At 34.1% G+C, this 56,057-nt stretch overlaps 5 protein-coding genes across 5 annotated transcripts; 2 read left to right on the plus strand and 3 right to left on the minus strand.

Annotated features, from left to right (window-relative positions):
• Nucleotides 1–1,859: 1,859 nt before the first annotated feature.
• On the minus strand, nucleotides 1,860–2,741 carry LOC131844795 (phosphatidylinositol-glycan biosynthesis class F protein). Its single transcript, XM_059193759.1, has one exon. The coding sequence runs from the start codon at nucleotides 2,600–2,602 to the stop codon at nucleotides 1,889–1,891; it is 714 nt and encodes a 237-aa protein (XP_059049742.1). The 5' UTR covers nucleotides 2,603–2,741; the 3' UTR covers nucleotides 1,860–1,888.
• An 801-nt stretch (nucleotides 2,742–3,542) lies between these two features.
• On the plus strand, nucleotides 3,543–5,354 carry LOC131844735 (5-aminolevulinate synthase, non-specific, mitochondrial). The gene has a single exon (XM_059193688.1). It carries the CDS (start codon nucleotides 3,782–3,784, stop codon nucleotides 5,303–5,305), a length of 1,524 nt encoding a protein of 507 aa, XP_059049671.1. The 5' UTR covers nucleotides 3,543–3,781; the 3' UTR covers nucleotides 5,306–5,354.
• Nucleotides 5,355–5,496: 142 nt separating this feature from the next.
• LOC131844784 (pre-mRNA-processing factor 17) lies at nucleotides 5,497–38,107 on the minus strand. Its single transcript, XM_059193746.1, has 11 exons — nucleotides 37,807–38,107; nucleotides 37,084–37,354; nucleotides 36,326–36,485; nucleotides 35,851–35,966; nucleotides 35,093–35,196; nucleotides 31,595–31,702; nucleotides 30,065–30,173; nucleotides 29,294–29,448; nucleotides 28,673–28,806; nucleotides 27,952–28,173; nucleotides 5,497–5,674 (listed from the first exon to the last, which is right to left on the minus strand). The coding sequence occupies exons 1-11, from the start codon at nucleotides 37,978–37,980 to the stop codon at nucleotides 5,497–5,499; spliced, it is 1,731 nt and encodes a 576-aa protein (XP_059049729.1). The 5' UTR covers nucleotides 37,981–38,107.
• A 273-nt stretch (nucleotides 38,108–38,380) lies between these two features.
• Nucleotides 38,381–43,048, plus strand: LOC131844748 (V-type proton ATPase subunit F). Its single transcript, XM_059193709.1, has 5 exons — nucleotides 38,381–38,526; nucleotides 38,816–38,897; nucleotides 39,469–39,674; nucleotides 41,159–41,182; nucleotides 42,946–43,048. The coding sequence occupies exons 1-5, from the start codon at nucleotides 38,473–38,475 to the stop codon at nucleotides 42,976–42,978; spliced, it is 399 nt and encodes a 132-aa protein (XP_059049692.1). The 5' UTR covers nucleotides 38,381–38,472; the 3' UTR covers nucleotides 42,979–43,048.
• An 84-nt stretch (nucleotides 43,049–43,132) lies between these two features.
• On the minus strand, nucleotides 43,133–53,143 carry LOC131844755 (carbonic anhydrase 7). Its single transcript, XM_059193716.1, has 5 exons — nucleotides 53,134–53,143; nucleotides 45,542–45,745; nucleotides 44,575–44,846; nucleotides 43,922–44,152; nucleotides 43,133–43,494 (listed from the first exon to the last, which is right to left on the minus strand). The coding sequence occupies exons 1-5, from the start codon at nucleotides 53,141–53,143 to the stop codon at nucleotides 43,288–43,290; spliced, it is 924 nt and encodes a 307-aa protein (XP_059049699.1). The 3' UTR covers nucleotides 43,133–43,287.
• Between the last annotated feature and the right edge of the window lie 2,914 nt (nucleotides 53,144–56,057).

Raw genomic sequence — 56,057 nt, forward strand, 5'->3', positions numbered from 1 at the left:
ATTGAAATTGAGAAATTAAATTGAAGGGCAAACTTTTTTCTTACTTATTATAGAATGATTTACTAGCCTACTCCAATATAGACACTCGTGTCCAGAAGATTGTGGAATGAGTAGGTATATAGTTAAATCAGTAATGTAATGATAAATTCACTACAATGGTATTCTATTGGGGTACCCATGTGGAGCAGCACGAGTAGTATCCACCTATGGGGCAACTAGTCCCAAGTACACACAAACCACTCAACTGAATTTCTAAAACTACAATAGAAGAAACTGGTTAGAAATCTCCATATTTTTAATTTATATATTGATATTTTCCGTATCTTGATTATGCAATGTCTGTTATTGGTGAATAAAGAATTTATCTAACAAAATGAACGAATCGCAACGCAACAGACGAATTAATCGCCCAATTTCAACATCTAAGGTGCGGACAGTCTCGGACCGCAACTAGGGGAGGGGGGGACAATGCAAGGGGGCTCATGCCCCGGGCGGCACGTTCGAGGGCGGCATTTTTCAGTTTTTGCCCTGCCTCAAGAAATGAGGATTAGGAGCTGGCTATGGATATAATAATATCAGTATGAAGTCCCCCTTTGTGGATGATGTAAACACTCAGGGGTTATTTGTTATGAATAATATTGATATGCTGCATCGCACCTGCTATAATGGTAAACAATGGTGGAACATCAGTATATTATGAAGTTAGTGGGGTTTCACCAGGAGTTAACCCCAATGGTTGGGGGGAAGGGGATTTACCATGCCAGGTTGACCTCCACGCAGTTTCCCCTGGAAACCATCATGATAAATTCTTGGTGAATTTGTCATGATGGGCTAAATGACCTGACCTCATACTCATCCTATCATCCTCCACTGGTGCCCCGTCAGCGTAAACCGTTAGCGCAGGCGGGTGTACCATATCATTATCATCCACAAAAAAAAACCCCAATGGTTTCCATAGACAACTATGTAGAGGTCAATCTAATGTTGTACATTATTAGAAATGGCCTGTTACTAATAATCGCTTACCCTCTCACATAAGGGCTTTAATATTAAATATTGAAAGGTAATTATTTGGGAGAGTGAAGATCAACAGAAATAAATAATGCTAAAACTCGGTGGTGTTTGGACCATACTTCTAATTCTAGCATGCTACATTATTTTGTTATAATCATTAATATATTCTTTATTGCTCTTATAGATACTAATTATAGATATTGTGATCCTTATAAAACAAAGAGAGGATTTACTGCTATTTAGTTTTCAATGCTAATTCCTTATTGGACAATTTCAAAACTTTAGATTGTTAATATCTCATGATAAACTATTCTAGCCATCATTCTAAAGTAATGACAGGATGATGTGTGCCTGTAATATGCTTTTGTCTATTTGACAAGCAGGGCAGTGTCCACTCCCAATAAATATATATTAAAAAAAGTAATTTCTTTGCTTCAACCATCAAAATCATGAGAAAAGAAGTGAAAAACTGAAGTGGAAGTCTGTCTATGTATAACCACAGATAATATAAGTATAACTATAAAATAGATTTTTTTTTCTTTTCTATCTGCAATCAGCCGTTCCGGCTATAATTAGATTGTGTGGTGTTATGGGCATTTGGAGATAAGGCACATCAAGTGAGGTGCCATCTCATTTAGTTTCTTTAGATGTTGGCAAGGCGAGTACTTTTTAGTCTAGATGGACAGTTATTTATATCCAGTAGTTTTAAAGCTAGCTGGTTCTTATGGCTGGCTAATCTGTCTTTATATCTTCCACAGGCTTTCTGTTTCTCTTCTCTTAAAGTTGCCATTAATATCTATTTTAATATTATTAATAATTTTATATAAAATAAGACTACTAGTTACTTTCTAAAATAAATACTTTATTATAATAATTACTTAACATGGTGACGAGTATTTAAAAAATTTACTATAAAATTGATTACTGGATATTTCTGTGCTGCAGACATTAGTATTACTTTAAACACTGTAAGTACATTTGAGAGTAAATATCCACTGATGGCGCCCAGGTAACATGGAATGGGCCACTGTTGCCATGGTGTGTTCCAGTCCAGAGGTATCACCACCGCGCCTATCCACGCCCCGCACACCGTCATAATGGAATTATTGACTAGCATCTCTGTAATACTGTCTCTTCCGTAATTCTTCATCCCGAAAAGCTGTTGCATTGACGCTTCCACGCCGGAGTGAGCTATCAGCGGGAATACTGTCAGCAACGTCATTAAACTCGATAACATTAACGTCTCTTCATGACAATCGAGTATTGGCGCTCCGAAGAGCATTATACCAATAAAGAAACTGAATAAAGTCACTAGCAAGAATATAAACGATCTCAAAATGTCACTAACTTTAATCCTGTTTCCTTTGCTTCGTTTTGCTTGTATATCGTTTGAAGCGTTTAAATAAAATGACTTCAACAATTCGGCCAGGAATATTAGCACTAAAATATAGAAAGATGAGCCGTTTCCAACTGAATATAGTAATCCCTTAAATGATACAACGGTGACTATACTTGGTAAGTAAATGCATGTCAATAAACTGGATATTGTTACTTTTCTCAATTCTAACTGATTTTTTAAGGAAAACATTTTAGATATCACTTAAAGTTAGCATTACAATTTAAGAATTTAAGGTTTTGTCTTTAAACCAATGCGATTTTAGAATCAATAGTAAATAAAAAATACAAATTACAATGAAATGGTATGATTTAAATCCAATAAATTGTCAAACGTCAAGCTGACAAGTGACATAAAAAGAGACTTAACAGTGACTTCTTCAAAATCATATGCTATCTGTCAATTAGTCAGTGTGACAGTATCAGTTGACAGCTGTAATTTTATTTAGTAATTACTTCGGTTTCTTCATCCTATTTTAGTAGTTTTTAGATTGTTTTGTTAACATTGTCCCGTTACGCCCCAAATTCTAATTATCTCAATAATGCAACTACTTATACATATTTATAAAAGAGAAACTTCTATATAAATGGAGTGTATTAGAATTTTTTTAAGACCACGTTTTAAGAGAAACTGTTCCTACGTCTACTTTATTTTAATTATAACACATATTACATACTTAACGCTGTTTAGCACGAAGTATGGAATAAGACACGAGTCTTACACCAGTAAAGATCGATAAAATAGATAAACAATGCCAGTTGGATCTTGTTAATTAAAATTTTCAACTCCTTTACTTTATTTTATTTCAAAGAGTAAAATTTTTTTAAATACAATTTAGTCATTGCGGAAAAAACATAAAAATCGCAAGCAATATAGTTATTCATACCTATTGATACTTACAATAGCATGACGTTTGACTGAAATATCTGTATGCATATAGTCGGGTTTTATGTATGGAAATAGACGTTTGTTGCCATAAATTACGTCTTTAAGGAAAACAAATAAAAAACCGGTTCAATACAGTACATGGACTATGTGCGATATAACTCCATGTAAAAGTTTCTTAATTAGTTTTTTTTTTCACATTTGGTAATTAAGTAAATGTATATATGGCAACACAGTTTGAATTTGGGCAACCCTGAATCATGTTGCGAAATCTTAATAAATTCTGTGTGAAGTATATTCAAACGTAATCGATATGACGACACAAACTTTATAAATGAAAGGTGCAGTTGCTTACCTCGCCAGTTGAACCTCACATCTGTTAAACGTTCGGCTACAGTGAGAGCCAACGTTATATAAAAACATCGAAAACAAGTTACTGGATCTTGTGTCAAGTGTTTTACTAGTGTTGTCAAAGATTACATAAAAATGCCTTGTCCATTTTTGGGATCGCTGAATCAAGCCTTTACAAGGAATTACGGAGCTGCTCTACTGAAACAGTACGGTAGTTACTGCCCTGTCATCTCTCGAGGCTTCCGCTCATTGGGTAATGACGAAACCAAGTGTCCTTTCATTCAGGAAAATGCCATAATATCGGAAGCGCCCAAGGAGATGTCCGAGGACATCGTGGAAACCATCCCCCCGTACAAGTACGAGAAATTCTTCAATGAACAAATTAGCGCCAAGAAGAAGGATTATTCGTATCGTGTATTCAGGAAGGTGTCTCGATTGGCGGCTGATGGAATGTATCCTCAAGCACTGGAAGGTCCCGAGAACCGTCGCGTGACCGTGTGGTGTGCCAATGACTATTTGGGAGCCTCCCGCCACCCGGCTGTTCAAGATGCTGCTGTCAATGCGATTAAATCGTATGGGACAGGCGCGGGCGGCACACGCAACATCGCTGGTAACTCCCAGATGACTGAAAAACTTGAAACTGAAATTGCACAACTTCATAAAAAGCCTGCAGCGTTAATTTTCAGTTCATGCTTCGTTGCAAATGATGCAACTTTATCAACATTGGCAAAAATCCTTCCAGGCTGCATCATTTATTCCGATGCAGGCAATCATGCCTCAATGATACAAGGGATCCGTAATAGCAGAGCACCTAAACATATATTTAGGCATAATGACCCCAATAATCTTAGACAATTACTGGCTGAATCTCCTGCTGGAGTTCCGAAACTAGTCGTATTTGAGACTGTCCACTCCATGAGTGGAGCCATTTGTCCGTTAGAAGAAATGTGTAATATTGCACATGAGTATGGAGCTTTAACATTTGTTGATGAGGTTCATGCTGTTGGTTTATATGGAAAACATGGTGCTGGTATTGCTGAAGAAAGAGGAATACAAGATAAGATTGATATAATATCGGGTACGTTGGGCAAGGCCTATGGTAATGTGGGGGGTTACATCGCTGGATCTTCACTTTTGGTGGATACTATAAGATCCTATGCACCTGGTTTTATTTTTACTACTGCATTGCCACCTCCTGTTCTAGCAGGTTCTTTAGCAGCCATTAGACTCCTTGCAAGCGAAGAAGGAAGAAGCCTGAGAGCAAAACATCAAGCGAATGTCAGATATTTGAAACTTTCATTACTGGTAGCAGGGTTGCCTCAGTTACCATCTGTCAGCCATATTGTACCTGTTCCTATAGTGGGTGCTGACAAGGTGGCTCTTGTTGCAGAATCTCTTATGAAGAGAGGGCACTATGTGCAAGCTATAAACTACCCGACCGTTGCACGTGGCGAGGAGCGGCTGAGGTTCGCCCCAGGCCCATACCATACTCCAGAAATGATCGACAGTCTTATCACTGCCTTAATAGAAGCATTCCATGAAAACAATATAGTTTTCAACGAGTTCATGAAAAACGGGACCTGTCGAGAGTGCAGCATGGAGTACAAGGTCGAAATCGGCCAAGACGAGCTGTACAAGTTCCCCATGCAAGTTGCGTAAGCGCACAAAATCCTAACCGACGGCCATGACAATTATTATATAAGTAAAATACCTATATTGGGCGCAACATGAAATGAAAAAGTAAAAAATATGGTTAATCGATGTTATATAGTTTATTTGAGTTTTATTTATGGTTCGTGGTTGATGTTTAGGAGAAATTAAAGCTGTGGCAATTTATTCAATTCTTTTATTTAGTCCCAGTACTTGATGACACCGTCCCAGCTCGCTGTCAGCAGTTTGCTGGGTTCGTGCGGGTGCCACAGCGCTGATATGCATACTCCATCGTGGGCTTTCCATTTTTTGTACAGTTTCGTCGTTTTCCAATCCCATATATAGCATTTTCCGTCTGCATCCCCGGATACTAGATAACTGTAACAATATTAACACAGATTTAGATAAAGCGAGCAGATAAATGTGAAGATAAATTGATTGAACGTGAGATAACAGAAATAGTTGTTACTTGGGAGTGAAAACCCAAATCAGACGAAACTGTTTTGATCGTTAATAAACCTTAGCTACTTACTGTGCCATCTATGACACGCTAGTTTATTCTATAGCTAAACAACTAATACATATATACTATTATACTATACTAATTTTTATAGAAAATATATTTAAATTAAGGTCTTGGTGGTGTAGCGGTTTAGCACACCACCTTATGTAGGTGGCGGGTTCAATTCCTCGCACAAAGCAAATATTTGCATTCATGTTATCATGTTTTATATTGGTCTGGGTACTCTGGGTATTTTGTATAATGTCTCTTATTATATATGTATTAACAAAAAGTATTTAAATATGTATTATATTGTGTTATGGGTACTAGATAACTGATATCTAGTACCCATAACATAAGCCCGGCTAGTAATAGATGGCGCTGTCTAGATTTTTTTTTTTGTGGATGATAATGGTATGGGGGTATACCAGTGGAGGATGATAAGATGAACGTGAAGTCAGATCAGTTAGCCCAACGTGACACACCACACAAAACACCGAGAATTTATAACGATGGTTTCCAGGGGGAACCGCGTGGTGGTGAATCTGACATGGTACATTGCTAGCAATAAGATCAACAGTCCATATATTACTAACAATGTCCTTTCCCCCCGCTGTGTAGATTGTCCAAGATTATTATTATTAAAAGTTAGTATTATACGGGCATCAAAAACTAAACCATTAAAAGGTGAAGCAGTGGGCTAAACCACTAGGACACCGTGGTATAAACCGACGAGGTACAATAACAATAATAATAATGGGACCTATGATCTCGATTATTATTATTATACTAGCTGCTGCCCGCGGTTTCACTCACATGATATTGGCAGCCTATGTGTTATTCTGATGCATATATATATTACTATAAATATTTCATCAAAATCCGTTCAGTATTTTCTGCGTGAAAGAGTAATAAACATTCATCCATACTCATAAACTTTCGCGTTTATAATATTAGTAAGAATTATGATTTCTTATCCACTATTTCTAGTTCCGGATTATTACAAATATCCAGTTACAACACGCCAAATAAAAAAAGCACCAGTTCAACAAAACAACTTAAAAAACGATTTTTTTGTTGCAATACATATTCTAAGAAAAATAGTTGGGTATTTTGCAAACGTGTCAATAGACCCGAGCGGCCAAATGTACGTGATAAATACAGCTATGTACCTTCACCAACCAATCGGCCAGTCATTGTGCTCATATTCGGACCAACATTAGCTTTGCCATAACTGATCACAATAGCACATTTTAATTTAGTTTTGGACGGTAATTGATGTAGAAAAAACTGTTTTAATTGTTAGAGAATTCGAATAGATTTTTTGTAGCTGACCGTTTGCATTTTGGTATTTTTTATGGATATCATCCAGCAATAAAACTTCCAAATCGTACCTACATCTGTCTGCGCTAACGGTATACGGCTCATCTAATGGTAAATGGTTCCAGATATGCTAGCCCATCTTGGCGTATTTATCAGGAATTAACCTGTGCTGCAAGAAATCCCTCTTTTAAGGTAAATACGCCCAACTAACTATTTTTATATACATTTGTGCATATTTGCTTTTAATATATATAATATAATATCCCCAGACAATTCACACAACGCTATCTAGTCCTAGATTCGCAGAGCTTGTGTTATGGGTATTACACAACTGATTCGATTGACGATTGACGTCGATGGACGATTTAAATATATAGATATATTTTTTTAATTTCATATATTAAAGAAAACACCCGTACCGGTACAAACAAATACACTCATGAATATAAACGGTTTTACCATGCGAGGAATCGAACGCGACCATCTGACTAAAGCGATGTGCCTAACCAGAACTCGAAAAATCACAGAGTATATATATATTGAGAGTATATAGTCAGGTCAAAGATTAAATGGATATAAATTGATTTTATATATATAAACTTTATTACAGGCATAAATATGTGAGATTAAAAGAGACCTTTGCAACAATAAGCTCATTAACAGACTCCTTTTAAATAATATGAACACGTATATACACTTAACAAAACAATATGTCCGTCCATCACTAGACAACTATAATAATCAGTAAGTTATTGCCGATTGCATCCTGTACTTTGAAGGTCTGCGTACGTAACGTCTCTCGTCGTGATTTAAATAAATAGCATGATCAATTGACGAGATCCGGCTTCGAATTGAGGGTACGTATACCATACACCTGCGTAAATAACTACATATTTATATTTACAGATTAAAAATACCGCAGTATTCTGATTTATGGCTACGTGTTATCCGCGACTTCGTCGGCGTGGCATTATTGACTATCATTGAATCCAAAATTTGATAATTTGAATGAATGAAAACTAAGGGAGTTTTCACTTTCAAGACTAGTTCAAAAATTTTTGTTTAGCTAAGACGGTATTGAATTGACCGTCCGCATTTAACTAAGCAGCACAAACAGAAGAAAGTACATAGTTGTAGATAGTTACAAAAAAAAAGGAAAACTAGACCAAAGACATTTCTTTCAATTCAATGGCAACTAAAGGTTTAGCCTAGAAAGTTGCAAGAATTTTAGCGCATTTGGTCACATTTTTTAAGTCTTTAGTGCAAGGTGATGGCTCCGCAGGCGCAAGCTTCCCTTGGCCAAAGACAATGTATCCAATCCAATTGACATTATCCTCTTATGATGGGAGACACATTTCTACGTGCATATTTGTATTAAAAGGTTGTTATAATATTGCGAACACTGAATATTGCAAGAATATGGTTTCTTATTTGTTTTTTCAACGCAACTTCAAAGTTCAGTAATAAAGTTAACATCATCTGCTTATTCCTTATCGCATTTATTTGGGGTCGGCGTAATATGTTTTTCTCTTCATTCATCCCAGTTCGCCGTGTTCTCGTTATTTATTCCCTTTCTTACCATATCACCTTTCACACAGTCCAACCATCTCTTTTTCGGTCTTCCTCTGCCCTTATAATCATCCACATTCATATGTAACGCCTTCCTTAAGATATCATATTCTTTCCTAGTAATAAATTTAACAAACTTTGAAATTTTAATAATAATATTATGTATGCATTTGAAGTGGATATAGTATATCAAGCAAAGGACTTCTGCTATAAAAGAATAATAATTTAATTGTTTTTTAATTGAGACCGCAATACAGTTTTTCCGATAATATGAGTGACCTACAATTAAAAGGCCTTCTGTGGTTTATTAGTATTCATTTAATAATAACAATCCCAGAAAAATACTGAATTTCTGACATTTTCTTCTATTTCGTTTATGCATTGTCAGTGGCCGTACTTTGCCTGGGCTATTACTATTAGACTGCATTTGCGCATTATTATTTTATTTATACCCTTTATTGCACCAGATACAGAAAATAATTACAATAATAAATATACATGAACTAATAGAAAAGGCGATCTTAACGCTGAACTAAATAAACAAGCTCTTTCTTATTTCAACCTTTGTGTAGAAAAAGTAAAGATTGGTAAAGTTGAAACTTACTTTGTAAATTATGTACCTTGTGATACACTTCTAATGTAATAAAGAGTAAATAAATAAATAATACTGGGAAATAAATAAATAGAGAAACAATTGACAGAATCACTCGGAGACAGAACGGAATGAAAAAGATTAAAGGAAGCTTGGAAGCAGATGATCAAGACAATATAAACATAGTTTAAACAATACTACTAAACAACAAAGTAACGTCTGAATAAAAGGCTATAATAAAATAAAAGTAAATAAAAAAGACAATAATAAAACCATTCATCATGCTACAATTTATGGAGCTGACCCTACTAATTATAGCAAAACTAGTTTATACTCGCCACTTCGTCCAAGGTATTATGATTGACAGGGATTGACAGGCATGTACTCCATTCCAAATGCAACGAGCTATGCCATGCAGCATTACCAGATTCTTTATTAGGCAAAACGAGACTTAGCAACCACTTCAGTAGTAAAAACTGTTATCTATTGTTAAAAATATACGACCAAAGAACTCATCATATTTACAAATATGCAATAAAATATAAGAACTTTTGTAGAACACGCGACCTACTGTAATATACTATAACTTTATAAGTAACCAACTTATTACTGTAAATAAAAACGGACAACAGGATCGTGAACATGTCGAAAAACGGACAAACATTCCCGGGCGGATCAATTTGTTTTACCCTAAAAATCATGATTTGTAAGCCCGTTACAAACATACTTTCGCATTTATATTATTAACTAGCTGTGTCCGCGACTTCATCCGCGTGTTATTGGGACCTTGACCAAATATAGAAAAAATATTTAATAATCTAATCCAAAAAAGGCAAAGAAAAAAGATTCCTCGTTATAGTTTCAAAAATGATGGTTTTCTATACAAACCTTTATCCCTATTTTTTACTCCTTTAAGGGTTTCTTATTCATATTTATTTATATTTAATGAACAGCCTAAGAAATAAGTTTCAAGATTCTAGTTTTAAAAATGACGATACTTCCATTGAACCCTTCATCTCCCCTTTCAACCCCTTACAACCCTTTATTCGCATAAAAAAGTAGTCTATGTCCTTTCTCAGGGTCTAGTCTAGACTATCTGTGTATAAAATTTCATTCAAATCGGTTCAGTAGTTTTGTCGTGAAAGCGAGACAGACAGAGTTACTTTCGCATTTATATTGTTAGTATTGAAATTACCGTCCCTATTAAAGTGACGGATTGTTTACAAAATGTTATAGAGTACCTGTAGAGGTGTTTTTCCACATCGAAAAATGAACTAAATGACGGTCTCCGTTAGTAGTAACCTTTGCTCACGTAACGCAGTTATTTATATAACATGCGAGGTCGGGGAATAATTGTAAACACTTATTATTAGTATATGCCCTTTACTACAAACGATTAAGAGTTCAAAATCATAATTACAATTCTAACTAAATACAAGTGGATTTAATTTATTATCAAAAGAGCAACAGGCAAATTTCTTGCTTGTTCTTCATATGCTGCAACATTACTCTGTATAAGTGATAGATTACAAATGCGTACTATTCTAAAGTATTAAAATTTAAGTTAATTGGAATCAATATTAAGACAGAATTGGAATCGTGTCATATCAAGGTTTAAAGAGTACGATGGAAGATCGTAGAAAGTGGCAAGAGCTCCACCGACAAGAGCGTTGCTCTTAAATTTAAACTCTTAAATAAAACTTTTTTAATTCTGTGACAACAATATTAGTGGTTATTATTTTCTATACAAATTTCTATATTCCTACCTTAAGGAATAATTATACATACTCTCCGCATAACCGCAAGCAGGCTCTCTATTTAATTGTTACAATAATAATCCACAAATAAAATAAGATATGTTAACTTTTAAATAAAAATAACATGAACATGAATGAATGGAAAGAGAGAAGACGACTCAGATAAAAAGGATTGATTGTGTGAAATATGACATGTATAAAAGCTTAAATATGACGGTCGATACGAATCAGTGGAAGATGAAGACATCTCCGCCGACCCCAAATAATGCAATAAAGGCAAAACTTTTGAATTGTTTGTCGTTACTGATTAATACACCGTAAAACAAACTGAAAAAAAGTAGTTATTATTATTTTAGTTATTTGTGAAACATCAGTTAAGGAAAAAATTCTATATGAAACGTTATATACAATTATTTTTTTCTGCATTACATAATGATAAGTATGACAATAACATACGGTAAGAACTCAGGCACGCAATAATTAGGTAACCAAACGTAATTCATCCTAATCTACTAATAAATATATCTAATCATAATTATTAAAAGTAATTAGCTCACATAAGCATTGGTGAGTGTAATTTGAATAACGTTGAGAAATGTAAAACTACTGTAGAACGCAGCCACTTTAAAAGGTAAATAATAAAATTGACTGTTTGGATTTAAAGATATGTATAATATTCTATCAATGATTTATACATATAATTAATGTAGTAACTAAACATGAGCATCACATCACGACGACAACCGACGACGACATCAATGGTTCAGACAAGCTAACTCTTCGTCTTGCAGCTTTACACATTTCACTGACGCCTCCCATAACCTTCTAATAGTTTCTTCGTCATAACCGGCTTTCGTGTCTTTTGATACTACTTTAACATTTCGGAAATAATGACCATTAATACTTCCAGCGCGAGTACTGATAGCGGCATGGATGGCAGTCTGCGCGCCTTCCCAAGAATTCTTGAATACACATAAAGATATTAAACTTAATAGAGGTCCAACGACCCAGCCCACGCTGTGATATATCCCAGTCCCCACAATACCAGGATCCACAGAATTTGCAACAACATTGAATCCTTTTAATCGCATAGCTAATTCGTGGGTAAACAACATAATACATAGTTTACTATTTGAATAGATCATGAAGCAGAACAAGTAACCAGTCTTGTTCAAACCTTTCAAATCTAATCTTCCTAAATTATGCATTATGGATGCCGTGTTTATTATTCTACTTGGTTCAGCTGCCGTTCCTGTTCTTTTCAAAAGAGGTAGGAGCAGTATAGTGACGAGAAATATTCCGAAATAGTTCACTTGCATTATGAAGTTCATACCATCTTTACTCAAGAAATCTCCAGGAACCCCGACTCCAGCATTGTTAATTAACAAGTCCAATCGACTTTCCGTTTCCAGGATATCTTTTGAAAACTTCCGTATTGATTCCAGCGACGCTAAATCTATAAGTTTGAAGATGATATTCGCATTTCTTGAACTCTTTATTATCAAATCTCTGGCATGTTCACCTTCGGACTCATACGGACAAGCTATTATAACTTTGGCCCCTCTGTGGGCGAAGTCCATTGCAATTTCTAGTCCCATACCTTTTGTTCCACCAATCACCACTGCAGTTTTACCTTCTAATCTTCTTTTAGACTTGCATACTGCATTTGTGTTCTTATGATAAAGGGTTAGGGACAACACTGCTATTATAATTAGTTCTAGAAATTGAAACAACCAAGTATGTGCCACAAATATATTATAAAACATTTTGCTTCTGTACTGTAATTATAAGTTTCCGTATAAAACTGTCTGTCGTGTATTTGACACAATGAACAATGTGCTAATGATTAACTTTAGGCACAATATGATAGATAAACAAAAAAATTGGACAAGCGCGAATAAGAATAGCACACACCGTTCGAAACAAATAATTTATGTAGTTATATAAGACTAGCTGTAGTTATGCCTAATATTGTTGTTTCTGATTTGTATGTTTGATAGAGACATTGACAATACATTAATCGTCAAACTATGTAGGTATATTGAGATTTCGTTTTTTTTTTTCCAATTAATACATTAAGATAACAATAACAGAATAGGATTTAGATAAAAATAACATACCCTATCTGATACACAATTTAGGCACAGTCAAATAATGTTTATGTAGCACTTTATCATGCAAAATACCATTATCCCATACATGGATGATAATAATGCAAAGGATAACACAGTAATATAAAATATTCTCTATGGCTATTTTCATTTAAAAACCATTCTAAACTTTCTAACCGATTTAAAAAAGATGTTCCTCAACAATCGATTGTTTCTTGATGTAACTAACATTAACCTCAGAAATTCATGACTTATATTAAATGAGATTCAGATTAGTCCCACATTTTCAACAATATTGTAACGGTTTCTAAATATAAACATCTAAAAAATATATGTATAATTAATAAAATTAATTTATAATTAAAAATATATATATATAATCATTCGATGATGATAAAGGTTTAACATCCGATGATGTTGAAACCGGAGGATTAATCGAATGTCTCAATAAGCCGAGTTCGAAACCTTGAGAAAGGTAAGGAAGGGATTCTTAGTGATGGCGACGACTACAGAACGATCATCTTGTGGACCCTCCTAGAAACCATCGTAATTGAACATGAACCGGTAAATTTGCCACGATGGGTTAACTGATCTGACGTCATGCTCATCTTATTATCCTCTACTAGTGCCTTGATAGCGTATACTGTTAGCATTAAAAAATCCCTTAGACTAAAAGTGTATTCATCTGGTAGAAGTTGACCTTCAGCCTCGGGGGGAAGGGGATTGTTAGCAAAATTGGGGACTCTTGACCCCATTGCTATCATTACATCCACGCGGTACCCCCTGGATACCATCATGATAAATTCACCTAAAATTTATCAAGAGATCAGGTCAGTAGCCCATACTGACCTGATCTCATGCTCATTTCATCGTCCACTGCCCCGCCAGCGTAAACCAAAAGCGAAGGCGGGTGCACAATTTCGTTATCATATACAAAAGACCTTCAGCCTCTTTATAAGTCGTTCCGCTGATTAGGATAGTTTAGGAGTGCCCTCTACACTAGGCCGTCCTTTTCCGGCGAAGTTGTAAAGGCCAGCTGCGCCATTAGAGTCCAAAATAATATAATCATGATCATGTAGACAAAGTTGCAGGCAAGAGCCATGAATTATAGTTTATTAATAATCAATAGCAATATAATGACGACCTCGGTGGTCTAGTGGTTTAGCAAGCCGCATTACTTCCGATGATCGCGGGTTCGATACCTCGGAAGAAATATTTGTATTCATGTCTATGACTGCTAGTCCAACACAAGCTGTCATACTCATGAATAAACATATTTGTGGGTGTTTTCTACATATGTATAATATATAAGTACATTTAAATACAATCAGTCATGATCATTACAGTTTTTGGGTGTTTTCTATGTACATTCTGTATGTATTTACAAAACAAATGTATATAAGTATTCTATTAATAGAAATAGGAAAAGAAATAATCTTTATTCAAATAAACTTGTTACAAGCACTTTTGAATAGTCATATTTTGATTCTACCACTCATTCGGAATGCAGATTCATCACAAGAAGAATGAGCAAGAAACTTGTGTGTTACTCTTTTGAATAGATGTTTTTTTATATAATAATTATAGTATAACAAGTAAGAGGCATGCGATATTCAACGTAGAAATCGCTACGCACTCATTAATAGTGTAATTAGATAATATTGTTTTTAAGTTTTTTCTATAAAAACATTATTATCGTTAACAAATTATTTCTCTATATATAACACAAGATCTGCTTAGCTCGGAACTAGATGGCGTTGTGTGTATTGTCCACGGATATTATTATATTATATACATTCTTATAGCCGACTAAAACTATACGTTCAGTTCTACAAATATCTGGACAAAAGTCAATAATATAGATAACAATGAATGGAATTGATTTCGCTTGATAAAGCCCGAATAAACACTTGGTAACGAGTTGTTTATAATATACGCCGTCAAAGGTGACAATTTTTTTTATTAAAATGACAAAAAATAATAATAATAATTACTCTTTAATGCACACAGATAACGAATACTAAAATAGTATATTAAAAAGGCGAAATTATCGCTATAAGCAATCTCTTAAAAAGAAGACATTTCTTCAGAGATCTGGATTCAAAAGGAGGAAGATTTTGACCGTTTGTTCGTTTATCACAACGATATTTTTCAGAGACTAATATTATAGATTTTTAATTTGCAAAGGTTTTGGATGTCCAACCTTAATGGGGACTAGTTGTACCCGCGACTTCGTTCGTGTGGAATTTTATTTTATTTTTATATAATAAAAGTAGCCTAAGTTACTCCTTATTACATCAGTTACCTGCCATTAAAAGTCCCGTCAAAATCGATCCAGCCATTTTAGAGATTAGCCGGAACAAACAGACAGACAGACAGATAGACAAAAATTTAAAAAAATGTTATTTTGGTGTATGTACCGTATTTACATTCATATTAGTAAAAACAGTTATTTCAATATTACAAACAGACACTCCAATCTTATTTATATGTATAGATGTATAGATTTAAATTCCAATCTGTTCCGATGCTCCGAAATTCAAGGCATTAGATCAGACGGATACCTGCACAAACAGTATCCTTAAGTCCATATACATATCCTCTACTTTCATCATCATCATCATCGCAGCCCGGAAGACGTCCACTGCTGGACATAGGCCTCCCCCAAAGATCTCCACGACGACCGGTCCTGCGCTGCTCGCATCCAGTGCCTTCCAGCGATCTTGACCAGATCGTCGGTCCACCTTGCTGGAGGATCCTCTACTTTATTAGATACAAATACGTTTATATAGAACTTAGAAAAAAAAACTACAAAATAAACAATCGGATAAAATTATCTAATGCCAATTAAATTAAAAACATAATCATTTGAAACACAAAACCTCGCTAAATGGCCAACATTACAATTGTTTCGGTATTGTAAGGCAATTGGTTATTTACAACGTTTTTAATCAGCATTGAATTACAAATTATTTATTCTCTACTATATTCAATAACTAGCTAAGCGCCCCGGCTTCGCACGGGTGTACATCATATATCTATATTAATCTATACATATAAATAAAATTGGAGTGTCTGTTTGTAATGTTGAAATCACCGTTCTTTACTACATGCATATGAATATAACTACAGTACATAAACCAAAATAACAATTTTCATTCCCTGCCCACTCGGGCTGAGTGTAAATTAGGCATTAGAATCCCACGTGGCAGTGGACAAAGTACGACTGTCGTCTCTCAGAGTTAATCATATTCACGGCCCCGGTGGTCTAGCGGTTTAGCACATCGCCTTACTTCCAAGGGTTCTAATTCGATTACTAATTAATAATTGTGAGTTTTCTATGCATATTATGAAATGAAGTGGTATTTTTTCGGTAGATGCTTATTCTTTTGTAAACATATATTTATATTGCTACTAGCTTTTGCCCGCGGCTTCGCTCGCGTTAAGAAGTATTATTGTTAGGTATAGTTTTTGCGACTTTACACTACTTTCATACAAACTTTCATCACTTATTTTATTCCCCTAGGGGTGGAATTTATCAAAATCCTTTCTTAGGGTATGCTTACGTCATAGTAGCTTTATGTATGCAAAGTCTCAGCCCGATCGGTTTAATATTGACAAAGTTTCATATAAACTTTCATCCTCTATTTTATCACCTTGGGGTTAGAATCAATCGAAATCCTTTTTTAGCGGATGCCTACGTCATAACATCTACCTGCATGCCAAATTTCAGCCCGATCTGTCCAGTGGTTTGGGCTGTGCGTTGATAGATCACTATGTCAGTCACCTTTGAGTTATATATACTTAGATATGAGTGTGTTTAAAAAAAAATATGTAGTTAACTTATCTATCAGTTGTCTAGTACGCATAACACAAGGTATGCTTAGATTGAGTCTGATTTATGGCTTGTTGAAATATAAAGACTCATTAACTGAGATCGTCTCAAAGGTCATGACTTCGAATCCGGTAGTAAACTATTAGTACACGAATACTCTAAACTCTAAACAACGTCAAACTATGCCATCAACCGCACCATATTGCAGTGAGTATAGTTGTAGAGACACTCATACGTACATAGAGATTTAAGGCCGCGCAACTCATGTAGGGAAAGTTGCACCGAGCCGGTTCACCGTCATATGTAGCAAATAGCTGCAGGGTTGCCAATCTTAAAAATATTTTGTCTCGTACTAAGTCAGATGTCGTTGGATAAATACGTATTGGAGTAGTAGATGTGGGGAGGGGGGGGGGGTTTTACTAAACTGCTCAGACGTTTATCTTAAGTTGTTGTATGACATCTTAGGCATTTTAATAAAGAGTCCATTTTCGATCTCACCCCCTCTGAACAATCAAATTGCCCGTGGGATGTGGGCCCCACGTTGGGAAACACTGGTTTAGATGAAAACGTGTTGACTGGGTATGTTATGTTGAATGTTGTAAAGCATCTTAGGCATCAGTATCTGTTACATCTCAAATTTGATGCGTCATTTTGTACCGTCGGTGTTTGTAAAAATCGAACTAAACTAAGAAATTTTATCTTTTATGTATTGACCTCCTCGGTGGTCTATGGGTAAAGCACAGCGCTTTACATGCGATGGTCACGGGTTCGCTTCCTCGCACGGTACAAATATTTGTGTTCATGAGTATGATTATTTCTATCGGTCTGGGTGTTTCTATCTTATTTTACGCTGGCGGAGCACCAGTGGAGGATGATAAGATCAGTATGAAGTCAGGTCAGTTAGCCGATCGTCGTAAATTCACTACAAATTTATCACCATGGTTACCAGGGGGAACCACTTGGAGGTCAACCTGCCATGGTACATTGCCAGCAATGGGGTCATTAGTCCACATTACTAACAATCTACTTTTACAAAAAAAAATATCTAAGTATTTATATCAGATGTCTGGTAACACAAGCTCTGCTTAGCTTGGGACTAGATGGCGTTATGTGAATTGTCCTGGCATACAATTTATTACTATGTTCTGGCAAGGTCAGAGTCTTATAGCAAGTAAATAAGCTTAGAGGCCAGCACACGATGAGTTAAGTTTTTTACATTAATTAAAAAATGTCCACAAAAACTAAATGTTAATAAACAAAATAGTTTTAGCTGCACTATATAGTAGCTATCAGGGATCTGAATTAATAGAGGAAGATTTTGACTGTTTATTCGTTTACAATAAGGATATATTTAAGAGACTACTAAAACTATCGATTTGTAATTTGTAAAGGTTTTGGATGTCCAATGTTATTGGGCATTTTAACTCTGATATCGTCGATTAAATAGAAAGATGACATTTTTCAAAATTAGAAGCTATAATTGTCTCTTTTTATATAAGTCAATTAAATTAACCACGCCGTCTTAATCATTATCTAAATACTTTTAAAATGATATATAACACTTCTGTGTACATTTAAAACTTTAAAGAGAAAAATAATTTAAATAAATTTAAAAACTTTAAATGCTTATCTACAAGACAAGACAAAATGTACATTTTGAATACAGCCATTTTTATATGTAACCTACGATATGTTCCACTGCCCTGAAATGCAAGGCATATATGTATAGTATATATAAGTTATACGAAATACCTCATACGTTTGCCATCTGAGAATAGACATCCTTACTTAGTCGACCTCAGTCTTAAAGTGGTTTATAGTACAATATAGAATTTAGTATAAAGGGGTCCATTCAATGACGGGACAATGTACAAGGTTGGACGCGATTTTTTTCAATGCGAATTTCCTTATTTATTTTTTAATTCCGTGAAGATCGCTTGAGAATTGACGTCGGAGTGCGTTATTATATCGCTTTTAAGAAATAAATACAATGCGCATGATATGTGTGTGTGTGAGTGTATATACAGGGTTATTAGTTAAGCAGATCTATTCCCATTAAGGACGTATAGTTTCTATATCTTATCCTAAAATCCCAGATTCATCAATAGGTTTTAAATAGTCTTGTAGTCGTCACTACTGGGCAATACTTGAAGCGAAGTGAATGGCATAAAAAAATATCCCTGGGGTGCTTATCCTAAAATCCCAGATTCTCCAATAGGTTGCAAACAACCTTATAGTCATCACTAAGTCGTGAAGCGACCTAAAGAGTTAATCAGACGTAACATTTCTAGTATTATTTTTAAATTATCACATGTATTTATCTTGAGACATAATATTAAATATCTAATAACATTGTGATTCATACTAACTTAATTATTTTGGTAATTTATCTTTTCCATGAAAAGATAAATTTTAACAATAAATTTATAAAGTGTTAAACCTAGAATGGAATTTACGCCTATCCAATTCTACTAATACACTAATTATTTGGAAATAAATAAAATATGGGAGAAGTCGCGGGTACAGCTAGTAGCTATATAAAATAGTGTTTTTTTTTTTGTGTAACAACGTAATTGTTAAAAGCAATAGAAGACCTTTATATGGAAAACAATTACACGTCTTCGTCCATAACGGAAGATACATGACGGACGTTACGTCACGAAATATGTAACTGGTGGGGAGCGATTAGGAATAGTGAATAGCGTGTAACCTCAATATTTTGCAAAGGTCGCTAACCGAAACACTCGAGGTACGAGGCTGATAAACCAAAATGCATAACATCACGTACAGTCACATCAAATTATGTTGTACAGCTATTATATCTATGGAATATGTCTCTATGTCTTGTAATCTGTACGTCTTCATAATTAGGTGTCACAAAATGATTTCTATGTTTTAAAATGTTTGAAGAATACTGTAAGAACAGAATATTGATAAGAAAGTCGTAATATCGTCATTTTGTCATCAAAATATCACTATTTGAAATGGAGTCTCTGGTCCCCATTAATATTCATAGATTCAAAATTCAGAGATTCAGATTCAGTTCAGAGATCATTCAGAGATTCAAAATCCTAGCAGTGCTTCAGTCTAAAGTCGTATCCGTCAAGTGGGAGTAGCCTTCAGCCGTTCCATAAGTCCTTCTGCGGGTTTGGAATACCATCTGCACTCGCCCCCTATCGTCCGGTGAAGCTGTAAAGTCCAGCTGCAGCCAACAGCATTAGAGAAGAAAACTAAGTCCGAAAAAAACTAGTTCTTATAATGATCCTTAATATTATAAATGCGAAAGTAATCTGCCTGTCTGTTTGACTCGTTTTCACAAATAACTACTTAAACGATGTAAATGAAATTTGTATACAGATTGCTAAGATCCTGAGAAAGGGCATAGGGCCCGTTCAAGTATTACGTAAGCACTATAGGGGGGCGGGGGCTCTTTTCTTTGCTTATTTTGGATGACATGGGGGTGGGGGAGTCTGTATGATGATTACGTCATAGGACGTAATTTACTTTTTTACAAGAATGGCAACCCTCACATTGTCTTTGCTAAAAAAACAATACATTAATTTAGAAATGTTTACGTGAGCATGGGGGGAGGGGGTAAGAGCTTTGCTTACTTTTGCTGACAAGGGGGATGGGGGGTAAATAATTGTGATAAATCTGCTTACGTAATACTTGAACAGCCCCATAGGCTTTTTAATGCAAAGAAACTTACATCTCCCCTTTCAACCCCTTACAACCCTGTAAGGGGTTGAAAGGGGAGATGTAAGTTTGTAAGGAAAATCATAATTTATGAAGTTAGAACGATGAGACTTTTTTCTTAAATTCTCTTCAATCGTACTTCAATTTTTGTTTTATTTGTCATTATAAAACGCGGACGAACCGCCGCCAAAGCTAAATCCCAATAACCCCTTTATTGGGAAAGAAGCCACTGGACAACGCTATTCAATTGTTTACACCCTTTCTTCTGTGGAGCCTTAAATTTCTCAACACTGATGAGGTCATCAAGTTGCTGTCAAAATAAAACATGGCCTCAATAGTTAGAACGGAAAGCGTCGTTTGTGTATGCAGCCGATTATGTAAGCACCGACTGCCAATGTTTGTTAAATGTTGACCTTTCTGATCGAAACCGATAAACCTGTAAATTGTCCTGAGATTATTATAACACTTTTATTCTACACTAGCTGTACCCGCGACTTCTTCTGCGTGGAAAATACCAAAAAAGTTAATTAGAGAATTTTTCTTAAATAAAAGTAGCCTAAGTTACTCTTTATTAGATCAGCTACCTACCAATAAAAGTCCTGTCAAAATCGGTCCAGCCATTTGAGAGATTAGCCGGAACAAACAGACAGACAGACAGTCAAAAATTGTAAAAAATATTATTTTGGTGCATATACCGTCTTTATATTCATATGCATGTAGTTAAAAACGGTTATTTCAATATTACAAGGGACACGGTAAATGGGCACAATAATAAATCTATTTTTTCATTCATTCTTTTTATTTTACCCTAGGGACAAAAAGAGGAGAGAAATAAATTTGACGTGTCATTGATGTAAACCCATGGACCCATTATGATGCGGGTTTTTATGTTAGAAAGGTGACGTGATCAGTAAAAATATGGGGTGACCATTTTTTATTTATGCATACACCTCTGTCTCGATTTATGTAGTCATACATAAATATTTGTTTTCGTGTTCTGTTCTTAGGGTCGTTCTATTTGCATTATTTTACAAGTTAATATAGTGACGCCACCAGATGGATGTATTTATACTTAAGTAGCTGACCAGCGCAACTTCTTCCGCATCACACTTTTTTTTTTTATTGGGTTGTTTGGGCTATTGTCAGATGTGTAGCACCTGTAGCATTGCGACCTACATAGATCTATTGTACTCGCCCTTTTCAATCTTCATTCGCATCACACTTACATGACATTTATCATTATATTTCGCCCAATTTACATAATATCTTCAAAAATTACAGCCAACGTGTTTCCGATGTATAAGCTATATTACTGTAAACTTTCATCACAAGCCGTTCAGTAGTTTTTGCGTGAAAGATTAACAAACATCCATGCATACTCTCACATTTTCGAATATTATTTAGACTAACGACCCGTCCCGACTTCGGACGTATGCATTACAAATGTTTGAATTTCTCGGCTTGTTCTATACTATAACACGCATGTATTATACATATAAATCTTCCTCTTGAATCACTCTATCTATTGATGCAAACTGCACTAGAATCCGTTGCGTATTTTAAAAAATCTAACCGAACAGACAGCAAGTCAACGACTAGGTTAACCATTTCTGGATAGTTATCCATTTTAGTTAGACTTTAAAAAATTATATTAGTAGAACGCACTAGCATTAATATTAACAAAAAAATCCTCGCATTGTATGTATGGTGTACACATACAAAATGCAAGGATTTGTTTATTGAACCGTTTTCAAACTCTGTACTAATGTAAAATAATTAATTATTAAAAATATACTCAGTATAAATAGAGTCCGATCAGTCTTTACACATAATATCTATAAAGACATTATATGTATCAATAGTATAGATTGATCTATAGTGACTTCATTTTTCAAATGAAGTTAATGTCTTTTTTTTATTTAAGAAATTAAGTAGCTCGAAAGATGATTACAGAATACAGAAATAATCTACCTTCGAATAATCTTAATTTTAAGTGTACTTTAATTGTTATATTTCTTTATTTAAAATAGTTTTAAGACATGAATAATGGGACAAGTAGAGTCGACAAAATGTTTTTTCTAAGAAAATTATTTCTTTAATTTAAAAGGCGTGCGTCTAACAGATTAATATGACAGTCTGTTGACGAGTTGTAAAAATCGATAAACCAACGTTATAAACAAACAGTGTTGATATAACCAGATTAAACTGGTTCAAACCGACCTGTGTTGAATACAATTGGCATTTGACGATAGACATTTTAAATATCGACAATGTAATACAAAATGGACACGTCCGTGCGTCACTCCATAATTCATACGATTTCTGATTTCTTTATCTACATATTTATGATTTTATTGTGATTTTTAGATCAATGTTGATAAGTAGACATAAGGTATCCTGTTGATCCTGTACAATTTTAGGGGAAGGGTGTTAGTAATGATAATTAATGATAAAAATTAGACATTCATACGATTTCTGATTTCTTTGTCTACATATTTATGATTTTATTGTGATTTTTAGATCAATGTTGATAAGTAGACATAAGGTATCCTGTTGATCCTGTACAATTTTAGGGGAAGGGTGTCAGTAATGATAATTAATGATAATAATTAGATATTCATACGATTTCTGATTTCTTTATCTACATATTTATGATTTTATTGTGATTTTTAGATCAATGTTGATAAGTAGACATAAGCGTAATCTTTTAATAAACATTAAATATCCTGTTAATACCAGAAAAGGATTTAGAATAAAACATTTTTTTGTAGTAGAATTATAGGGGATGAATGATAGTAACTCCATTGCTAGCAATGTACCATATCGGTTTGACCTCCACGCGGTTCCCTATGGTAACCATCATAATAATTTACTAACATAGTTTATAAGTTCTTTACTAATTTAATATGGATGGATATCTGAAATAAATAATGTATTGGTGCCTCACCAGCGTGTATTATTAACGCAGACGAGTGCACAATTCCACTTTATCCATTAAAAGTATCATTATCAGTATCTTTATCCATTAAAAGTATCAGTATCATTGTCAGCAAAGGGATAATTTTCCTGTTACTAAATTTACCCAAATAAAAAGACTTGTTTCCATATTAAATGTCAGCTACTACGCCCGTGCCAATAGGATGTAGGTAATATGTCCTATCTACAATCGAAATACTAACTTCCTCATGCATAAAATATATAACATTTTAACAATTGAAATGTTTCGTTTTCAGCCCGACAGTTATACAATTTTGTGTACATAAAGATAGATTTATTATCTACTAGCTACCCAACTCGGCTTCACACGGGTGTACATGTATTATACATATAAACCTTCCTCTTGATTCACTCTATTTATTAAAAAAACCGCTTCAAAATCCGTTATATACTTTTAAAGATTTAAGCATACATAGGGACGGACAGACAGCGACAGCGACTTTGTTTTATACTATGTAATGATGATAACTAGTTCTTTTCATAAGTTAAGAATGACACTCTTGTCGGTGGAGTTCTGGCATTTTCCACGATCTTCCATTAATCTCTTAACTACTTTGCCTTCCTGCGTGCGTTTATTGAAAACGGATTTGGGTTGCACGCAATACCTTTAATTGCTTACCTAATCAAGTAATATGAGTGTGTATGCAATTAGGTAATTTAGTTTTTTTCCGGTGCGAAACAATGTTGTATTTATATTTTAGACTACATATAGTTCAACGACTTCTACGTAAAACAAATAAAATAGTTATAAAACAAAATTATTATTGTTACAGTGATTTTACAAAAAAATCTTTTCCTATTTTTTAATATTGTCTATAGTCTGCTAGGGTTGCCAACCTTAAATTTAGAAAAAACAAGATTTGAAGTTGGTAAACTCAGGACGCAGTAGTAGAGTTGCAATAGTTAAAATACGTAGTGAAAATAGGTGGAATGAATTTCAAATAATTATAATAATCATATTCTTTAATAAAAGTATTGAAATATATTTCTATATATGTATTTTATTTTATTTTATAATTCAAAACAGAATTTTATAACATCATCAACCGGGATGCTACTAAAAAACTTAGGATGTCCCAGGATACTACAAAAACTAGGAAATGTCCTGGGTAAGCAAGACTAAGTAAGATTTGCCAACTCTAATGTATGCAGAATTTTTCAGAAAAAATTACATATCTGCTTTTTTAATAATAAACTAATTTGGCTATACGTATGTATAATATATATAGTACTTTTCCTATTTTTTATATAAAAGTTTTGTGTATAACTCTAGTAATGTTTATACCAGTCACGTCAAATACGCGGCCCGCGGGCCGCATCCGGCCCCCGGGCTGTATGCATATATTCCGCGATCGCAATGTGATTTTTAAAAACTTACATTACATATTAGTTAAATAAATAAAATATAATAATAATTCAGTATTTATTTTATTTGAATCTACGCCTACACATTCCAAATTTAATATATGGCTCTTTGCTATAAGAAATCAATGATGCGTTTTTTAAAAGGTAACCTTGCTATATTCAACAAGGACGAAATCTTAATTAGTATACGTTATGCAGTTAAAGTACCACACAATTACCACGTAATTAATGTGTTGCCTTCATCGTTGACTCCTTATTAACTCATTGACATATGAATACATTAACTTCCAGTTTTGCTCAATAAAACATCAAGTCATTACTAGGTGACATATTTTTCTGCACTGTCATTATGACATTGTTTTCTTTATATACTAGTCATATTAGTAATCGACAAGTTTTGTTGTTTTTTATTAAATACGCCTTTCAAAGACAAATTATACCTAAATCATTATCATAACATCGCAACAGAAAATTTCATTAAATCAAAACTATTTACAATAACATGATATGGCAAAATATATAGAATTTGCCAGAAACATGTCTGTTATCGATAACTTTGTATGTATGCTGTTTATTTCTTCTTTGATATATTTGTCAAATTTAGTAGTCTTGTGCTGTTCAAAAACAAACTATAATACTACTCGAATTAGTGTATTTGATAAATTATTATGAGTTGTTCAAAAACAAAATAGAATAGAATAGAATAGAAAATCATTTATTCAAATAAACTTAATTTAAGCACTTTTGAATAGTCATAATTTGTTTTTTATCTACCACTCGTTCTGAAAGCTGTCTCTTCACAAGAAGAACGAGCAAGAAACTTGTGTGTTGCTCTTTTAAATAATCCTTGTAAATTTACATTTACAAGTCCAAACGCATGAATACAAACTTCTTAGATTCTTCGCTCTTTAGTTCGTTTGATAAAATTATTAGAGGCATTCCGTTACAAATCACAAGAACACCACTTGAGGCCTAAAACACAAGAACATGATGTGGCCAAATGATGAGAGCCTATTTCTTGCCTAAATACAATAGAACACGTTTGGGTCTATAGACTGTTCTGGCCAATCTCTGGACCTAAAACTATTCTGATACTATGTGAATACAATTGAAAGTGAACGAATTAAAAGAATGAGCTAGACCTTTTGTCTATCGAGGCTAATGTGGTGAACTAACTTCATTTTCAACCTATCACTTTCACGATGATGATGATGGTGATGATGATGATACCCCTGAACAATTTACACAACGCCCACAAAGTAAGTAGAACTTGTGTTTGGGGTACTAGACAACTGATATTAGAATTAGATTAGACTTTTTTTTGCATATGCATACATAATAGACATAGATAACACGCAGACGGATACAACAATGCCATTCCATACTCCATCTTCCATTCCATACTCATGATTAAAAATATTTGCAACGCACGAGTAGTCGAACCTGTGACTATTCGATTGCTAAACCACTGGACCACCGATACTTTTTCGATACATCTGAATAATAACAATTACAATGCAAAGTTTGTAAACCGACATATCGCTAATACGTGTATTTTCATAACATCGATTCGGTCGCCTGTACATTTGACGATGGATGTTCCCCGCGTTAACATTTCAATAACATTTCATTAAAACAATAACAATTGTTATTGTTATATATGTACATAGTATATATAGAAATAATTATTTCTATATATACTATGTACTGTATTATTATAGAGTATGTAACATAATGCTATGACTAATAGGAGCGGGGCGGCATTAAAGAGCTAGCAAAATGCAAATTTTCTCTTTTTCGCATGAACTGCTGAATTTGCATCACCGTATCATATTTCTCGACAGCGGATACCCGGATAACGTATATTGTTCTTTATTATTTATTGCACACACACAAATGAAAATAAGGTAAAAGTAATGTACAAGGGTGAACTTATCTCTAAAAAGAGATTTCTTCTAGGTAACCTAGAAAATGATATAGGATAATTTAGTCACTAGATACATAAATTGTACATAAATAATATATATATATATAATTTCAATTAGAATATAATAAGTTAATATATAATTGTAATACATATATGTAAAATAATATATAGAGCAGGTGATTATGTTACAAACAATTACATTTAATCACACAAAAAAATCAATCATTGTAATCCAACACGGCGCATCGAGGCAAGTGTACCAAAAATATTGGCAGCGTTGCCTCTTTGAATAGCAGTACCTACCTACTGAGCAAAGTAGCTAACCTACCTACTGGGCAAAGTTCTCGGTTCTCTACCAGCTCTCGGGTCCCAAGTGACCTCGATTAACCTCTAATACTCGTTAGTAACCACTTAGCATCTGGTCTCTATGGACCCAACGTCTCCACGGCAAATGGCAAATACCAATAGGGAGATTATTAAATCTTTGAAGACCGCTTTGAAATATCTTATTTCTCACTTAGGAACCGGCATTTTTTATTGTTAATTACGTATATTATTTTTTTAATACTTTTAGTGTACAATATATATAAATATCTGCAGATTCTGTCAAACTGAAGAGGAAACGCCGCTTCACATCCTATGTGGTTGTAGCCCACTCATGCATAAACGAAATATCTTCTTTGGAAAGTTTACACTCTTTTCAGAGGAGACAAAAACCATCGCTCCTAAGAATATCCTTCAATTCTTGTCCCTGACGGGTCTAGATAGCGAACTTTGAAAAGGGCGAGCACAACATCTGACAATAGCCCAAACAACCCAATAAAAAAAAAATAGTGTACAATAATTTGAGGTAGACATTATTTAACCCCTACATTTATTTTAATTAAAGTGCACCCGGTTCCAACGTGTGAATTTACTTTCGTTGAGGAGTGACCCACCGGTGAGCATGCGGTCTTCAACGTGTTAAAAAAGAATCCATACCTCATATCTGGGGAGTAGTCGACGGAGCAGGCGTAGCCGGCCACCATGTGCCCGGTGAAGGTCTTCTTCCTGTTCATCTTGAACCTGTTGAGCGCGCTGAACACGATCACCTTGTTGTCCATGGACTGGCACGCGAGCCACTTGCCGTTCGGTGAGACGGTCACGGCCGGCAGAGAGTGCATCGACGGGTCCGCTATGTACTTCATGTCCACGGGTATGTCCCTGGAAAAATAATAATGATAATGATGGTGATGATGATGATGATGGTGATAGTGATAGGAATGATGATGATGGTGATAGTGATAGGAATGATGATTGTGATAGTGATAGGAATGATGATGATGATACTCCTGCACAATTCACACTCCACCTAATCGCAAGCTAAGCAGAGCTTGTGTTATATCGCGGTCGAAACACTGTCGAAATATCGGGAACTGGATAAAAATATAACGTGATGAGATCCCGTGTTTTACTAATTATACGTATTAACTGATATAAGATTTTCTTTCGCACGGTGCAAACATTTGTATTCATGAATATTATTGTTTATATCGGTCTAAGTGTTTTTAAATATTATGTACTTATTTCCAAAAATATTTCTATTTCTAGTACCCATAACTCAAGCTCTGCTTAGCTTGGGACTAGACATTGCTGTGCAAATTGTCCAGGGATATTATATTACTATTACTCTGATTTATTCTAGTAAACAATAATATCTTACCACTCCCAGACCCTGAGACTCTTGTCATCGGAGGTGGTGACGAATCTCCTGTTGTCATCCACGAAGGTGATCGTGTTAACAGCACCCAGATGCCGGTCGTACTCCTGAACTATCTCGCCAGTTCTTGTATCCCACTGTAATACAAAATTCTCGTGTCACAATGTTAGTTACTTCCTCTCAAATGGCTTGTCCGATTTATATGTAATTTTATACGCATATTCAGTAGGTCTGAGAATCAGCTAAGATCTATATTTCATACCAGTAAGTAAGAAGGATTGTCTGCCGCTAACATTTTTTTTCGTACTACTCTTGTGCTGTTGGCCGCAGTTAACCATTACAGCTTCAACGAACGACAGGGGGCGAGTACAGATAGCACTCCAAACCAAAGGAAGTACTCTTGGAGCGGCTAAAGGTCAACTTCTACTTGATGGATATTACTTCAGTCTTAGGGCACCTCCAGAGGTTCGCTAGAGGTAATTTCGATCCTCATTTGAATTGGACTGGGGATCGGTCGGAGATGTTACATCGCCGGTAACAGTTAATATTCAGTCGAAGGGAGTATGTCGCGGAGTTAAGTGCTAGTTCAGCGGGGTAACAGCTAGTAAACATATATATACTGACGCATATGATCTTCTTGTCGGAGGTGCCGGCGACGAAGAGATGCTGCTTGTCGTCGTCCGGGTGGAACTTCGCGCAGTAAGGCACCTTACGAGACGTGAACCGGCCCACGCACGCGCCCGTCTCCGTATCCCACACCTTGATGTACCGGTCGTACGCTACAAGGCAATATAATACGTACACACGTTGTGTTAGGGTTCCTTTTTCATTTCATTAAAAAAGCAGTCATAAGTTTCTTGCTCGTTCTTGATGAGACAGGTTTTTGAATGAGCGGTAGGACCAATCAAAAGCTGAAATGCTGAAATGATTCATCTAGTGTCCAGGCATACTTATCATCATTACATAGTATAAAACAAGTCGCTGTCGCTGTCTGTCCGTCCCTATGTATGCTTAAATCTTTAAAACTACGCAACGGATTTTAAATAGATAGAGTGATTCAAGAGGAAGATTTATATATATATAACACATGTACACCCGTGCGAAGCTGGGCCGAGTAGTAATTTAGATCTTTGTTCAATACAGCAATTCGTTTTAATGATTTAAAAATAATATTTGTTTAAACTAATATAGGTAAACGCTTTTGAATAGTCATATTTTTTAATTGCACTTTTAAATAAATGTTGTTCAGAATTACATTTTTACTTTAAAAATGTAACTGCCAAAATTCTTAAAAATGTACCGTAACTGCCAACTAACAAAGTTGACATAAATAAATAAAGGGAATGAAGAGTAGTAAGAATAAACAAAAAATATGATAGAATATAAGATACGCACCAGCGGAGAGGAAGTGCGTCCCGGTGTTGTTGAAATTGACGTCCCTAACGGCTTGACGGTGGCCGAAGTACGTCCGAACGCAAGCTCTCGAACCGTATACTTCCCATATCTATAAAAAAAAGCCAACAAAAAATATTAGTCAACACACACGTTCACTGCTCGTGTTTCTCTACCTGCCCAGACAAGTCCGGTAGGACCTGCTAGTGCAGCTTTAGATACATGTTCTAGTATAGAACTTACTGCAGATATATTTAGATAGGTACAGATCTTAGCCTATTTAAATATCAGATATATTATATATACCAGATATATTACATAAGTTCTATACTAGAACATGTATATGACGATTACGCTGTTATACCTCTCACTTCCACAAATCTAATTTGTTTTAAAAATTTCAGATTTATTAATAAAGGAAAGTAAAATAAAGTGTAGCATCTTGAATGGCTCTACACAAATATACTTTTAATTTTGTTAATTTTCCGCGAGTTTCTGAGACAGGCCAAGGCCGTTTAGAAGATTTTAGAGAGACTATGTTGTTATACCTCTCGCTAATACTTTAACACGACTGCATTTAACAACATAGATACTTTGATTAAAGTTTTTAATGGTCTTTAAGTATTTCATTTGTCTATAGTACAGTGAGCTCCACCAGTATTATATGTTTAGTTTTTTCCAATTATATGAATATATCACATGGAGATCACTAACCGGAGTCCTATGTGACCCTCGCATGCCTGTGCGAACTAAGGGTAAGATCTATAGCACACCGCCGTGCTATAGATTTTACCCTTAGTTCTTAAAAGGCCGGCTATGTTGTACGGAGCAGAATATTGGCCAATAAAGGGGACACTTGTACAGAAGCTTCATACCACCGAGATGAAAGTGCTGCGGTGATCTGGTGGAGTCACGAGACTAGATAGGGTGCGAAATGAATACATCCGCGGCAGTTTCAAACTGGCCCCAATAACGGAGAAACTTACCGAAAGCCGTCTCAGATGGTATGGCCATGTAATGCGTAGTGATGAGGATTACGTGGTCAAAAAAGCCTTAAAACTACCCGAACGCAAAAGAGGCAGAGGACATCCTCCAGCCACCTGGCGGACCAGTATGAACAAGCTTGTCGCCGCGGAAAAATTGCCCGACCTGACAACCCAGGTCAGATTGTCCTGGCGCCGAAACGACCCCGCATAAAGTGGGACAGAGCTAAGAGGAAGAAGATATGAATATATCTCATCCTCTGTAATTCTATAATGCTTTTCATAAAGCCCTTCTTAATCATGACAATGCAATAACTGGGTGCAATAACTAGGATTAAAAGAGCTTATTTTGAAGTCAATATTGTTAGCTAAATAAATTCGCTAAATAAATTCACCAAAAAGCATGCCTACGTCTTATGCTTTTTGGTCATTGATATGGGTGCTTTCTATGTATGTTATTTACATAATATACATGGAAAAAACTAAGTCCAATTCCAACAAACATATTAATGAAAACATGTAAATATATTGTTAACCAATGTCAAATTACCTTCACCCTGCAGTCCATGCCGGCCGAGAGCATGAGGTGCGCCGTGCCGGGGAACCATCTCACAGCCGCAATGCCTTTTGTGTGACCCTTCCATGTGTGGATATGAGCCTGGACATTAACGAAATTATATATTACCATAAATATTTAAAACTAGCTGACACGCGCAATTTCGTCTGTGTTTAATTTCCCCACCTTTTGCAATTTTTGCAAATTTTTTATTGCAGCTCCTATTGGTCGTAATGTTATATAGCTTAAAGCCTTCCTGGACAAATGGACTATCTAACACAATAAGATTCTTTCTATTCGAATCAGTAGTTCCGGAGATTAAGATGTTCAGTCAAACAAACAAACTCTTCAGCTTTATAATATCTTATATATAAAATTCTCGTGTAACAGTTTTCGTTCCCATACTCCTCCGAAACGGCTTGACCGATTCTCATGAAATTTTGTGAGTGTATTGAATAGGTCTGAGAATCGGCCAACATCTATTTATCATCCCCCTAAATGTTAGGGGTAGTCCACCCCTAATTTTATTTTTATTTTTTAGACAAAATTTTTAGTTTCTATTTTTTTAAGATCCTTCTATCATCAACCCCTATTGTTTTATAGAGTTATTAATTTATACGACAACATCATTGTTGTGCTATGGTGTAGCATACACCACAGCACAACAATGACATATAATTTAATATAGCATATTAATTATAATGATCAGAAATATAGTTCACTGTTGATCCTATTAGGCACATTGGTTTTAGAAGTAAAAGTATAATCCATCTAATTTAAAATTAATATTCATATTGTTAAGTATAATAAGGAGTTTCCTCCCGCGTACACTTAGATTGTGGAATGAACTTCCTGCCGAGGTTTTCCCACGAGACTACAGCATGGGGTTTTTCAAGAAGGGTATATTAAGGTTTCTTTAGGGTCGGCAACGCACACGTGATACCCCTGGTGTTTCAGGCGTTCATAAGTTACGGTAACCGTTTACCATCAGATGGGCCGTATGCTTGATTGCCACCATCATAGTATAAAAAAAAAAGAAAGTGTAACATGCAACTGTGGTGAAAACCAGATTAAAGTATATATGCAGCTTAGGGTGTCCCTTATTTTTCAAAGTTTTTATTTTTTAATGCATAGGTCTTAGTTTTGTTCATATGTTCCTAAAACACTCGAAAATACATTTTTATATAATTTGGAGAACGATAACCCGTGCCGACTTGCATCGAAACATGTTCATACAAATAACGCCGAACTAGTGGCGCGCACCCATCGTATTTGCCATTTGTTTCAAGTAACTCTTGTGATTAACATATTGTTTTTATGTTTAAAAAAATGGCAGTGGAATTAAGATCCAATAAAAAAAGTATTTTTTTAGTTGGTGACGTGAACCATCAAATAACTGTAGCAAAGTTACCGTCTAATCGTCAAGTTATTGCAGTCCTCTTTTTTAACATTCGCGAAGTTAAATTTATTGTTAATGGAACGCAAATCTTGCCGTTCGAGAGAGTATTATATTCTGGGAAAAAGCTAGAATCCCTACCAGACCTGTGCCTAACTGTGTAAAAAAACTTGTGGATCTTCACCGAGCTTGGAGAGAGTTACAAAAAAATTAAAAAAACAAGCGCCGTGAGGAGGACTTTCAAAATAATTTAGATAATTTATTCGATATAGCACACGCAAATGCTTTGTACTGGATAAAAATAGAAGAAGATAAAATATTTTTACAAAAACAAAGAGAACCAGGGCGTCTAGGATGTTTAGCGGGAGTAGATAAAAAGTTAGCCGAGAAAGAAAAAAGGACAAGACAGAGAAAATTAAAAGAAGAGAAAAAAAGACAAGATGATCCAAAAGTTTATCGTCATCTTTAACTACACAAGATTTTATCGAAACGCAAGAAAATCCCAATCCCAATACCAGCTCTGACGAAAGCCTTAAGGAACCCTTGCCATCAACATCTCAAATGGTAAGTTCTGTAACTACTTCAAAAAGAGGAAGGAAAGATTTCATCACTCCTAAGTTAGTTGCCACTTTAGATAGATGTCAATTAAGCATAAGGGACTCTGTCTATATACTTCAGGCTGTAGTAGAAGCCCTAGATCTCAGCTGTGATGAGTTCCCGATAAATAAATCGTCAAAGAAAAATATTAAAATAAGACTTTCTGGAGCAATGCATCAAGCTAGGTGGATGGCTAGAGCCATTTACTCTTTGAAAATATGTTTGTTGCAATCTCAATTCAAAATTAGCGCTAAGGATAAAAGAGCCCTTCAAGATATTTGTTTATTCATTGCAGTTATATATGTAAAACCATGGATTGGATGTAGTCTGACAGTCAAGGCCCCAAATCAAGCTTTGCGCTTTTTAAAAAGTCTTAAGGAATATGAAACTGTTAATAAAGAGATCTCCAAAGCTGCCCTGAGCAAGTTTAGTCAACGTTTTTGGTACTTGTAAGAAGAAATAGCTGTTTTATCACTCTTTGATGATGAAGTAGATGAACAAACTAAGACGAATATTGTAGCGAACTTACAAAGAGGTAGTTTATATGATTCTGTAAAAAGATACAGTCCATCGAAAGAAGATATGTCTGATTATTTGTATGGTAAGTAGAAATACATAACATTTATTTTAGTATAGTTTTTTTTTAATGTTACACATTTTAATTTAATTCGGTTTTATCGCGTTTATCATATTTTTATATTTGGTTGGTCTAGACCTGACCTGACTGATAAATGTAATAATTAAACCGTACTAAGTTATTTAATTTAAAAATTAAATAGTTTTATATCTTATATCCATCTTAATAAACTGATAATAATATATCTTGATTTTGTTGCAGGAAAATCATTAAATGATTTTGTGTCTGTTAAGAGCACAAATTTATTTGCTCGTTTAAATATGGATACAGACTTCTTAAAGAAAACCGTTTCTGCATGGGACGAAGATGTAACCTATTTGCAGGCTAAAACAAGAGTTCTTTCTTTAAGGGCCGTGAATGATACAGCTGAAAGAGCTGTAAAACTTATGCAAGATTTCAATGGCTTAGTCACTGCAAAAGAATATCAAAAACAGTTTTTGCTGCGTACCTACAAGATTTTTTGTGTACAAGAGCATAGAAATCTGTATCCAAACTGTAAAAAAGAGACCCTTAAAAGAAAATATTTGTGATATTCATTTGATTAATAAATACTATATTCTAACTTTCTCTTTGATTATTATTATTAAACATTTTATTTCATTTTATTACACATACACAACGACAAGCGTTAAATACAACGATTTTTAAAATATTCAAGGCTCTGTCGGCACGGGTTAATGTTGACATATAAAGATAAAATTTTGTATTTGATTAAGTTTAGGTAGTTTAAAAAGAATTAAGGGGTATGCATTTCGATATCTGAAAAAAAATTTTTTTCACCCATATAAGGGACACCCTAATGCAGCTATATATCCACTGAACATCTCTATCAATTTCCCTATAATTGAAATAAGATACATACCTTAGGCAGGAAGCACTTGTCAGGCGGTGTGTCACTTCGCAACTGTGTTTCACTACGCGGCGCCTCTATCCACGACCGGCCCTGGTAGTCTGTATCTTTTTCCACTGAAAATTAAATTAAATTATCACATTAACATGTAACACATGTCACATAACACGCTGTTATGAGGCGGAAGGGGATTGTTAGTAATAACCCCATTGCTAGCAAAGTACCATGTCAGGTTGACCTCCACGCGGTTCCCCTGGAAACCATCGTGTTAAATTCCTGGTGAATTTGTCATGATGGGCTAACTGACCTGACCTCATGCTCATCTTATCATCCTCCACTGGTGCCCCGCCAGCGTAAACCGTTAGTGCAGGCGGATGCACCATTCCAGTATCAAACCTCAAAAAAAAAAGCTGTTATGTACACAATATGAACTCCATTTATATCTTTAGAATTGTGAAAGTTATTGAAATTATAATTTGCGTTTAAATTAAAGAAGTACAGCAAATTCAAGTAGTTATTTAATTCCGAAATAGTATTCCAGTTACTAATTACATTATTTTTTTAATAACCCTAGACAATTTATACAATCATCTAGCTAGGCGCTGTGCTAAACCTGTATATATATATATATATATATAAACCTATATATATATATATGTTACATCTAGGTTTCATTCGAGTAGACATATAAATGAAGAAATTCCTTTCAACATTCATAAATTTATTTCCGTTATTTTTTAATTAACAACACAGTCTAATAAAAAACTCACAATGGAATATTGATTTTTCTTCTAGTGGTTTATCATCCTCCACTTTGCCTCTCTTCTGTCTCTTTGCCAATATTTCTTCTAACTGCTTAGCCTCGTCTCCTTCTGGTTTCATTACTCTATAATAAAAATACACTTCATTAAGCTTCTTTTCACTTAAATGTTTATGACTGGGTTTAAATAAAATAAATAAATAAATATCCCTGAACAATTAACACAGCGTCATCTAGTCCCATGGCAAGCAGAGCTTTTGTTATGGGTACTAGATGGGATGATATAAATACTTAGATATTTTTTTTATAAATATGTACATAATATACATAGAAAACACTTAGACCGATACGAACAATCATATTCATGAATACAAATGTTTGGACCATGCACGGAATTGAACTCGCGACCATCTGAAATAAAATGGTGTGCTCAACCGCTAGACCACCGACATCATCAAATATAATAATTATTTATAAATTCATACCTCTTTTCACCGACGTATCCACCCCATGGCCCTAAAAAGCCCTCTACATCTTCTGGATTATCATTTTTATTTCTTTTTTTCTTATCTAAGGGTCTTTTTTTTATAGTCTCAAATACCGTTTTACCTTCAGCTTCTTCAGGTGCTGCTATCATTGCTGATTCTGGAAGACAATTATGAGTTTAATTAGACAATAATTCAGCACTAATAAATAGTCATAATGGAGTTAAAATCACATGGGTTAAAATTTGTTAGAAAAGTCAATTCAACTGTATAGAACAAATTTTCGTTTACTACAATAAATACTAGAAGTGTAGACATAGAAATCTTCTAGAAGGTCTTCATGGCCTTCTGAATACCCAGCAAAATGTAGACATGTCTTAAATGTTGCACTCACCACATCTATATGAGATACTAGTCACGAAGGTTTATCATATTGTTATTATAGTAAAAGAAATTATATAGTGGTTGCATTATTGCAGAAATTCAACTATAATTAATTGAAACTTTGAAGATAGAACCTTAGTAATGTTCAAAAGTTCAACAGTATTATCAAAACCTAATACTTCTATGTATGCTTAAATCTTTAAAACTACACAACAGATTTTGAAGTTTTTTTTTAATAAAGTGATTCAAGAGGATATGTATAGGTATATGTATTATCTATAAATGTGCAAAAAGTTTGTATTCCCCCATCTGCACAATTTACCTAAAAAGGTGTACAAAGTTATTGCTATGTGTATTAATATAATGATACTTACTGACTATACTATCGGCTGTACTACTATCAACATCTGTAGATGGATCTACAGCAAAACCATAACTTGTAAATGTCCGCCTCTGATTCTCAAATTGAAAGTCACTAATATGAGCTTTTTCTACATAGCCAGAGAGTATATTTCTGTTTGCTTTCATTTGTTGTGTTTGAAATGGGTTCTCAGGACCATATTCGGGTGCGAATAATTCCTCATATTTTGGATTGTGCATTAATTCTTGGTTGTTTGGTATGAGTACTCTTGTGTCGTCACTGTTCTGCAAAAATAATAATGTGATTTTGTAAGTATATATTTAAAACATTATTGAAATGTATATTACTCATATTTAAATGGAATAGATACATAAAATAATACAGTTATTTGATTTAGAGATTACAAATTTACATGAATGAAATATAATAACATATGTAATGCTAAATGATAATGAATAGCAGTATAAATTTGTGTTTAGTTTTGTTGAAAGAGTTGAGTTTCTTCTCATTAAAAACCTAACCAAGAATAGCCGAGGGTGGAATAATAGAGACTGTTAGCATCAACACTTATAATTTAATCAGTTCTCTAAAAGGTTCTACTTAGAAGCTATTGGACTAATTCCAGCTATATACACCATAATGATTTAAGTGAAATTTCATTTAAATGTTTTATTCTGAAGGAGGTGGAACTATCATTGCTGACATAAAAATAACATTAGCTTATGTGGTCACTTACGGTAGGCATAACTATTGGTGCAGCACAAATTTGCATCGTTCTAGCAACAGAGAGGCTCGGATCAACTGCTTTGAGATGAGTCAACAAACCCTCATTGCTGTGTTTGGCCACAGATTCAGAGTCATTTTCACCTTCTTCCTCTGAACTGCTGCCATAATTTTGTATATTTAACATTGCAACTTTAACTGTACACTTACTTACTATAATATCGTTTAATTAAATATTGAAAACATAAAAATATTTTATTGAAAAATTACAGTTAACGAATGGTTATGAGAAAACAAAACAATCACAGAGCAGGACCACAAATACGTCATAAGTTCATAACACAGAGTATAGTATGTCTGCTTCTGTTGACAGCAGGTTTGCCATTCTCACAACTTCAACTTTTTAAGGAGAAATATTCTTTAAAATCTACCCTCTGTTAAAAAGTTAATATTTATTTCTACTTATTAATAATCACTCATACCAAAATAACTACCACCAATCATATCACATAATGCACTATTTGTAATTTTGCAACAAAACGCTTTATTGACGGCTATTATATGTTTTGACAGTACTACCAACAAAATAGGCGAAAATCCAATAAGTCAGGTGACGATCCCTTGTGACAGTTCTTGATTCACCAAAAAATTAATAAAAATATAATAAAACTCCACAAAAATGGCCCTACACGCAGCAGTTAAAGGAAAATTGATCAGTGTCATCGGTGATGAGGTATTATTTAATCTTTTCTCATTTACTGTGTATAATATCTTCACTTTATACAATTTTATAATGCTTCCAAACCTTGCCAGAAAATCATGATTTTCATTGTTTTATTTACAACTAGCTAGTCACCCCGTCTTGCACGGGTGTACATCTATATCTATAAACCTTCTTCTTCAATCACTCTATTGCTAAAGACTACATTAAAATTCGTTGCGTAAAAGATTTAAGCGACGAACAAACAGCAAAAGCGATTTATCTTCGTAGTATTTAATGCTTAGTATTTTTAATATTACAGGACACATGCGTAGGTTTCCTATTGGGTGGTATTGGTGAAATCAACAAAAACAGACATCCCAATTTCATGGTTGTTGACAAAAGTAAGTACCATGTTGCTGATCCATCATTGTAGTAGTTCAGATGTACCTATGCATTTTATCTACTTATTCTAAGAAGAAACGAGATTCGTATCTATTATATTTATTCATTTTGTTCAATAGTTTATTCTTTACTTTTGTTTATCCCTTACACAAGGTCAGTGGATGGAAACATACCCCCATAAATGAAATATGTAACTTCTTTTAGTTTTAAACATATAAATACTATCATGTGAATATGATTAATACTATAAGTTTTAGAGTTTCTAAGCGAGTTTAGGAGTTTTTAAGGTCCAAACATAGCCTTTATTACTCCATTATACAAGATGAATTTAAATTAAACTTGTTAACAAATAGGCTATTTTTTACCTGAATTCACTGAGGCAATACTGCAAGATATAGCTAGTACATCTTAGTAGATCTTCACTTACTAGAATGTGTGTAAATTTAGTAAAAAAAACTAATTAATTTATACATTTTTGAAAACTATATTCTCATCTTAAATAATATAAATTTGATTAAAATTAATTGTTTATGAAGATAGTAAAAACTGATTATCATAATTATTAAACAGATACAGCAGTCAGTGAATTGGAGGACTGTTTCAAGAGGTTCGTGAAACGAGATGACATTGACATCATCCTCATCAACCAGAATGTGGCTGAGCTGATCAGACATGTGATTGATTCACACACAGCACCAGTGCCTGCTGTGCTTGAGATACCCTCCAAGGATCATCCATATGATGCTAGCAAGGACTCCATTCTACGTCGCGCAAAGGTAATTTGCTTAGATTCTCCTTCTTTTTTAAATTTCACTCCTATAGGATGTTCTTATAGTTCTTATATCACATATTCTTATAGGATGGTATTTCCATGTGATGTGATGATGTTGTTTCTTAAGTTGTATCAATGCAGCATATTAAAAACAAGAACAATTTCCAAAATATTATTTTATAACTATCACTCTGCTGCCCCCACCACCTGCCCTGCTGCTGTTCCCGCCAGTTTGGCTTTTGTCATCATTTATAATATTAGTGTGATTGCTACAATGAGGGGTACGAAAGGTTTGAGGTCTTTTGAAGACTAACCACTGCTATAGGAGGTTAAATTAAACAGCCAAACAAACAGCCAGTCCATCTAAACTGCCAAATGGTTTGACTGTTTAGAGCAGCAGCATCAAAATGATGAAGTCCTCAAGTTTTTCAGCCAGAAATTTGGCCTCTTCTTATTTCCTCAGATTATATAATAAACACTTATATCTATCAAAATTACCAGTACTTTCCTGTTTGTCAAATCAAATTATGTCAATCCTGAATATTAATATTTGTTTATTTGTAACATTTTGTTGTATAGTTTAAGTTACAATATAATTTTAAAGAAGTCAGTGAGAAAAATAGACAAGAAAAAATAGAAAATTTACTTTTTAAGAACTCATTAGTTAACTTACTAAACAGGAGACAATTGGATGAAATCAGGCCATTATTATTTTATATAAGTATGTCATTACCTTTATATATGACCAATACAAAACAAATCAGCTCTGATAGTACTGTGTGATGTGCCTATACTTATTTGCTAGTTACCTCAATATTCAAATTGGAACAAGAGTCACATTAGGTGACTCTGAAAGTCCTAAAAGTTCCCTTGTAACATTCTATTATGGATTTTAAAAATAAACAAAATTTTTTAAAATCTATAATAGACTTACACTCAGTTGCACTTTTGAATTATCCTGGCGTGGCATTAATGGATAAGATGAGCATGAGGACAGGTCAGTTAGCCTATTGTGACATCTTCACCAGTAATTTATCATGATAGCTACTAGGCGCAGCCATGAAGAGGTCAATCTGACATGGTGCATTGCTAGCAATGGCATTATTGGTCCACATTACTAACAAACTCATTCTCACCCTTGTGTTGGTATTGTATTTACAAAAAAATCTTATATATAAAATTCTCGTGTCACAGTTTTCGTTCCCATACTCCTCCGAAACGGCTTGACCGATTCTCAAAAAATTTGTGAGCGTATTGAGTAGGTCTGAGAATCGGCCAACATCTATTTTTCATCCCCCTAAATGTTAGGGGTAGTCCACCACTAAATTTTTTAAATTTATTTTAAGGCAAAACAATATTTGCCGGGACAGGTAGTATCTATATATTTGTATCAGTTGTCTAGTACCCATAACATAAGCCCTACTTAGCTTGGGACTAAATGGCGCTGTGTGAATGATTATTATTTAAAATGAATTGTTTTTGTTTCAGGGCATGTTCAATCCTGACGACTTGGTACGCTAAAACTGGTTTGATGCATGTGTTTGTCGACATTCACAACAACTGGCATCTGTATATATATAATCCTTTCTACAGAAACTAACCACTAATGTTATGCCTCTGGACGTAAGTCTGTTTTCCGTGTGCAATTTAAAACTAAAGCAGTTTGAATCTAATACATTCCACAATTACAGATTTACATGATTTTATCATCCGTTGAGACTATAGATATGCCAGATTTTAATTAAATTATTAATGTATTACAAATTTAATCTTGTATAGAATTGTTGAAGTTATTATTTTATTGTATTCTAGAATATAAATTACAAACAATACGAAATTGTTTCATTTATTGTGTTTGTTTGAACATTTGTGCATGTTTTTGTTGCAACGAAATAATGGTTTTTATATTTATTTTTAGACCCTTCTGATGAGAATGGCCTGATGAAATTATTATGTTTTGTGTTTTTTATAAATCCCCATCCCCATTTCGTTTTAATAGAAATCTCTTTTTAGTTCCTCTCACGAAAAGAAATCCTAACAGAACAAGCAAGACAAAGGGGCAATAATGATTAGAGTCTACAAAAATTGGCTTACTAACTGTATTCATTCCTTTATTTTTCACTGCTAGCAGAGACAAAAAAACTCAAGAAAGCATCATACCCTTCGACATTTCTACGTAGATTAATATAGGCTACGGTAACCGTTTACCATCAGATGAGCCGTACCTATGCTTGTTTGCCACCTATGTGGTATAAAAAAAATAAAAATATACTATGTCATAGAACCGGTAAATGTAAAGACAATCAAATCGGGTCGTACCAATTCTTAGTCAGAAGGGCCATTTAAATGAGAAAAATGAATGATTTTGATTTTCCTGAAGTGTTCGTTGTGATTCTACTAAAATGTACTGGACAGTTTGTTGATATATAATCTGTGGTTTGATGTTTGGAATAAGTCAGTTATCATTAAAATGTTAATGATTTGTTTTGACGAATTGGTTTTGCATTTTGTGGCATTTTTGCTATGAAACAAATTAAGGTACGCCATTTTATTTAATATCTTATTAGTAAATTATTCCGTTAATACGTTTGTAAAAACGTTAAACCGTTATTTAGGCTATTGAACTGTTTTATGTTTTTCTTTCAAACTATATTCTTATCGAGAAAGAAAGTTCTATAGTCTAAGTTGTACATGTGAGGTCTTTATGAATGGGGGATATTTTTAATATAGTAAATCAGGTGTTAACACGAGTAATTTTGTGATATATATATATTATAGGCATTTGCCTCTCTCGACGTGAGGTTTCGACGTATGTGTAGTTGTGTACTAAACAAAAAATTTAAAAATCAGGGGTAGTCCATATTATACCTTTTTTTGTTTGTCTATAATATATATAATAAAATATTATTTTTCTACAGTTTAGTCTTACTTGTACATTATATATTTATCTATATTATATACATATATATATATATATATATATATATAAATAACATACAGTGTAAGTCGTATGGACATACCGACCTAAAGGCCGACCACAGGTCTCCTGAATGGAACAATTCACCAAGAAGAATAGTGGATTCTTTGAAGTTTGTTTTTTATACACTACATCCATCACGTAACTCGCCTCAAGAATTGGAAATTATTTTCAGTCTTCCACTTTGCTTCTTCGTCAAAATTGCTCAAATTCATGAGTACCCATTATATCGGCTTTTAGCTTGGTAAGTCCTTTAAGATTATTCTTATATAATCCTATATAAATATTTCATTTTCAGTCAATGTTCGGAGCGGAGAACTACTCTACATAACTTTATTTGTTTCATTAATAATTGTATTGTCCTGTCTCTGTATGTTGATGTTATTCTGTACCTGTTACGTATATTAAAATAAAAAATATTATGAAACGTTATTCAAATGTTTATTTAATATTAATAATATTAAAACAGACTTATATAACTTATATTATACGTATACCTAATATTCACATATATATACATTATAAAGTGCACAACCATATATAACAAAAACATGGTAACAATCATGCAGTATTTGGTATAGACAAGTGAGTTAATTACCCGTATTTAGAGAATGTGAAGGAAATATATGTTTCCTATTTATTAATCGTCGAAGTCAGTGACGTCATTTTCCGTCTTTTTATGGCCAACCCAGTCCCATTTGGAGTAGTGGAGTTTGGTTTTCTTGAATTTGGGATTCTTTGACGTGATGCGGACGAAGACGCGGCGCCCGAAGAGCGGTTGCAGCTGTCTGAAGTTGTCCACGAGAGGTAGGTTCAGGTTGGAGAGAAGGCCGCGGAAGTTGTCCATCTAGAAAAATAAAATAAAATCGTGACAATTCTCATACTAATATTATAAACGCGGATGTTTGCGAGTGTTTATGAATGAATGTTTGTTATTCTTTCACGCAAAAAGTACCGAATGGATTTTAATGAAACTTTACAATCATGGCTAGTAAAAAATATTACCAAAATCGGTTCAGTATAGGTTCCACCTGGAAACCATCTTGATAAATTGATATGATTTGTCACTATGGGCTAACTGACGTCGTGCTCATCTTATCAACGTCCACTAGTGCCCCGTCAGCGTACACCGTTAGTGCAAGTGTTTGAATCCGTCCATTGAAAAAATGTTTCTGACTACCTCATTAGGGTTGGGTCCTAATAGTTGCAAATGTATGTTTTTTTCTTGTTCTATTTCATTTGCATACAAATTAAACTAATTGCAAACAGCATACCTGGAATACAGAAATCGGCAGGTAATCCGAGAACACGACCCATGTCACAGCTTCAGCGCAAGGAGGGGTTGTCAGGGAACCCTTGTACGTGTAGAACCTCTCAGTATCCAGGCCTGAGAGTATCGATGACAAGGAGAAGGTATGGGGCAGCTGCATACTGGTGTTGTAGTTCTCTATAGCTGATAAGTTCTTTACGATGGGAGTGAGGAGTTTCGCATCGAACTCTACAACCTGTAGAAGAAAGATTAACTTTGATTAATGCTTATTCTGTTTAACTGATGGTTTTAATACTAGTTTGCTAGCTTGGGATGATATCCCAAGTATATATAAGTAAGATTTTTCTGCCTTTACAACTTCACCTGACGCAAATAAGGATGTTGCCTACACCCTATTTTCGTCAGTTACATTTCGCAATATTCGAGTGCAGCTTGCACTCGAAAACTCCAGAACGATTTATGGAAACGGTTGAAATCCAACTCCTTACTAACGGATATATTAGTGTATAAAGGTTAGCGTTGATATTTATGTGCTTATCCTGTCCTATTGGCTGAAGTAGATACTAGTTTGCTACTAGTCATCTTAAGCACCTATGTTTTTTCGAACTATTCTAGTGCAGCTGACCTTTACAGCTTCACCTTTAGATATTTTTTTACCTGATAGAAGAAAGCAAGGACGCATAAACCATCGGGATGCTGGAGAGCCTCTGCTAAACTCCTGTATTTTTTGTTCCTGTGTATGATGTGCATTTCAAGAGGGAGACGCATATCGTTCAGGGTGTGCTCAGAGCCGCGGTTGTTCTTGTCGCCCCAGTGGAAGTGGAGACCCTCGATCTCGTACTCAGTATCGAGGGGCCCACCGAAAATATACGGTAGACGGAACCCCTTCTTATCTTCCTCGGAACTGTACTTGGGGATTGTTAGGGCCACTGGAAGTTAAACGTATAAAAATTAGTATTAATTTGGAAAAGGGAAGGAATGTAACATTATTAATTCATTAAAACATACATCTAACCACCCCATCGCGGATAATAATCGCAAAAGTTGGTTTATATTTTTTGTGTATGGTAATGGAATGGTGCACCAGCCTACGCTAACGGTTTACGCTGACGGGGCACCAGTGGAGAATGATAAGATGAGCATGAGGTCAGGTCTGTTAGCCGATCATGATAAATTCACCAGGAATTTATCAAGATGGTTTCCAGGGGGTACCGCGTGGACATCAACCTGACATGGTATATTGCTAGTAATGGAGTCATGATACCACATTACTAACAATTCCCTTCCCCGCAGATTGGTATATTATGATTACTTCTCATTATAATTTTGTTTCTAAAAATTTCAATACAGTAGTTTACATTCTAAGTGCCAAGAATCGATGGGAAGGGGATTGTTAATAATGTGGACCATGTGGACCCCGTTGCTGGCCCTATCAGGTTGACATCCATGCGGTTCTCCTTGGAAAGCATCGCGGTAAATTGCCATTGGCCAAGATGGACTAACTTGACATCATGCTCATTTTATCATCCTCCACTGGTGCCCCGCCAGCGTATACCGTTAACGCAGGCGGGTGAATTATTCCGTAATCATTAATAAAAAGAAGTGTCAAGATTCTAGGACTTACCAGAATGCCCATTGTTAGTTACAGTCAATGGTCCCGGCAGAGGATTTTGGTAGCCAATGAGTTCCATAGCCGGTATAGAAATGGGGATTGCTTGTCTAGCTGCTATAGCAATTGGAGACTGCTGCCGACCTCCGCAGGCGGGGTGGAGCACGGCCCACCGCCTCTGGTCTGACGCTCGGTACCCCCAACCGACGACATGGGAGACTGTTGAATAAAAAAACAATTATAGTTCTAACTCCTGTATTAATCCTAAAAAGTCCTTGGAACAAATAAAACTGAAAAACCGTGATTTTCATTTCAGGCCACTAAGCTATTCTAATTGATCTTTATTATTTTATTCTTCTTATGTGTTAATTATTTATAAGGGTAGTTTGTATAATAACAATAACTTAGGACAATACACACAGCGTGGGGGTACGGAGATTGTTAGTAATGTGAACTAATAGCAATGTACCATGTCAGGTGGCACGTGGTTCTTCCTGGAAACCAAGGAATAAATTCATGATGAAGTTCTAGCTGACCTTATACTCATCTTATCATCTTCCACTGGCGCCCCGCCAAAAAATACACATAGCGTCATCTAGTTCCAAGCTAAGCAGAGCATGTATTATGGCTACTAGACAACAGATAGAAATATTTAAATGCATTTTGTAAATACATACGTAATATATTTGTATGTATAAGAAAACTCCAGACCAATCAATAATAACAAAAACAATCATACTTGTGAATACAAATATTTTGCTTAGTGCAACAACATATTGAAGATCCTATTACTTAAAATATGATATGTTATGTAACAAATATTTTAGTGATAATACTAAATATATATACTAGCTGTTACCCACGATGTCTCCGCTTGGAATTTAATAGTTTTATTATTAAAATAAATAACCTGCCGAAAATAAAATTAGTGTAAGTTATATAAGCAGATTAGTAAGAAAAGACAGATTTTTTAAAAAAATGTAATTATGATGTAACTACTGCGACTGAAAGTTTAAATTAAAATTCCATTAAAAACGTTCCAGCCGTTTTTAACAGAATTTTCACCTTTGGAAGCTTGATTATTTTTGTAAACCAAAACACATTTGTTTCATATCCTCCCGTTTAAACTCAATCAAAATAGAAATTACGTATTCATGTAGTCAATTGTCGTGATTGTTTTACTACTTAATATAATGACACGACGAATTCTAAAACATCTTAAAAAATTCCGACCATAAAATCACTAAATTACAATTCTCTTTGTGAGTCGGTTAAGTTATTAATCTTTTTTTACGACGGCCAAATAAATTATGCAATACTAGCTGTGCCGGCGATTTCACACGCATGAAATTTATAATCTATGTGTTATTGTGATATATAAGCTATGTTATAGCAACGTTTCATCAAAATCCTTTCAACGTCCATCCATACTCACAAATTTTCGCGTTTATACCTAATATTATTGATAATCGAAAACTAAAATTTTTTTATTATTGAAACTTAGCTATATGTACTTATTTTTATCAAAATACCACTCTTTATTATTTACACTTAAGCTTTTAACTCGAATTTTAATATGGTAACTACATGTAAGGAGTTTAAATGAGGTTCCGGGTTCAATTATGTTTAACCATTTTATTAGACTTCTATAAGATCTATACCATCTATAGTAATGTAGAGTATATAAAGAGCAGGGATTTTTTTATGTTTATTTTGTACTAGCTGTGCCCGCGACTTCGTTCGCAAGGAATAGAGGACGAATGAGAAATTTCCATTTCATCCCCTATTTTATTTTACCCCCTTAAGGGTAAAATTCGTGCAAACTTTGAATATCATATAGAGAGTCAAAAGCTTGAAAAATAAGTTTCAAGCTTCTAGCTTTAAAAATGACAATACTTCCATAGAACGTTTCATCTCCCTTTCAACCCATTACAACCCTTTCTTCGCATTAAAAAGTAGCCTATGTCCTTTCTCAGGGTCTAGACTATCTGGATACCAAATTTTATTGAAATCGGTGTAGTAGTTTTAGCGTGAAAGCGAGACAGACAGACAGAGTTACTTTCTCATTTATAATATTAGTAAGGACACTAAGGATTAGATAAACTCTTAAAATACTCGAACGACTTTAAAACTTCTTTCACCTATAGAAAGCTTTTCAGTATACAATTATCAGCAAGTAATTTAAAAAAAATTTTTTAGTTGCTATAGCGTAAATTGGAATACTTGTCAAGTAAATTAGAATTCACGACCTTTAAGGATTATAAGTCGAGATATTAAAACATTACGCTTTGATGTTCTTATCCTGTGACTTTGTTTACACAAATATCTACGTTGTACAGTATAAAGAGTAAATCATTTTACATCTATGGTTACGTCACCTGTTATCTAATTTGAATTTCGAATGTTTTAACTATTTTCATCCAATATTTCAAATAAAATTCTTGTCAATAATTTATAGAACTGAGAAAGTTTTCACTATGTTTAAAAAGTAGGTTCACTACTACAAGTTCTGAATTTGAATGAATGACTTCTCATTTGTGAGAATGTATGAAAAAAAAACATGAAATCGACTGCTAATATGAATTAACAATATGTTTGAGTTGGAAGTTATATTCCATTTCTACGGTTTGGGAAACCAACTTTAGATATAACAAATTGAAGTCAGTTTCAAAATTTTATGGCAATATATTGACCCGAATAACATTTAATATAACATTTGTTTTTATGTCGGCAGTATTAGCTGACTGATTTATAATACAATAACATAACAAAATTAAGAAGTAACAGTAATAGTGTTGCAATAATCATCATATATGGACAGTCTAGTCCATTGAACTAAATATAATAAACCAGTACCTACTATATTGAAATAGAAAACCAGTTGGATACCTAACAAGCAACTATCTAGAGCAAAATAAAAAAAATATTGAACGGGTCAGTCACGTTTTTTATATAACATTAATCTAGATTAATTTAATTATTTTTTAAGTGACTGAAAGAGTAAACAAGCTTACAATATGGTACTAATGGCAGGTGGCAACCGATGCCTATATCCATTACCAGTTATCATGCGGCACCACATGCTCTTACCTCTCATGACTTACCATAGAAGTAAAAAGTCACAGCTCTGTATCCTATAACTTTACTGCCTTATTTTAACTTTTAACCGAAAAAGAACATACAAAGCAAACTGCTTAGGGGCTGAAATAGTTCATACTCTCCACACAAATAACTTTGTATAAAACCTACTTGTGTAAAATTATACATGAACTTAAAAAATATATAAATCCGTTGTCTAAATACCAAAAGATTCATTAATACGGGGATAGAACCTTTTACTTCGATGTTCTGAAAGACTACCCTACGGTTGCCATTACAGCATTAAAATATTTACAATATTCCTTAACAATAATAGAACAAATATTCTTCAAGCAAACAGTATTTAGTTAAATATATTAAAAAATGCATTAACATATATGATGTAACAGTATATATCGACAAATGACCTCTGTGGATTATCACTGAACAATAATGAGGTCAAGATTTCAGTAAGTCTTGCATTGCATAGATTTGTACCTAAGAATTGTGCAAAATTCTAGACTTATACGTGACCTTATAGCTGTTGATACAGATATTAACAATTTTTGTAATAATAAGTACCTGTGTTGTTTGTTCATCCGTACCTACTAATATTAGATAGCATTTTGCGTCTACAAAATCATTTTTCTTTGGATTATACATAGATAAATGGCAGCAATATATTATTTTTATATTAGGCAAACATTTTTATAAAATTCACAAATGAAACAAATAAAATAGTTTATGCGCTATTATCTTTTATTTGTAGCTTTTGTCGCCTCTTTACGTGTACAAGACTAGGCTGTATGGTCTAAGGATCTTTGCCTGTTCCATTATTGGAAAAAGAGGAACTAATGTGGGAAAAAAGTCATTCAAATTAAAAATTCAACATTTTCGCGCCTATATTCTGATTGACAGATTCATGATAGCACTACAAGCTGAACCTAATAAAAATGTGTGTGTTAATTAATATAAGTATTTAATAATTATAATTGTTTATTTTTTTGTTAAGTATGTATTAATAATAATCTCCTATTGTTACAGCTTTCGGTCTAAATTATGATATATCAATATCATAATTTAGAAATACTATTTCAAGTGAGCATTACATATTGATATATGTAATGCTCACTTGAAATAGTATTTCTCACAAAAGCAAATTTAATCAGTAACACTTTGTACAAAGTTTTGTATTCTGGAATCTGTTTGACCCATTTCAGCCGCCAAACAGCTTGCTTCATGACGCCATTGAAATACAGGAAATGGAGGCATGGCCTCTATACGCAAAAGTGATAGCGCAAGTGTTCATATATATATATAGATATTAGGCACATTGAAGTAGAAAAAGTATAATCCATCACATTTAAAATAAGTATTGTTGCTAAGTAACAGTTTATATGTAACGTGCAACTGCAATCGGAACGAAGTAAATTATATTTACTACTATATATGTAATCCACTCAATATCTCTATCAATATAGGCGACGGTTATCACTTACCATCAGGTGGACCGTCATTATTCAACTTTATTCGAGTGCACTGTTATAAATATAACAGATACTCCATTTATGTTAGGGCTATCCATATTTATTTTTTATTTCAATAAAACTAAAAATCCTGTCTCATTTTCACAGTCTAGCTATCTCTGTCACACAGTTGAGTATCACGTAACAAATAATTTTCACACATGCTTCATATAGAACGTTAGCAAACCGTTCCTTCCCGTGCTTTAAACAAATATTGTAGAAATATTTTTTAATTAAAAAATACTCATGTTATTTAGGACAATGTTTTACTATAGTTAAAAGATTTATTGACATCCGTAGTGTTGGTATTTTGGTTTGTCTATTAAAAAAAACAATGATATATAGGTAGATTATTATAATTAGAGTAAATTAACAGAACAAATTTAGCGATAACCATTTCTGAAAACAGGAAAAGTAGGGCAAGACGTGCTGGGTACATAGCACGTTATCTACACGTCACGGCTTCATGAGGAATTGCTGCTATGTCTATGGTAAACTGATGTGGTTATTTGCTCAATGGTCTAGGGCTTCTTAAGTAGCGGACGGATTATTTTTTTCATTCCAATTTTAAATTCTATTTTAAAATTGGAATTAAATTAAAAAATAAATATATATATAAAATAACTGCTTGCTTGGATATTTTAAATAGGTACACATGAATGAAGTCGCGGTAGCAGCTAGTATAGCCTATTTTTATAATACATGTAATAAAAATTTAACTGATCGCTATCTGTACATAGAAGATATACCTATGAAAACTATTATTGGTGGATTTACCAACGTAACAGAATCCAAAACTATGTTAGTTGGAATTAGAAGATTGTGCATTAGCTTATCCGATTTGGGTGTATTCCAGTAGTATATTGTGTTGTTTAGTATATTGTGTTTGTTGTTGTAAATGTTTTGAAAATTATTGTTTGTTTTTATTGAACTGTTTTTGCAAAGAAAAAAGTTTACAAACATACAAGTTATAAAGATAAACAATTGTTATTCCGTGTACCACGAGAATGAAGTCACGGGCTCAGCTAGTTGATAAATAAAATATTTTGTAACAATGAACCGCTATGTGTATAAATTTAAACTAAAGTAACTCCATTAAAAATTGTTAATGTTACATATAAATCTGTTGCATTTTTTATTAGCACCTTTGGATCAAAATTAACTTTCAACATTTTCGCGCCTATATTATGATTGACAGATGCATGGCAACACTATAAACTAAAGGTAAAATATCTACATATCCGATGTTTTATCAAATCTCAATTATAACAGATTAAAATCGATAAAATTACCGAACTATTTAAGAATTATTTTTATTAGCTGAATTGTAAAGAAAGAAAGAAAATTGTTTATTTGGTACACTGAAAATAATTTTTAAAATTAAATTTACATTTTATATTAATAATTAGAGTACCAACTAGGTCTCCGCTCAGCATATGTCGTGACGGGGTGCCACGACGCTGGTTTTCAGCGGACACCTTTTGTACGGTACGTATTTTCAATTCTAAAATGATCCACACGTATGTACGTAATAATAATAGCAAAACTGTAGATTTGAACTGTTGAAAATGGGAATGGGTAATTTTTTATTCGAACTATTAGGACACCTATTACCTAGGACACTGGACATTATTACTTTCATAATTAATAAGTCTATAGAGTCTTCAACATTCCCTGCAATATGGAAAATAGCGGTGGTATGTCCTATCCCTAAGGTTACCAACCCATCAAACTTATCAGATTTGCGACCGATTAGCATATTACCTTTTTTGTCTAAAGTCCTGGAAAGGATTGTCCATCTACAAGTGTCCTATTACTTGGAAGCCAATAACATATTACCACCTTTTCAATCTGGATTTAGAAAACGAAGAGGTACGATCACTGCATTATTGGATGTTGTGGACAATGTTTTGGCGGCTATGGATAAGGGAAATGGTACCTTGCTTACTTTGCTCGATTTTTCGAGAGCTTTCGAATGTTTAAATATAAACCTGTTACTTTCAAAACTTAGATACTATGGATTTGATGGGCAAACAATACTCTGGTTTGATAGTTACCTCAGTAATCGTCATCAGCTCGTAAAGGTAACACAGAACAACGGCACTCTACTATATTCCAAACCTAGACTATTGACGCGAGGAGTCCCGCAGGGATCAATTCTGGGTCCCCTCTTATTCATTCTGTATAGTGCTGACATTGCTAGATACTGTGAAGGATGTTTATATCACCAATATGCGGATGACTTACAAGTTTACATGTCTATAAATCCTCAAGATACAAACATGGCGGTTAGAATATTGAACTCAACACTTTTCCGTATATCGAACTGGTGTAATAAAAATTCTCTTGTTTTGAATCCGGCTAAGTCGAAATTCATGATATTGGGTTCTAAATTGCAGGTACAAAAAATTAAAAATCAAACACCAGTTATAACAGTAGAAGGTACACCTCTGTTGCAAGTAACTGAAACGCGCAATCTGGGTCTACTAATGGACTCTGGTCTTAAATTCGAAAACCATGTCCTAGATTGTGTGGGGAATTGCTTCTACAGACTAAAGATATTGTACAAAATTCGAAATTATCTTTCAACTGATCTACGTGTTCGACTGTGCGATTCTCTGATATTGTCCAAGCTGAGTTACGGTTTAGCTGTTTTCGGTTCATGTACACTAGCTAGATCACGGCGGCTTATCCAACGTGTACAAAATGCATGCGCCCGTTTTTGCTTCCGTATACCACCGCGTAGTCATGTCTCTCCTTATCTCAATAATGCTAAACTACTAAATATGTCTTCACGTTACAACCTTTATTTTGCGACTTTGTTGTTTGATGTCATTGAATCCAAAATGCCTGATTACCTTTATAGAAAACTTGTGTGGTCTGGCAATCAGCATGCTTTTAAAACCAGGGCTTCGTTGTATCGACTAGTGACTCCAGCACATCGGACTACTGCCTTCAGAGGCAGTTTCAGATATATGGCCTCCAAGTGTTGGAATAACTTACCTCCTCCCATTCGTAATATAAAAACTAAAGTGAATTTTAAAAACCTTTTAAAAAAACACTTATTGTCTGAACAACTGACTTTAAATAGGAGGTCCTTTATCTGAGGAGTCTTTTTTTTCAACGACCGAAGTCGGTAAGCATGGTCAGGAACAATAATGTCTGACTCACGGCGCGTTTAGCCAGCGACCTTGTATATGCTAACAACTACTATTATTTATGTACGTAGTATGTATCTATAGGTTAACAATATATGTATACATAACACACCACTTCATTTTTTTAATTTATTTGTATATTGTATAGTGTTTTGTAATAGTATAATTTTTTTAAGAGCTCGAAGTGTAATATATAAACATTCACGTATATATGTATGTAAGTATGTATTTAATTATAGGAGCCAACAGAATATCAGCGCTGCAGACTTATCTGTAGCTTCATGCTGAGTTGGTTGCCTCTTCATCATTGCGACACATAAAGCCACCTCCATTTTTATTTTATTTTATTTTGTAATATCATATTTCTGTATTATTTAATCTGTAAACTTTATTTCTATTTATAAAATGTATCTCATGTATGCTATGTGTTTGTAATGGCTGAATAAAGAACTTATCTATCTATCTATCTATCTATCTATTCTGATGCTGTTGCAACTGGCCTTTACAGCTTCACCGAGCTAAAATGATGGCAACTGCAGGATACACTTAAAATCCGGAGGAGTTATGTAGCAGCTGATGATCGACTCATACCTGACGGATATGATTTTAGTCTGAGAACATCACTAGGCATTCTAACCTCTACTTAGACCATTTCGATCCCCACTTTATTAAGACAGAAAATCGATCGATTGCGTTATATATTTCGGCCCCATAAAAATAGAGATGTACCTAATTAAGCAAATAACATTTAATCAAACTGAATGTCTCACAACTTTCTTAAGTATGCTTGTCGGATGTTTATGCGATCCAGTCACAAATGCAACAACACTTGTTCGCATGTCACTCTGGCTTCAAGCATACCATTCTAATCGATTGTTTTCATGGTGTTTATAGCAGTATATTAAATCATATTATTAATCAACCTTTATTGACTGTTAGGATTTGTTTACGTTTATTTTATAGACTAAATAATATTTTTTCGTAAATTAATACGAGTACCTACATATTTTAAAATTTATAAAAATATGTATACCTTCTTCTAATATTATTATTGTGTAGTAAAAAGTTTTTCTGACGTTACCAAGTAAAGTTATAAATAACTGCATAATTAAATTTTATATTAAAGTATTATTTTGTAACGACCGTCAACATCCAAAGTAGTGCAGTTTTTTTTTTAATATATTTATATACATTTTCCAATTCACTCAAATAAAAGTAATAAATATAAGACGATTTCTATTTTAAAAACTATCCATCTCCAAAATTATTATGAAAATAATAAACATTCTAATTAAAATTGTAAGATTAAATATATATTTTTTTGAACTCACCATTAACCCCCAAAATGACTGCGATAATTGACAAGAAGATCGTATACATTTTTAATGTCACTTTTTTTTTAATTGATTAATTATAAGTAATATACAGCTGGATGCCTCTTACCACGGCCGTACCACTTTATATACTACAGATCCACATCTTTCGCGGTGCGTTTTCAATGGCCGCTACGTCACCAACGTGAGAACTAACCCTTCAAATGACACATGCGTATCCCAAAGCACCTACGGGTTTCCCTAGTCCTTGGACAAGTTACGTGTTCTTATCAATGACGTTTCAGTTGGGGAACTATACATTTTATTCGTAATAATTATAAGTATAATTGCGCGTGATTCATCATTATGTTCATATATGGGTACTAATTTCGAAGGAATACTTCCAATTGAATTCTATTGTGGGAATAAATCCTATAAAGGTAAGGTCTTCAGTTACCTACGGGTAAAACAAATTGTGTGCAGGATATAATAATTAATTATTTAATTATTATTCATATGGATGATTATTAAAATAGGTAAATACCGGTTTTTAGAGTATTTCCAATTATTAGTTAATCTGATTTATACACATATTTTTTATACACTGTTTTTTAAAATGATCTCCCCACATACATTTCTGTTTGCGTAATAAAGATTTAACAAATGAAATATTATATTAGAATAAGAATAACATTTATTGCTGCCAATAAAATTACAGGAAAGAAAATATATAAAAGACAAAAAAAGAAAATATATTAATGGCAAAATGATCCGGTTTAGCTATTGATTTGTTTAATTGAAATGACATTATATGTGGTCAATTTATCTGAAATTATTTATTATTAAACTTTAATGTTAAACACGCTGTCGACTCACTTCATGATAAGTGGCAACTGTCACCCGCAGAACGCAAGTCAAATTGCCATATAATTAATGTGACCATTTATTCTTGGACTCAAAACAGGACATTGGTTTATTTAGTCAATAAAATGCGTTTTTTAAGTTATTTAGATAAAGTTAGCTTAATAGTTACGTATAAGTATCGGAGGAATAAAAGGTGCTTTATCTGTTGAAGATTTTCAGTAAGAATGATCCAGGCTCGTTTTTTTATTATCAACGTCAAAACAGTCCAGCCCTACTACGTAAATTTCGTGTGGTCTTTGAAAACGGGACAATTTTGCGTCCCAGAGTTCATTTTGGGGACAGTGTCTCGTAATTATAAAAAGGGACAGTCCCATTCAAAACGGGACGTCTGGTAACGTTACATATAATGTTCGTAGATTGTAATTTTGAAGAACTAAGATGTTATTCCTCATTTCACTACCATATCTCACCATCTCACAGAAATACAGCTTACGAAGCGAGCTTGGTGGCGAATATATAAGACAGAGGTATCTATCGTATTGTAGGCGACTTTGTGCAAAGTCTTCTAGTTAGTTAAACGAAATTCTGCTTA

The sequence above is a fragment of the Achroia grisella genome, unplaced genomic scaffold (assembly GCF_030625045.1).
Source record: "Achroia grisella isolate CSIRO2021 unplaced genomic scaffold, CSIRO_AGI_Agris_v1 utg413, whole genome shotgun sequence".
Taxonomy (NCBI): Eukaryota; Metazoa; Arthropoda; class Insecta; order Lepidoptera; family Pyralidae; genus Achroia; species Achroia grisella.

Bases quoted from the DNA above. Each gene is read 5' to 3' on its own strand.
- LOC131844735 (XM_059193688.1), top strand. From the start codon at position 3,782: ATGCCTTGTCCATTTTTGGGATCGCTGAATCAAGCCTTTACAAGGAAT.
- LOC131844784 (XM_059193746.1), bottom strand. From the start codon at position 37,980: ATGTTAAATATACAAAATTATGGCAGCAGTTCAGAGGAAGAAGGTGAA. The intron at 36,486-37,083 runs GTAAGTATCATT...ATTGTCTTCCAG, and splicing joins TACAGCCGATAGTATAGTCA to AATCAGCAATGATAGCAGCA. The intron at 30,174-31,594 runs GTAATTTGACAT...TTTTTTTTATAG, and splicing joins GCATGGACTGCAGGGTGAAG to ATATGGGAAGTATACGGTTC.
- LOC131844795 (XM_059193759.1), bottom strand. From the start codon at position 2,602: ATGTTTTCCTTAAAAAATCAGTTAGAATTGAGAAAAGTAACAATATCC.
- LOC131844755 (XM_059193716.1), bottom strand. The intron at 44,847-45,541 runs GTAAGTCCTAGA...TTTAACTTCCAG, and splicing joins AACTAACAATGGGCATTCTG to TGGCCCTAACAATCCCCAAG. The intron at 44,153-44,574 runs GTAAAAAAATAT...TTTCTTCTACAG, and splicing joins TCCTTGCTTTCTTCTATCAG to GTTGTAGAGTTCGATGCGAA.
- LOC131844748 (XM_059193709.1), top strand. From the start codon at position 38,473: ATGGCCCTACACGCAGCAGTTAAAGGAAAATTGATCAGTGTCATCGGT. The intron at 38,898-39,468 runs GTAAGTACCATG...ATTATTAAACAG, and splicing joins TTTCATGGTTGTTGACAAAA to ATACAGCAGTCAGTGAATTG. The intron at 39,675-41,158 runs GTAATTTGCTTA...TTTTTGTTTCAG, and splicing joins CCATTCTACGTCGCGCAAAG to GGCATGTTCAATCCTGACGA.